This window comes from Adiantum capillus-veneris, chromosome 19, assembly GCF_014529385.1.
Source record: "Adiantum capillus-veneris isolate H3 chromosome 19, ASM1452938v2, whole genome shotgun sequence".
Classification (NCBI taxonomy): Eukaryota; Viridiplantae; Streptophyta; class Polypodiopsida; order Polypodiales; family Pteridaceae; genus Adiantum; species Adiantum capillus-veneris.
The window spans coordinates 110,085,650-110,157,738 of record NC_140949.1 but is presented as its reverse complement, the minus strand read 5'-3'; the positions used below and the strand labels follow the sequence as shown (position 1 = coordinate 110,157,738).

The following is a 72,089-nucleotide window of genomic DNA, read 5'->3' as shown; positions in this document are numbered from 1 at the left end:
CACAGGCAATAGTGCTTCCTTTCCATACACCAAATGAAATGGAGTAAACCCTGTACCTGTCTTCACCGAAGTACGGTAAGCCCATAATGCACTAGGCAATTCCAAATCCCAATTCTTTCCTTGGTGCTCTGTCACTTTAGAAAGAATTTGTACCAACTCACCATTGAATCTTTCATTTAAGCCATTACACTGCGGGTAATAAGAAGTGGTATGCTGGTGCCTAATCTTCATCTTTGTGCATAAGAAGTCTAGCAGTTTAGCTCTAAATCCTGGCCCCTTATCTGAAAGTAGCTCTAATGGCACCCCAAACTTGCAACATATTTCATCATACACAAATTTTGCCACATCCTTTGCAGTGATCTGTTTTACTGCTATAGCCTCTGCCCATCTAGAGAGATAGTCCACTGCCGTCAAGATATAGCTTTTGCCCCTACTTGTGATAGGTAACGGGCCTATTGCATCAATCCCCCACTTTTCAAACACATCAAACGCCATAATGGTTTTTCGTAGCTCTGGCTTCAACACTCTCTTCCCAAATGCTTGACACCTATTGCAAGACCTACACCAATGGTGAACATCCTTGTGCAAACTAGGCCATACATACCCCTCTTGCAAAATCTTATGCAAGGTGATCTTTAGAGCAAAATGGCCACCACATGCGCCTTCATGATTCTCTTCCAACACTCTGTAAAGCTCCTCCCGCCAAGGTATACGTCTCAACACGAGATCAACCCCTTTCATGTATAAGACATCACCAATCAATTTGTACCTGTATGCTCTATGCACAAAGCCATACTTCTTAGACTTCTGAATCTCCTTTGGAATGATTCCTGTTAGAAAAAACTCCTCTTCTTGAGCCAAACTTTCCTGGCCATGATAAAGAGGTAAAGTGGTCCTCAACACAAATAGCTCCCCAATCATGCCTTGAGTTGCTTCATGTGCTTCTCCATTTAGAGCACGTTCAATGTGTCTGATGCTCCATGATTCAAACTTTTTTAACAGGCCTTTAATTCTGAAGCACATTTCCTTCAATGAGGTGTTCTTGCTCTTCCACACACCCAACACTTGCTTCACAACTAACAAGGCATCACCTTTTATGCTCAACCTTCTAACCCCATGCTTCAAAAAAATGTGTAATCCAGCTTCCAAAGTAGCATATTCAGCCTCATTGTTACTATGAGCATCCAATTTGAACCCTCTCTTGCATACTAGCTTCCCCTCTGGATCATAAAGTGCTATACCCCCTGAAGGTGCATCATGGCTCTTTCTGTATGAACCATCAAAGAACAACACATGTGCATTGCTTATCTGTGGCACTTCTTCAACTACCTTTCTCACCACCTCTTTCTTAACAATAAGGGGATTCTCCTTGTAGGTCAACAAATCAGCTAGGGTAGCCCTTGTATTGTCTTCCACTAGAAAAGAGAACTCAAACTCTTGCAGCTCAATTACCCATTTCTTCACCACATTTGACATGTTAGTACCATTAATTAACTGTGGCAAAAAGGAATAACTCGTCAAGAAAACAAAAGGCCGTGGTAGCAAGTAATGATGAAATCGTCGACAAGCAAATATTACAATGGCCATCACTAGCTCTACTTCCGATAACTTTCTCTCCGCTACCAACTTCACTCGGCTTGCACAATACACTGGCCTCATATAATGGCTGCCCTTCCCCTTTTGCAATAGCATGGCTCCAATGGCATCATCCCCTACTGATGGATTTACATAAAAAACTTTCTCCCAATCAGGAGCCTGCATGGCTGTCAAACCCCCTAACACCTCTTTCACCTCTTGAAACACTTCTTCACAGTTGTCATCCCATTGCAATGGATCATGCTTTGCCACTTGTTGTAATGGATAAAGAATCTGAGAAGACAATGGAATAAACCTTGCCATGTACTTCACTTTGTGTATAAAAGTTGCCAATTGCTTCGTACTCGTAGGTGATGGAAGAAGAATAATAGACTTAACCTTATCTGGATCAGCCTCAATGCCATTTTCTGACACCATATGGCCCAATAACTTCACCCTTGGCTGTGCTAGATGACATTTCTTTGGATTTAGTTGTCCTCCACATTCATCATATCGAGCCAATACCATCTGCAGCTTCTCATGGTGTTCAGCCCTACTGCTATAAACACAGAAGTCATCCATAAAAGCTTTAACACAACTACCAATGAATGGTTCCAACACCCAATTTTCTCTCTCTTGATAGAAGGAAGGTCCATTTGACAACCCAAATGGCAATATTGTGTAGCAATAGCAGCCCCATGGCGTAATAAAAGTGGTCTTTGTGCGGTCTTTAAGAGCAATCTTCAATTGAAAATAGCCTGAAAAACCATCACACACATTGTACCTCTCATAACCTGCCACTGAATCCAAGATCTAATCGATGAATGGAAGAGGATATGGGTTCTTCTTAGTGGCTGCATTTAAGGGTTTAAAATCTACACAAATTCTCCACTTCCCATCCTTCTTTGGACTGACTACAACTGGACTCACCCATTCTGTGGTCTCCACAGGGACTATGAACCCTGCCTTCAACAACTTGTCCACCTCTTTTCGCAAGGCTTCCATTTGCTCTTGACCCATCCTTCTTAGCCTTTGCCGCACTGGCTTAGCACCTTCTTTCAGCTCTATATGCATCTCTTCGCCCTTGAACCCTCTGATCTCTTCATATGAAGTAATGAACAAATCCGGAAAACTAGCCAGCATGTGCAAATGTATATCCTTCTCCATAGCTAAGAGGTCTCCACTGATCATTTGTGTCATCAATTCCTGCTTCTTTGACAACTCAACCTTGGTTTGCATCAGCCCTTCAATCATTTCATAAGGCCCTTCACTTTCATCTTCAACCTCATTCGCAAATGCAACTAAACCAAACTCCTCGATTTCTTTATCCATCAAAAGAAATGCAACATCAGCATCCTCATCACTGCTGGTAGTGCTATCACTGTCCTCATCTGTCACCGTGGAAGAGTCTTCATCACTAGAGTCATCCTCATCTTCATAAGGCTCCTCTAATCGTTTCCTTTTGTCCATATTATAAAGCTTCTTGGTACATGTCTTTCCATAGAGGCTAATCGTACCACGTCTCCAATCTTGAACAGCTCCCACTGCACGTAACCATGGTCTGCCCAATATAATAGGATATGCTCCCAACCCTACTGGCATCACATGAAAATCAACCACTGCATTTGCATCATATGCCTCCACTTCTAAGCTCTTTACAACACCCAAGCATTTTACTTTTTGATGGTTTGCCAATCTGATCCGAAAACCTGACACCCCAGCCACTGTGAGACCCATCTTCTCAACGCATGAGGGTGTTATGACGCATATTTGGGCTCCGCCATCCACATAACCTTGTCCCAAATTTTTCCTTTTATGCCACACATCTACTATTGGACAAATGTCTGGTAGCTCATCCATTGCCAACACCTTTACTGAACCTCTCTCTGGCTCTTTCTCCATTGGGTTAACCATCCTCTTCCACTGTCGCTTTAGCTTAGGCACCATCTCTATAAGCTGCCCAAAAGTAACATCTGCCTTCCTGCTCGTCAGATCCTCCTTCAAGTTATAGCTTAATTGCCCATCCCCTAGTGGAAAATCTGAAACATGAAACTTTCGACGAGCTCTCCTTTTCCTCTTGGCCTTGAAATCCTCGCCTTCATGGCTCTTTCCTTTCTTCTTACTAGGACCTGTGGCACTTCTTCCTTCCTTCTCCTCTGTGGTCCTCTTCCCAATAGGCATCACTAATGTATCCTCTAGCTTTGATGCCTTCTCCAAGGTGACTACACTTAGCACTTTTGTCTTTCCCTTTTCCTCCTGGGTCAGTCCACTGGTTCCTTCGTCTCCCTTAATTTCGATGCCATAATCATTTGACCTAGTTAGCACCTGTCTTGGCAATGGATACATGTCTCCCCCCATCCTTGGTGGCTTATCACATTGCGGGTTGATGTGACCCAACTCTCCACAATTATAACATGTGGGCGTCCAGCTCCAAAACCTACCATTGCTTTGTCCAACACCATTCCTAGGCCTTTCTTCCCCTCTTGGCTGATTTTCAAACCTCCCTCGACCTCGATTATTTCCCACTTGACCTAGCATGTTTAGGCTAAGATTCTTCATCAAATCTACCACTTGCCTCATGTCTTGCCTTAGCCCATCATCTTGCACTGCTGGCATAACCTGAGTAGTAACAGGAACCACTAGTTCGTGATGAACCCCTGACATGCGACCTTGTAAAGACTCTATAGGATGAAATTCAGACCTCATGGGCAAAGACTCCACCCCTAACTGGCTCATTTTCCTCAACTTCCACTCTTTGTTCCTTGCTACCTCTAGTGCATCTTCATATGTCCTAGGCTTCTTTAGCTCCACTCTCCAACGTATATTCTCCCAAAGACCAGCCAAGAACCTGTCCTTCTTCATCATGTCAGGCGGGGGTACCTGTGGTGCTAAGGCCTTGCACATCCGCTCCCATGCCTATGAAAACTTACGTATGTACGCATCTACTGGCTCACCTTCCTTCTGCACCAAACCTTGTACTTCTTGCCACACTTTGTCAGGATCTTCTATCTTCACAAACTCCACTTCCAATCCATGCCTTAGATTGTCCCAACTCAATCTTACAGGTGGATCATCCACACCCAACTCCTCTTCAAATGCTTTGGACCAAACTCGTGCATCACTCTTCAAACAAATTTGGAGAAGGCGTAACATCTACGCAGGGTCATGAATCTGGTTGCTAATGCAGGCAACCTCCATCTTTTCCAAAAATTCTTCCACATCTTCATCACTTCTTCCATGAAACTCCGGATAAGAGAAAGCCATGGCTACCCAAGTTTCAATGCTTTGAGAACCCCTTTGAACACACGTGCAAGAACCCAAAACTTTTGACTACCCAATCCCCAGAAACTTCAATGGAGCTCAACTTTAGATAAGGACAAACACATGCACATCAAATGAGTTTTCATAGTTGATCATCGGAATTACAACAGGCAAAGGACATTCCAAGATCTCTCGTAATCTTCTTGGCCCGAACATAAAGACTATGCACTGCTGGAAAAAAATCTTCCTGGACACATGAACATTTATCTGGATTCTTTGAGTTAAATGAAATGGAGTGAATTGAGGGCCATTTTGATCATCCATTAAAGCCAACCATGAAGCTCCCAAGAAGGCACACCTGACTTAACCTCTGATTTTGCCAAACTTTCAGCAGCATAACAGTATAAATGGCTCAAAAGACCAAAAAACCAGCCATCATAACTTGGAAAAATTTTGGCAGAGTTTCCCCAGAAATAGAGCAGTAGGAACCCAAAATATAGACTGTATATGTATGCATAAACTGTCAACAATAGAACCCGAGCATCAAGTAGGACTCACTAGTACATAGCCTATGGCGAGGTCACAAAAAGGGTGCTCCAGCTACCTGTATCACCGAAAGGATCTCTACATTTGAGAATCCCCCAGCTCAATAAAAACCTCACGCTATCGACCCTCACACGAAGGCTAATGCAAATCGCGTATAGTCAAGTCTCAGAAATGACTATCTTCCAGACCAAGTCTCAGAAATGGCTGGGACTGCCAAATACAACCAAGTATGGCTCCACAAATGCGTACAATGGCAGTTTCCACAAGTAACGTACAATCCAGCAGACAATGCGCTCAAATAGGCGCCAAGTGATGCATACCCACAACCACTACAAGTGACACCACTGCTAATATATTACTGTACTCCAACTACCTATACCTATGTGAATCACCTGTACCTGTACCTATCCCTGTAACCTGTAACCTGTAACATGTAATCTGCAACCTGCAACCTGTAATCCCGAATCTCGAAGCTTGAAGCTCGAAGCAGAAGGTACTCGAAGAAGATCCTCCGTGGGAGCGCCAAAAGAATGTGAGCGGGATGAAAACACACACAGCGCCTCTATAACGACCCGACACACACTCTTGGAAGGATATACACACACACACACACTATGGGGCACCACTCGGCTTACACAACACACATGGCCGAGACAAGGAACACACTGATGGAGCGAGAGGAGAGAGACTATTCGTTTACCCACTCCACACAGAGAGATACACACACAAACACACAAACACACACCCCCAAAAAACTCGGCTCAAAAGAGGAGAACTTCTGATGTTTAGATACAAATGAGCTTGGGCCAACACCAATGGGCAAATAGCTCACACAAAATTGGTAAAATATACCAGATACAATCACAAATTGGAGCAGAAGCTTCGCTCATAGGAGAAACTTACACAGCAAAAACAACAGAAAAAGAGTGAGGAATTTGGAAAAATAGACAGCGCCATCACGTCCGGAACGGCCCAAAACCCGAGTCTACAATGTCAAAGTGCTCAAATCCGACCTCGGATGAGCAGTTTACAGCCAAAACAGACTCCAAAATGAGCAAAAACACACTTGCGGCTGTTCCTCCTCTCTTCTCCACGTTTTTTCTGGTCTTCTCTCAGATTTTTCAGTTCCCACACTTAGATTTATTAGTTGGGCACCCTTGGCTTTTTAGATGACCTCAAACGGACCCCGAACAACCTCGCAGTGCATAGTTGTCACCTTTTTGCATCATCCACACACCTGGCACTCATTTCTTTTCAATAATGTGTCTCGCAACCACGTGAAGTGGCCCCAAAAAGTGGTCCTAATGATGACCTTTCTACATAACTCTTGTTGGGGTTAAGGCCTATGTGCCTTGACCGGTTGCCCAGGTCATGGGCGCCCGCCCACTGTTACCCTATACTTATAGTGAGTATACTGTATAGGGGGAGCTGCCACTCTTTGAGTCTCCCCACCCATATATGTGTGTCGTGTGTCTCCTTCTCTCTCTCACTCTCCGTCTGTGGTGCTCCCCGATCCCCTTCAATTGGTATCAGAGCGTAGGTGCAGAGGGAGCGCGTGTGTGCACAGTCACGACGACAGCGTAGAGCCAGTTTCATTCCCGAAATCGCGTCCGCGCGCGCGCACTTTCAAGAGTGTAAACAGGGTTTCGACTTCGGCATTGGCAAATTCAGCTTTCCGAGAGCGTTTCCAGAAGGTGCCCTGGCATTTTACCCCCCTTTTGAAGCCATTCGAGCCATCAAAAACTTCATTCGAGCTACGGTTGAGGAGCTACATTTTTCAGCCCTCTTTTGGCAGTTTATGCTGCGTTTTTGGATCGAAACGGAGGTTTTTTGGCATAGCTTTCACACCCGGACTCGGATACATGTGATCCAGGAGTCTACCTTGGGGTTTTGGCATGCTCCGGGCGCGCTCGTCATATCAGAATTTTAAAATTATGAACGCTGAATTTTTGCTGCAGCAGCAGTTGTTTATTGTGTGTCGAGGATTCCACACATGGTTTGCTCTCAGATGTGAGAGTGATATTTGCTGCAAGTTTCCTCACAGGTGGGAGGATACGATGTATGCCTTATGTGGTTTGATGCTCAGGGAGACTAATGTGATTGCATTTTGAGCTCGGCAATGTATGCCTCGAGCATGTTTTTTAGCAGTCACAGGTAGAGCAGATATTTGTGTACTAGATTTGCAGGTGTTTGCAATGATGTATGCAAAGTGTGGAGATTGGTGCATGCATTTGGAGTGTGGTTTGATGTGCTTTGGTTGCTCATGGTTTTGAGTGTGCAGTCAGTTTGGTTACTGGTTTTGTGGCCGTTTTATTGACGAAACTCTGGTGAAATTTTCCCAGGAGTTTTATGCATATCATTTATGCGATCTAGGTAGAGATTGCGGGTTGCACTCAGCATTTGCGTGCGGTGTTCTCTGCAGGTGGGAGATTTGTGCGTGTGTATGCATCGATACCGCACAGTGTGGGCTTGGTGATTAGCTCACAGTTTGACAGGCGTACAGTCATCTTGGCACACTCACAGGACTGAGTATTGTGATGTATGCTTGTGTGGCTATGAGCTAGGTAGCCGGATTCGAGCACTAATGGCTTGAGGTTTTTCAGCAGGTTTCAACTACAGGTTTACAAGTTTACAGGCAGGTTTGAGGGCTTATTTGGGCGCTGAATTTTCAGCCATTGTTTCCTCTTTGCAGGTGTCCATGTATGGCTCAATTGTAGGCTGATCTGGGACACATTTGTGACTTGTTTATGCAGCTGTTTAAGAGCTGAATTTTGGGGCTGTTTTGGGGCTGATTTACAGCCATATTTGCAGACTTTTGTTGATGCGATTCGAGCCAGTTTAGGGCTGATTTGGTTGACATTTGCTACTCATTGTTGGTTGCTCTTTTGAGAGCATTATGGCTGATTTTTCATTTGACTTCCAGCGTTATGGTCTGACACAATTTGATGGTGCAGATTTTGTTGCTTGGAAGGAGCATATGCTTGTTGCATTGGCGGATTTGGGGCAGGATAAACCCTTGCGTGGTTTATCGGCAAAGCCCAAGTCTATGCGTGATGATGATTGGCAGGATCTTGATGAGTTGGCAATGTCTACGATTCGTTTGCATCTAGTTGAGTCTGTTGACTGGTAGGTCTCGAGGGAGACTACAACTCATGCTTTATGGCAAAGTTTACATTCTATGTATGCAGCATCCATGTCTACTGGGGAGTCTAGTCCCACTTCTATGTCCATGGGAGAGATTGGTCCCACACGCAAGTCTCGACGGCATAGAGACTTGACATGTTGGCATTGTAGACATAGAGGGCACATTAGGTAGGCATCGATGTTTCAGGCGTTTGAGACAACGGAGGCGAAAAATGCGTGATGCAGATTTGGGCATGACAGATGCTAGTGAGATCAGTACGGTGGTTACTGAGTATTCTTGTGACGGCGATGTCACATTTACATCTAGCTTGTCTTCAGACTATCTTATGTCTACGGATTGCATATCGGATTGCACATTGTCTTCACATTGGTTACTAGATTCAGATGCTACTTTCCATGTCACGTCGCATCGTGAGTGGTTTAGCACGTTTTCTAGTGGGAGACTTGGTTGTGTGCACATGGTTGATGGTGTTGTGTATGACATTGAGGGTGCAGGAGACGTATGTTTGTCCTTGCCCAACGGTATGATATTTACCCTGTGTCATGTGCGTTATATGCCAGATCTGAGACGGGATTTGATCTCAGTCGGACAGTTACGGGATAGTGGATGTCGAGTATCGCTGCTTGAGCGATTTTTTGCGTTGCATTTGGGTTCGCTAGTGATTGCGAGAGGTGCCAGGAGTGGTACAGGTTACCCATTGCATGTGGATCACGGGAGAGACAGTGTTGTCTCTGTGATCATGCAGCTAGGTAGACAGCAAGAGAGCAGGGGAGTCTCTTTTGCTCGTGGGTTGCAGGATGCTTTGCATGGAGTGCAGAGCAGTGACCTTGTTGTGCAGGTTGCGTCTACGGATGCACAGGTAGAGCGGGACAGCTCTAGTGAGTCACAGTAGGATGAGTCATCAGAGGTGATGACAGAGATGACTCGCATGGATGCTGAGATGTCGACTATTGTGGAGTCATTTCTTGATATGCTTATGCCAGAGCTTGATGCAGATTCAGGACAGATGGATACTCTTGGTACACATGTGATATGTGGTGGGCACGAGGAGTCACTCCAGAGCTCGGAGTCAGAGTGCCATGGTCTCTATGATAGGGGACAGGATTGCCATGAGTTGAGTTCTGAGTTGGAGGTGGCAGAGGTTGCCAGGGTTGCATCAACGTTCGGTGTCCTCATGTACGAGATACTGATCTCGAGGCCCGACATAGCAGCTGCAGTGGGAGCATTTGCAGCAGGGTTGATTAGTTGTTCGATGATTGATCTCAGCATAGAGCATAGGGGAGGTTTGTAGGTATTGGACCGATACTTGCAGGAGTGCATGAGCTCTTGTAGACTATTTGCAGAGCTTGGAGCTAGCTCTGTGTGGCTTCCGTAGTGGGATGTTTGTCTATCAGTAGAGCCGGATGCACTAGCTCATCAAGAGTCAGTGGGCATAGGTTAAGAGAATATCTCACCTTCTATTAGTTGTACACTAGTAGATCTTGCTTAAAGACACATTGGCCTTTAAGTGGGAGGTTGTTGGGGTTAAGGCCTATGTGCCTTGACCGGTTGCCCAGGTCATGGGCGCCCGCCCACTGTTACCCTATACTTATAGTGAGTATACTGTATAGGGGGAGCTGCCACTCTTTGAGTCTCCCCACCCATATCTGTGTGTCGTGTGTCTCCTTCTCTCTCTCACTCTCTGTCTGTGGTGCTCCCCGATCCCCTTCAACTCTGACAAGAAAACACCCACGTTGTGTCCGTCCTCATCCGCGTGCAAATATTGACCCCGTTCGCCCTCCTGACGCCACTAGATGCCATCTGACGCACCTGCTTACCTCATGTCGTCGGCCCGCGGATAGCTTCCACGAGAAGTTTTACGCGCTATAAACTCCTCATTATTGTAGAAAAAACATATTGGTACTGGTGATAGTGAAAATCGATGCACTATGTACATGTTGTCCTACCTGTACACATGTGGGCCCCATGTAACCACCTGGATCTACAAAATGGGCAATTCTGTATTTGATGCACCATGCATGTGTATGTACATATGCACAATCCCTTGCTCCAAAAAACTCCTGACAACGCGTACATAACTCATGATAGTCGAGAACACGTTCAGGTTCATGCAGTAAGGTAGGAGGTTCAAGGAAATCAACCAAAATCTGTTGGTCAATGACATTGTCGTCCCCATGTAACCGCTTACATAAACAGCTTACATGAAACACCGGACGAATACGAGAATGTGTAGGTAGCAATAATTTGTAGGCACGATCACCTACTTGCTTGAGTATTTTGAAAGGCCCAGAATATCGGGGAGATAATTTAGGTGTTAGCCCAGTTTTCAGACTTTCTGAATGTTCTGGCACACGTAAAAATACTTCCTCCCCTTCCTCGAAGGTAACTTGCCGACGTTTCTCATCAGCATACTTCTTATACCGATCATGGGCTTGTCGAAAATTCTGACGAGCGAGTTTCAGCATATCCATGTGGTCTTGGAGAAAATCCTTAACCTGTTGGAGCTTTTCGGTTGCCAACCCCACCGTAACAGGTGACCTAGGTTGAAACCCATACATGAGCATGAAAGGACTAAATCCAGTTGTGACATGCTTAGCACTATTGAAGGCAAACTCGAGAATAGGTAAGTATTCTTCCCAGTCTAATCGTTTTTTGCTGACGGATGTAAGAGTCCTCCTTCTTTCAAGCGCTCTGCTTTGTTAACTCCTGACAACGCGTACATAACTCATGATAGTCGAGAACACGTTCAGGTTCATGCAGTAAGGTAGGAGGTTCAAGGAAAACTCCTGACAACGCGTACATAACTCATGATAGTCGAGAGCACGTTCAGGTTCATGCAGTAAGGTAGGAGGTTCAAGGAAATCAACCAAAATCTGTTGGTCAGTGACATTGTCGTCCCCATGTAACCTCTTACATAAACAGCTTACATGAAACACCGGACGAATACGAGAATGTGTAGGTAGCAATAATTTGTAGGCACGATCACCTACTTGCTTGAGTATTTTGAAAGGCCCAGAATATCGGGGAGATAATTTAGGTGTTAGCCCAGTTTTCAGACTTTCTGAATGTTCTGGCACACGTAAAAATACTTCCTCCCCTTCCTCGAAGGTAACTTGCCGACGTTTCTCATCAGCATACTTCTTATACCGATCATGGGCTTGTCGAAAATTCTGACGAGCGAGTTTCAGCATATCCATGTGGTCTTGGAGAAAATCCTTAACATGTTGGAGCTTTTCGGTTGCCAACCCCACCGTAACAGGTGACCTAGGTTGAAACCCATACATGAGCATGAAAGGACTAAATCCAGTTGTGACATGCTTAGCACTATTGAAGGCAAACTCGAGAATAGGTAAGTATTCTTCCCAGTCTGATAGTTTTTTGCTGACGGATGTAAGAGTCCTCCTGCTTTCAGGCGCTCTGCTTTGTTAACTTGACATTTTTGGCAATGCAAGACATAAGCTTGAACAAAGCCATGTATACCTGGCCAGTTAGATTGTCGTCGTACGAGAGCATAAGTCTTTCTAATACCCGGGTGCCCTGCACTTGGACTATCATGAAATTCATAAAGAATTTGGCGCCGAATGTCTGTGTCCGTCGGTACACAAACTCTCCCCTTATGGAGTAGGTACCCATTGTCGATGGTGAAATTCTTCCATCATTGTAGTTCATCACTCGATAGAGGAGAACTAGGTGTGGAGGTTAACGTTACACTAATACCATCACTGGAGTGAGAAGGATCCCTGATTTGTACATGGCTCCACACTTTGGAATATGCTTCATCATGCACATGTTTGCCTTTGAGAGAATCCAAAAATTCACTACAAAGTTCCATGAACAAGAGAGAATTGATCTTTGGCATACGACTTAGAGCGTCAGCCACCACATTGTATTAACCTTTACGATACTGGAGCTTGGCGTAATATTCTTGAAGAATCTCGGCGTACTTGGATTTCCGACCCTTCAAATCCGTTTGTTGTGTAAACCATTTGATGCTTTCATGGTCAAACACAGTCTCAAACTAAGCACCATACAAATAATGTCGCCATGTTTTTAAGGCAGACACTATTGCACAGAGTTTGCGCTCATAAGCAGAGTAGTTCTGTTGAGCTGCATCAAGATTCTTGCTTTCAAATGCAATTGGCCGTCCGTCTTGTAACAGGACTGCTCCAATAGCATGGTCACTGGCATCCGTTTCCAAAATGAATGGTTCAAAGGATCCACAATAGCTAGTATGGGAGCTGTAGCTAGTGCATCCTTGAGCGTATTGAAATTGTGCTGTTGAGCGGGTCCCCACTGAAAAGCTTTGCCTTTGCCTTTTAGTTGATCCGTCATGGGAACAACAATATTAGCATAGTTTTTAACGAACCTTCGGTAAAAACCTGCAAATCCTAAAAAAATCTGCAACTCTTCCAGATTTTTAGGAGAAGGCCATTGTCGGCCCATTAGTTGAAATAACATACCCCAGATAGTGAATTTCTTCTTTCAGAAAATCACACTTAGATTCCTTGGCATATAATTTATTTGTTTATAACAACTCGAACACCTGCCTGAGATATTGTAAATGTTCTTCTTCAGAAGCACTGTAGACTAGAATGTCATCAAGAAAAACGATGACAAATTTGCCCAAGTACGGCTTCAAGACACTATCCATAAGTGTCATGAATGTTGCGGGCGCATTGGTTAACCCAAAGGACATCACCAAGAACTCATAGTGTCCAAACCTTGTTCGGAATGCAGTTTTGGGTATATCAGCAAGTCGAATACGGACTTGGTGACAACCTGACCGCAAGTCTATTTTCGTAAAAATGCGAGCATGAGTGAGTTTGTCGAACAACTCATCCACTCATGGAAATGGGTACTTGTTCTTAACTGTAACCACATTTAAGCCACGGTAGTCTACGCACATGCGCATACTACCGTCTTTTTTCTTCACTAATAGGATAGGAGAAGCCCATGGTGAAGAACTGGGTTGTATAAACCCTCTGCTAAGGTAGTAAGCAAGCTGACGTTCCACCTCAGCAGCTTCAGAGTAACTCATATGGTAGGGCGGTTTACTGACAGGTTTACAGCCTGTAACCACATCGATGCTATGTTGCACCGATCGTGTCGACGGTAATCCTGGTGGCAAATCATTAGGAAAAAAATCTTGAAATTCCTTTAATAATTTTTGTAACTCACTAGCCATTGGTGGAAGAGATGAGAGAGAAGCATGTGGCGTTGAGGAATGTTCAACAGATTCAATGTTAGAGAGAAAATGAGACAATGAGTAACACAAGAAAACTTGATCTATTTCATTATCAAAAACGAGCTACAGAAGCTCAGTTGTACATATCAATGGTGAAGAAGGTACATCCTTCTCTCCTAACAACAACACATGTGTGCCATGGGATTCGAACATCAAGTTGTTGTGCTCATAGCTACGCTTCAGTGATGGTCCTAGGTTATGCAACCATTCCCTACCAAGGACCACGTCTGCCCTCTCCATGTTCATAACCTGAAATACCAAGGATGTGGAGTAACCTTGTACTTCCAACGGAACAGCTCGGACTTGAGTATCCCAGATTTTGGTATCATGTCCATTCATCATTGCTACCTTGTACCGGTGGGTACTCGGAGTTTGAGGCAATTTAAGTTTTTTCACCAATCCGTAATTGATGAAATTGTGAGTAGCACCGTCATCTACCAAGATGCGCACCTTGTGCCCTTGCAGAGATCCGTGCATACATACTAACTCATGTGGTTCAAAGGTCTGTTGCCACATGGAAGCTGTGAGACATCATTCATGCACCACCTCGGTGTGTGTTACTTCCACTGAGAGAATCGTGAGGAAGACTCAAGAGGCCCTAGTTGGACTCCCTTCCACACTGCCTAGCTCGGCCTTGCCCTTGTCTAGTCTGGCCTAAGCCGTTGTCCGTACAGAAATCCTTGCAGGGATAAACTGCTCTCAAAAGAGCTTGATCCAGTCAAAACTGTTGAATGCACCGATATGCATAAACCTCCCACAAAAAATGTAAAACCTCTCGCAAACTCTAGAGATTGCAAAAGTAAGTATAACCTGTGAAACTTGTATCCAGACACATGTAATCCTATAGAATCAATGATCCAATCTAGCTATGCATCTATAGAGATCAATCTCTAACCTACATATGGCATATATAAACCAAAGCACATCATATGTGTATGCCTATGTGTATATGTCAAGTTCGATCCACTAGTGTTGGGTCTGATCCGCTGGAAAAAAGTGTGTTGCAACCGATGCCAAACCAGACAACAATGGTCGTCGTAGATATAGTGAAAGTGGACCGACCTGAAATCAAATAATCATATCTCCCAAACCATGAGGAATTTGCGAAAACTTTTGTGTGCAAAGTTGTAGATCTCAAAATTACATTCAAGTACCATGAGAGGCATCTTCAAAATCTCATTTGAAGGACTAAAATCAAACCACAATTTTTTTTTGCTCTTAACTTATGACCTATAGGCAGTCTGAACTTTCTATCTCAAAACTGGCGACGAATCTAAAAAAATGTTCAACTAAAAAGTTATAAAGCACAAAAAATTGGTTAGGATTTGTAAAAATTGGCTTGAAATGAGCTTTGCATGTGGGGAAAAATAGATCTGCAAAAGGAGTTGGATTTTTCTTTTGTAAATCTATCCACATGTACACTCCTAAATGCTTCTATGAGCCAAATGCAAGCTCACACCTGCACTTGTATACATAGTGAGCTGAAAATGAAGCTCATCTAGTGCTTCTCTTCTCCAATATAAAAAGAGCCAAGTGATCTTACTTGCACCAACCTCCAACGATGAGCTCAGACTAGCCCCGATGCACCAATGCCCGCACACCACAAAGTGAGGCATGGTTAGGTGGTTATTTGCATGTGCCAGTCCCCCCTGGTCTTAGATTGGTAGCAGATCTCATGGGAGAAGGGCAATTATGGAGAAGCGACATGGCCTTGCTCTCTCTCGATCTATCTTTCCTTCTCAAAGAAGAATGGAAGCATGACCTAGTTCTTTGTGGTATCTCTCTCTTTCTCTCTCTCAAAAATATTCCATGGCGGGATTAATTAAAGTGGACTCCAACCAACCACAAGAACGAATGCTTACACAAACCCTTACTACTGAGCATCGCCACAAAATTGGCCATGGTGGGGTTTGCTAGGTTTGCAATGATAGGGAGAGAAATTCTCATCACTAAGGTTGGAGCAGATAACGCCTGCAGAGGGTGCCATGACCACTTTTTTCCCTTGCCTGCACCCCGCATCACAGCTACAGCCATGTTTCTTTTGTTTTTTTTTCCAAGTTTTTATGGTGGGCACCCTAATTTGGCACCCCCTAGTTAAGGGCTTTTTCCCACGGCCAAAGCTCGAAAATCTCCATTTGACGAGCTTATGCACAGGGATGATAGGCGGCATTGCCAATTGCGTTGGTACGGCTACCCAAGAGGATGAAAACTTATAGAATTTATGTAAGTTCAAAAAAGTTAGCCAATTTCAAGAATACAAAAATCATCGTTTTGCACAATGATGGTCGAAAAACCATGTATAGTAATGAAACAAGCATGCAAGTTGGGCAAGTTTGGCAAGACCGAGTGAAGCCATTGAATCATCATAGATTCGACTTGACACACAGTTTCACCATGGACAATTTTTCAGTTTGGGTACATCTTTGAGGTTGAGAGCTTATGGCTACAGGCAATCATTCAAGCAAAGGCACCTCGCTAAAGCAAGACCCTGTATGGAGGGGGAAGGTCCTCACGAGCAAGATGCCACATGCCAAAAACAAGGTAACAAGGTGCAAGCCTAGCCGACGATGAATTTCTGATAAGAGGTTAGCAATGGAAACGGTTGCACCCCAAGTACACTTTGTTCATAAAATTAAGCTAGATATTGATTGTCAAATTCTATGCTTCTAATGCGGAGTCCTATTCAACGTGATTGAGGATCGTCAATAAATTTTCTTTAAACTCTGTCTCAATTTTGATCACATGCTAGCATTTGGGTGTATTGACAATGCACGGGTCATCAAACTGGAGTATGGCTCTGTATGGCCACAATATATTGGTCATGTTTTGACTATGGAGTACAACTCTGTATGCGGCTGTCCATGAGCAAGGTTTTGGTAGACCTCTTGTGTAGACCAAGAGGCTACAACAAGGTCAGTAATGGTTCAATTTATTTATATGCTAATTTGATATAGACTATATTTTGTAGAAACACTATATGAACTTGCGAAAGATAGCATGGCTATCTCTATAAGCGTTTTTTGACATTTCAAGCTTGGTCATGTCCCTTTAACTCGGCTTGGATACATGCAGGACATGTGATAATGTATGAATTAAGGAGCAAGGCTCCCTACAAGGATATTCAAGAAGCCGATATGCAATCTTTCTCTCTATTTTGGAGTTTTGGATTTGCTAGGGCAAGGCTCCTAGGCAAGTTTCCTGAACTCGACAACCCAGTGTACATGCAAGCAGTTGTTGGGCAACTTAGGTACAATTTTTCTAGTATGACAATGGCATAAAAATTTGTTACAAAGTAAAGCTACATGCTAACTTCAACACAAGCAAACCACACCAAGGGGGCTACGATTTTTGGGACAGCCGTTCAAGAAACTCGGTAAGTAAGGTACAATTTACAATTTGGAACTAATCTTGTAGAAGTTTTCACCATGCCAACTTGACAAGTAAAGGCTGCTTCAGCCAAGAAGAGTTAACTATTAGATGAAGTGTGATAGATATGCTTTTCCATATTGGGCAATCTCATGATTCTCTATAAGTTGCACGATTCGGCAAGGCCGATTCTCTATGCAAGCTTGACAAGGTCGACTCTCTTTTGCTTTGACATTTGTGCGTCAATAGAAACACATGTTAACTATGAGCACTCAGACTGCGTTCTATCTCATCTTTTTTATGAACTTATGCAAAACAATGCTTCACTTAGGGCATATTGCATAGAACTTTCCAAAGTTTGGAATATGCTATTAGTATACGGACTTAGGGAAACTTGGTAACATAACTACCCGATTTTTTATTGGAAGTTGGAATGAACCAAGCCATGAGGGAATGCAGGATACACCCATTGACAACTCATACATGGCTACAAGCTAGATTCAAGCAAAGGCAATTTCTCTAATAGGGGTGACAAGTTTTGACAATTTCAAGTTCTACTTATTTTTTTGTCTTTAACTTTTTATTTGAAATAGGCTTCTCTGCTGTACAAACCAAAGTACTTTGAAAGACTTAAAGAAAAGCAAGGCTTCTATTCCATGCCAAAGCATTATCCATTGACTTAGGATCAAGGATGATGCATCGCACACAAGTTTAGCAAACGGGAAATCACAGGATATAAGCTCATAGTTACTTTTGGCAATGATGGATTATGATGTATCCATGCCAGTACACATTGTACAAGGTACATATGACATTGGCTCACACTGTTGAGACCATCATTGAAGCCAAAGGATTATCACTTTATTTTTTTGATATGCATGTATGGCATGCTAGTGCGGTGGGATTCATTCCATTGAATCATTGTTTACGCTTTTGCTGTAACATCAACTACTCTGTTCAGGAAGAATTGAGATTAGTAGATTGGCTTGTGATTATTGTATTTGTCTACGCGGATAAGCACTTTACATCATTGGCTCTATGCACAAGGTGCAACCAATATCAAATATGCTTTTTGTGGTAACAAGTAGGCATGGTCTATCTATCAAGCAATTAATTCATGAGACGACATGAATAACTTTACTTCTTTGTGTCCACCCCCTGATCTTGGGAATGTCTTGGTAAAGACATGGGAAAACAACAAAAATATGCCCCTATTTGTCATTTTAAAGCCTAGGGACCCTCAACAAGAGGGGCCACAAGGGTGTGCAAAATGGCCAAACAGGGTCCTAAGAGCACCTCAATGTAGGGGATCTCTTGTTTGAACGCCCAATAAAATTTAGTATGACTACCTTCTTTGGTGTGTTGGACACCTTTATCTTCTGTTTATGGAGAGTTAAAATTCTTCCACAATCTAGTTGTAAAGACGATTCCAACTTGAGAAGATCAATTTCTTAGTTGCAATAGTGATTATGTCTCTAGGGGTGGTATTTTCATGGGTATGGACCATCTTATACACAATCATTCCATAGGTGTTGATGATCGCAGTTTGATCTCATCATAATTTTACTTTCAAGGAAAGAAGACCACAATCTGCCAAGGGGTAGTGGACAAGTTCAACTTCCCAAGTTGATTTTAATCACTATTAGACACGGTAGATTGTGTTGGTCACTGTTTGGTTACTGCAGTTTGAGCAGTTTTTATATAGAGTCTAACCAAGGGGTTTTGCCATTACAAAATTTTAACTAAGGGGTTTGGATTGCAAAGGCACAAAGGTAGTACCCAAGGTTACCACTGCAATACTACTTGATTTCACTAATCTTTCAATTAGTGTTACTAGGCCTTTTTGGGTAGGAGATTTGATCATGTGCATTTGACTACGGGTAAGTGAACACTATGTTCAATGTCCAAGTGTGTATATGATTCATCTTCGAATATTCTTTGACTGATTTTTCTAAGTAGGATGTATAACCTTGAATGTTTTTATCCACTTTTCTCTTCAGGAACATGACAAGGTCATGTAGGAGCAAAAATGTTTGGGCAATAGTGTCCCATATACATTTTTGTATTATACAATTAAGGACCTACATGGTGGGGTTTTGTTTGGCACATGTTGTCACAAGAGGACCAACATGGTATAGGACCTCATGGAGTTCGGTTTAGCTAGTGTGGAGCAAGTTTTATGAGGGTCCCTCTCACTTGGGTTGTTGAGTGTTTACAATTACCTCCACACACAAGAACATCTCGTACTTGATGGATGTCATCTTTTCGAAACATCCTTATATGTGAAATATTCCACATGTGGAGAATATTTTTCTATGGGACTAACATTGACACAGTTATTTTAATTATGTGTTACGACAAAGTCCCTAGGTTCTGGTCAAATCCGTTTGATAGAACATTATGAGCACATCGTATTAGGAACAATTCTAATGGCCATAAATTGTTAAATACCTAGTAAAACTTGTTAAAGCTACAAGTATTGTTAAACAACTTTATTGAATGGTTGTTTACACATGTAATGTAATGGAAATGGCCTATGAACTTTGAGAGTAGCGGAATTAGGAAATTAGATGAAGCACTTTTGTGAGATTACTTTGTGAGCATAGCGGATGAACTTAATTGATGATGGTAGCAGCATAAACATGGTACTTAGTTAACTTGGCATGAACAATAATTTTTCAAGAGAGGGAGTTTAGAGAACATGACAACAGTTGAGGACGTTGAGGACTGGATGCATACGGAGCCGGTCCCCCTCCAATAGGCATTTGTATTATAGTTTCTCCCATCAAGAGAGACTTGGTATAATACAATCTTTGTGTTCCTTGTGACCTAGGTGATGCAATGAATATGGAAAGCTTCATGCATCACAAGCATAACATAAACTTTGTAGAAAGAATTAACTATCCCGAGCATCAGTCCCAAGGCCTCAAACACCTTCAAAGGTGGAGAGAGCTAGCAGGGAATGAGGATAGGGAAGAGGAAGAAGAAACATTCCATAGGAGAAAGAAATAGTTCCTCACTTATCATCACTCTTCTTGCTAGCATACATAATAGCATAGTAATGAAGATGGAGAAGATGGCAAGCTTAAGCATTGAAGCATGGCTCTTGGTTGGATTTTCATTCCATAGCCAAGAGTGTTGGTGTAGGCTCTCAATTCTCACATGCGTGGAGAAGGAGGTGGAGTTCCTCAACTTTCACCAAGTGAGAATGAATCCACAAAATGAGTGTGTATGTGTGGTGTATATCTTTCAAGCACCCCCCTTGCTTGCTTGGGGCAAGTGTAGCTTTTACACATGTTTCAAGCTCATTGGACCCCTCTTCCCTAGCCAATCACATGCATCATGCATTCAAGTACATGGGTAGTCTTTGGACAAGTGTCCTCCTTACCCCTTAGAGAGAGAGAGAGCTTGAAAATATCTAGATATTTGTTGGATGGAGCTAGAAGCTCATTGGACCCCTCTTTAGCCCAACCAATAGCATTCAAGCACACCATGTGGTTGGTTAACCATAGGGAGAGTCTGACGTGTGTCCCATGTATCCTTTGAGAAAAGGGGTGCCCTTTGGGTGAGTGGAAGGTTAAGTCAAAGATTCCCCTAATTTGGGACTTTCATGTATAGGAAGCTTCTCAAGCACCTTCCTCATTAAGTTTGTAGGGTCTCTTTTTGACTCAAGCACCTTACCCTCCCATGCATGGGAAGCTTCTCAAGCACCTTCCTCATTAAGTATGACAATCACCTCAAGTACCTTAGTCATCAAGCATGACAAGCACCTCAAGCACCTTAGTCATCAAGCACGACAAGCACCTCAAGCACCTTAGTCATCAAGCACGACAAGCACCTCAAGCTTAGGTCGGTTTCCCACCTCAAGCTCAGCCCTAGCTTGCCTAAGGTCAAAGGACCTTGCCTAAGGTCAAAGGACTTTTAACACTACCCATTGGAGGTATTTAATGAAGCTAACCCTAAGGTCTTTTAAGCTCCATTAGTTAACCTTGCTCTTTGATAGACCATCTCTCATTTGGACCCCTTTACCATTGGCCCCGTGTTGAGATAGATTCGTAAGCACATGTCTATATTCTAACCCTTGTTCCCGTTTATTATCCCACATTAAATGATCAGTTTAATATGAGAAAATCATTTAGGTTGGTTAGATATTTAGATTTTATGACAAGTAACAAAGTTATGTTATGTTCCTTGTTGTACTGTTGGCACCTAAATGTGATTTATTTTCACATTCTAGTATGGTCCAATTAAATTAGCATGACTTTCACTTAATTGCAGGGGAAAGTATTTAGTTTTTTCCCAATGGGCTGAAAGCATAATGTTAGCCATAAGCATTGGAAAGTATGGTCATGGATATGCAGGCTTGGGTCTGTTTCTACTAAATGCATGCACATTTGTTATGGGTCCTAGTGTTTAGAAAAGGTTGATTTGGAGCGGCATGAACATTCATGACATTCGTAGCTTTTAAAGCATTTTGCACTTTATGTGCAATATCTCTATGAGATTAAATATGGATCTATCGATCACCACTAGAGGTCATGGCTCAATATTGTGGGTGCTCGTAGATCAATTGACTAAAGCTAACCAACATGATTATGCCTAACATTGTTGATTACTCAGCAATGTTGCAAGGAATTGTGATCCCTGTTTACTAGTCATTATGGAGAACTATCTATAAACGGTGGGAAAACACACCTCAATACTGCTAGTCATCGAGAGAGGATAGGAAAATTACAAGTGTCAATCTTGTGCTAAAGGATATGCTAAGCATGTACGTTAGCACCAAGCAATCCAATTGGGTAGGTTATCACTCTAGTTTGGTGTTTGCTTACCATGAGGCAAAGCATGTTGTGACTAAGTTTAGTCCCTTCATGTTTAGATCACGTTCTCAACCTCGAACACTAGCTATGGTAGGGTTGTCTATTGATGAGAAATGATAACAACTCAAGAATTTATTCATGGATGATGAGTTATGTAAGCATGTTACTTTCATGGAAAGGGAGAAGTGGCATGCTTTTAGACACCTCTTAGTTGTGGTAACTTGTTTGGCATAATCTAGTGAGTTATAAATTGAGTTTACACATTATGTTGCATATAGGCCAGTTACACAAAACGGTTCCTAAGGGACAACAATGTGTAAAATCAAGACGTTATTCTTGATTTCATTGAACCTCCTACTAAACCATGTTCCAATCAAATGGACAGTTGGATCCATGAAGGATGCCACTGTGGAAAAAATTAGTGTTTTTATGAAGATAGTACCACTCTCTCTCCAAGGGGGGAGTAATGTTAGGCCTAGGGTAAGATCATGCAGGCCAACGGCCAGGACGAACATGCGATAAAGGAGGTCCTATGAATAGCAGGATCAAGGGCCTATATAGGGCATTGTTGGGTTGTTATTTGGATGTGCCAATCCCCCTGGTCTTAGACATGGCTTGAGATGCTTTTGAGCATGTAGGTTTAGAGGTTGGTTATCATCTACTATACGACATCATAGCAGCATACAGTTGACATCAAACCACTGTTCTGTTTGAGGAAAAAGCACATTGAGGTGCACTACCACTTCATTAGAGATAGGGTCTTGGCTGATAACAACAATCTTAGGTATGTGAGGATAGATGAGCAGGTTGCAAAAATAATCACAAAGGCCATGGTTGAAGCAATATCGAGTGATGCTTGGAACAGGAGGGATGGCTTTGAGGTTGAGGGGCAGCGTTCAGATATCAAGCTCAACACAAGATATGTCTAGATGACTTCTCACCTACATTTATTACTGGCATGAGGCAACAGACATAGGACCCTAGTGATACTAGAGTTGGACTTCATCAACTTGGTCTACCTACCAAGAGTGATGGCCACTTATCTTCTAGCTTACTCACTATCGGTTTCACATTGACCGTTGTACCTAGTTGATTAGGAAAATTTTGAACACCCCATGGGCCTTAAAAGAGTTCCTAATTTTTAGGGATTAAAGTAAAAAAATGATAGTATTTGGGTCCCAAGGACACAAGAAACCACTTGTAGACTCAAAGGTGGTTTTGAGCGTCTTGAATGCATCCCTCATTTAAAATGGAAATTAGAAGACCGTACCAAAATTGGAAGAGATTTGAATATTTTATGTGGCTCTAAACTTCAAGCCATTTAAAAGAATTTCAAACTATCATTCTTAAATATCTCAGAGGGTATAAAATTGCATGGCAAGCCTTGGAATTAGACTTTGGGATGCAATTTTTAAAGAAAGTCTCTTTTTTAATTAACTCTTAAATAATGGAGAAAAGGTCTTTTTTAAAAGGCTTTTAAAATTCAAATTCACGTACATAGTGCACAATGTGTCCTCTATGTGGACCATGCCACACAATGTCAATAGCTATTAAGCACTAAATAGGTGGTTTGCCACCCTAGAGGCTAGGAGAGGACATGGAGATGGCAAGAAAAAAGTTAGAGCTAGCTAGGAATGAGTAGTGGTAGTGTGGCACATCCTCAATGCTAGCAAGGAATAGGCAATTGCAAATGTCGTGCCACGAGCAACAAGGGGCACAATGGGGATCTTTGGATCTTAAGCTACCATTATGAGTAACTTATGTAGCTCTCATCTAAATAGTAATGCCACTCCTCTCCACATTGGTGGCCTAAAAAACAAAGGCCATGCATGAGGGCAAGCATGCACACCCATGGGTCATCCCTCGATCACTAGTGAGTCACATACATAATACAAGATTATAAGCTCCGCTCAAGTGTAAAGTAACGCTTAGCATTTTTAGACTTTACAATATTTTTAAAAAAATTTAAAACATCCCACCTCTCCCCAAAGAAAGCACATATGCATACTCTCTCTCACATGTCAATATTGATTTAATGCTACATCCCCCTCCTTTGAAAATACAAAACTTTAAAACTTCACCCTTGAAGTTTTGAAATCTCTTTTGTCCCACAATCCGAAAGTGGTCCTCCAGATTAATGTGGCTCTCCTTCAATCACCTCTCTATGAAAGAAAACCATGGTCTTAATTTGTGTCTAATGGTTTTGACCAAGCAAAAACAGGGAAGAAGGAAGAAAAACTATGACACATCTAGCCCTTCTTAGTTACTAATGATTATTGTTGGGAGTTGGGGAGACCGGTTGCTTAAACAAATCAACAATTCCTCATAGACTTCACCATCAACAAGTCGCCTTCTCTTTCAAATTCAAGTACACACATACCTAGATTATGGCAGCACAAACACACACAAAAGAATAGATTGACAAGGAAAGAGTGTAAGAGGGATTGTAAGAGATGTAAACATAATCATGGAGTACACAAAATAACACAGCATAATATATGAGAGAGGGAAATTTAAGGCATCTACATAAAAAAGGCCTACAACCCCAAACTCCAACTGCACCTCTTGTGAACATATTACTTATTGCATGACCCTCTTAGGTGAGTTCTCATTGTCCTACTTACAAAGCAGCCATAGTGGCTTATTGATAAAAGATCTAAAATACTGTGCAAGAATAAAATGACCGAGAAGATTATTATTTGCCGGTGTCTCCTTCTCGACTCTCAGAATTCCAATCTACAAATCATCATGCACTCACTATTAATAAAATCAAATAGACAGCACATAATCAAATATTAAGCCAGCTATCCCAATTGCAGTTAACCACATAGAACAGGAGGGTGCCCAGTCTCGTAACATCCCTCCGACCAGGGATAGCAACTGTCCTCAGTTTCTCACTAGAGAATCAATTGAATCGTGAGTGATGGAAAGTGTGGAGAAGGTATGGGAAGTTGCGGAAAATTTTTCCATCCATTTGGCATCCTCTCTAGGATGGCCTTTGAAGGTCAAAAGCTAGCGGTTATAAACCATGCCAATGCATGTGGTGGTGGTCTCGTGATCAACTATTTGTGCAGAGATGAGTTGTTCTTCTTGGGGATCCTCATAAATGTGATGTGTAGGTAGGGGTCCTCTGAAAGGTCTTAAAACTAATGTGGAACTTTGTGAATGTGCCAATGTGAAGGTAAGTCTAAACAAATTGAAACACCATCGATCACAGCAAAAATTTTAAATAGACTGTAAAAAAATGAGGAGCAAGTTTAACAAAAACATTAATATCAACACTTTTGATCCTTCATTTTTCAATGCAAAGCATAACATACTCACCTTCCTTAAAATGGTGTGACTTGTAGTGCTTGTTAGCATGCTTAGTGTAAAGTTTCTGTGAGTGTTTAATGGCAAAATACACACTTGCATAAACATCATGAAAATGAGCAGTAAAATCATCAACAGCAAGCACAACCTTAGAAAGACGTGAAGAAGGAGTAGGCAGACAATGACCATACACAATTTCAAATGGAGATTTACCTGTGGCAGTGTGAGTGGTGTTGTTATATGCAAATTGTAGAATATGCACGTAATCATCCCATTTCTTGGGTTGAGAAGAAACATAAGCTTTTAACAAGTTAATGATAGTGTGATTTGTGACTTCGGTTTGACCATTAGATTCAGGATGGAATGTAGAATTCAAGGGTTGTTCCAAGATTTTCAAAAACATTTGTCCAAAAAGCACTAAAATTTTTTGAATCTTGATCAGATATTATAACTTTAGGCAAACCGCGATGTGAAAATACAGCTTTAGGAAATTGAAGTGCAGCGTGATGTGTTGTGAGTGTTTTCTTACAAGGAATGAAGTATGCTTGTTTAGAAAAACGGTCAATTACAGTCCAAATCATATTATGCTTTCAATGATCAATGTACAAAAAAATTTAGTTACACACAATTTTTGTTTAAAATAAAGAAAGTTTTTTTGAATAGTGTATTCCAAAATGTGTGCATAGAATTCTCAATCATATGCAACCATGTTGTTTTGAAATCATCATCTTGTGGATAAGTGTCGGGCATTGAATGAAATGTACCCATAATGGTTGATAGATTATTAAGAGAGGGTCTTCGACTCAAAGCATCAGCTACAACATTTTTCTTACCAGGTTGGTATTGAATGTTGGGTTGAAAACTTTGAATGAGGGCAACCCACTTAATATATCTATCATCTATTAAGGGTTGATACAGTAAGTACTTGATACTTTGTTGATCAATTTTGATGATTAAATCAACACCCATTAAACAGTGTTTCCAAATTTTCAAGGCATGTACAGCAGCAGTCAACTCTTTGTCATATGTACTAAATTTTGCTTCAGACTATTTAAAATTACGACTTTCAAATGCGAGTGGATGGTTATCTTGCATAAGAACTGCACCGATACCTTTTTCATTAGCATTAATGACTACGACAAAGAATGGTCTATCAAAATCAGGTAATTGCAGTACTAGTGCATTTATAGAAGATTCTTGAGTGCATTAAAGGAACTTTCTTGCAAATTAGACCATACATAAGGAGATTTTTTCTTTAACAGGAGAGTGAGGTAATGAGAATTATAAGCAAAGTTACGTACAAACTTCTTGTAATAACAACATAGACCAATAAAAGAACGAATTTTATGCAAGTTTTTGGGTCTAGGCCATTACTGAATGGCTTCAATTTTCTTGGGATCTACATGTATTCCCTTGCCTGAGACAATGTGTCCTAGATATTCAATCTCAGATTGGAAAAAGGAACTCTTTCCAGGATCTAGATACAAGTGGTTGTGTGCAAGCAGATCAAATACATGTATTAAGTGCTCTTTATGTTCTTGTTCTGATTTATTGAATACAAGAATGTCGTCAAAAAATACAATCACAAAGTCTTGATGGTCAATGAAAATTCTGCTCATCATGCGTGTGAAAGTGGCTGGGGCATTTGCTAGACCAAAGGGCATGACAAGAAATACATAATGTCCCGTTTGTGCTCTAAAAGCAGTTTTGTAGACATCTTGGTCAAACATTTTGACTTGGTGATATCTTGATTTGAGGTCAATTTTGCTAAAGATGTTTGTCCCTTTCGGTTTGTCTAGTAGATCAACCACTCTAAGAATAGGGAACCTATTCTTGATGGTGATCTTGTTCAAAAGCCCTCAATACACATATGAAAAGTTCCATTTTTCTTCTTAACAAGAAGTATTGGAGCTCCATATGGTGTACTAGGTCTTATAAGTCCTCGATCAAGCAAGTCAATGATTTGAATTTGTATCTCCTTGTGTGCATTCGGATTTACACGATAAGGTGCTCTACAAGGAAGTTCACTACCCGGTATAATATCTATTTTGTGGTCTTCTGGGCGTGAAGGTAGAATTTCAGGTGGTAGGTCATGCATGAAACAGTTCTTAAATTGTGAGAGAAAATCATCATGTGAGGAGTTGTGTGAGGTTTCAGTTTCAGTGGAAGATTTGATTTACTAGCACTAGATATGTTTTCCCTTGTTTTTGAATTTCTCTTTTGGCTTGAAAGCAAGAGAACTAGAAATTTTTGATGTGCTAGTGTTGCTTGGATGGAGAAATTTTGATTATTATGAGCGAGAGACATGGTACGTTTATTATTAATCAACGGATCAAATTTTCATGAGACGGAATGGCATTCCAAAAATCATATCAAGACCATGCAATGGTGCTACTAGAAATGTATGTGCTTGTGTAAATTCACCAATGCAAACTTCAACAGTGACTTGGGTTTTGCCCGGGGTTTTGCAATTAAAACGTTGATTATAAAAAACAGTTTCGACTTTGTGTGGTAAACAAATTTAAGAGAGAGAGAGTTGTTGTACCAATCGTGCCGAAATAAAATCATGGCTACTGACATTATCTAAAAGAATGGTGACACTTTCACACTTGATTGTGCCTTGCACTTTAAACAAAGTATGAGGAGATATAGGAGTACCTGAAGATGGGTTGTGATCGTGATCATACTCAGGATCATATCCCTCGTCGTATAATTAGCTTCCACTTAATTGTCATTGGGATTAACATCTTCGATGAGGTTAACAGTAGCACCATTGGGGCGGTTGTTGTTGTTGAAATGTCTTTGGTTTGGATTGTGGGTGACTCCATTGGATTGGCCATTGCTCTTAGCAAGACCTTTTGTACACTTATATGCATAGTGACCATACTGAAAACATTTGAAACACTTCACCTTTTTATTACCATTAGAGTTTTGAGCAGGACGTTGGTTGGAAGAATTTTGGTTGGCTCACTGCTGTGTGTTGATGTTGTTGTTGCCATAGGGTTGAGAAGTTGTAGCAGAATTGTCAAATCTACGTCTCTTGAAAAAGGTAGGGGTTTGATGTTTGTTCCTATCAAAGTTAGGAGAGAAAGAAGCTCTCTTGTAACAGTTAGTGTTAGCAGTGTGTTTGGTATGAGAGGGTTCTCCACCTTTCTTCTTCTCCGCATTAAGGGACAACTTAATAGCCTTTGACCATGAATCCGGTTCAAACATACCTACCTCATCACTAATTTGTAGTGCTAAACCATATATATACTTACGCTTTAATTTCCTACGACTGACATGTTCAATAGCTTGCAATTGAATTAAACAATTTCAAATATAATCATTGTAGCCCTGTACATCTTCATTTTGACCCTGTCGAATGAAATCCCATTGGCGTCGTGCTTTAACTTTATAATGTGTGGGAAAAAATTGAGGTAAAAACAACTTTTGAATGCATGTCAGGTATATGGTCTTTTATCATGCTGTTTGGTGGTGTTCCACCACAATGCAACGTTGTTGGTGAGATGATTTGATGCACACTTTACCATTTAGTGTTCGGAAAAATCTTTATCATGAAAATAGTCATCTAGAACCTTGCTAGCATCTTTAGTGCCATCAAAATCCTTGAAAGTGAGGGATTTTTTGCTAATTTTGTTTTGCTTGGGTGCCGGTGCGGATTCTATGCGTGCAGAATCCAATAATTTATCTTCAAGCTCTTGCCTTTGCATGCGTTCATAAGTGAGAGTGTTGCAATTGTGGGCGATTGTGGAAGATGTGCCATGATTGCATGCTTTTTCTTTGTTTGTTTCTCTTTTTTTATATTAATTAAATTAATAAAAGGATGTGAGTATATTTGTATATGATGATATGTAGGATAATGCTAAGAAATAAAATAAAGGGATAAGCAAAATAAATGGGTACTTAGCTTGACAGTTGGTGGTGGTGTTAGTCCGAAAATGCGGTGCACCAAGTTCGGTTGAAAACAATGAACAATTGAGCGGTTAGTTTGCAGAGCAATTGAACTTTCGCCAGTGTAGTGGGCAGCCAAGGAACTTTGAAAGGACCTGTGAAGGCGGCCTACGAAGGCTGCTGATAATGGGATGTCAATTTTTGCTCCCCCTTTTTTTGCTTGTGTTCGAGGTGGCCGACTAAAGGGGTTGAAAGGGGTGAATTGTTTATTAAAATTGGATGGTTTTTGGGGTTTAATTGGGCGGTCGGCCACTTAAGGAGCTAAATTAAGCTCGCCTTTTAATTAAAAAAAAGGTGTGAACTTGGAGGCAAGCAGCGTGCAGACAGCGAAAGCAACAGTGCCGAAAGAGAGATGAGGACTAGTGACTTCTGCAGCCCATTTCAGGCTTCAAGGTAGGAGAAGATCTTGATGGCAAGCCGTGGGTGCTCCCTTTGACACCTTCCCTGCACAGTTTGGTGATGGTCACTTTAAGCAAGGATGTGTGTGTAAGCCGATGTTCCCACTGAATTTGTCTCTCCTTACTCCTTCTCTTCCTTTACGCCTCCCGATGTTGAATTTCTTGTCTCGACTTCCTCTCAAGCTCCTTCTAAGCCTTCCCGATGTCAAGCCCAAATCACCGACTTGATTCAAACTCTTCAAAATTCATAGCTCGAATCACTGACTTGATTCAAATTCTTCAAAATTCAAAGTCTTCTCAAATCCTTCTTTGCAAACCCTCGCAAATTTGTCTTAGTTTGCAAAATTAATGTCGTTGATTCATAAATTGCTCTTTAAAATCGACTTCGATTGCCAATTCTTTTGAATGCAAGGCTCTTCAGGATCATCTTCTTCTCGGTTGCTCGCCTGCATGCCTTCACAAATTCGTCAGCTTTAGCAATTATCTAGAATTTTAATATTGCACATACCCGATTATATTGTCGATAAGCAAAAATTGTGGAATAAATTACCGTTTAATTTGCCAATTCGAGGATTCCTTCAAAAATTTAAAATCGCGTGTTGAGTAACTCAAACCAAAGCTCTGATACCACTGTTGGGGGTCGGGGAGACTGGTTGCTAAAACAAATCGACAGTTCCTCATAGACTTCACCATCAACAAGTCATTTTTTCTTCCAAATTCAAGTACACACACTCACCTAAATTATGGCACACACACACACACACACACACACACACACACACACACACACACACACACACACACACACACACACACACACACACACACACACACGAATAGATTGACAAGGAAAGAGCGTAAGAGAGTGTAGAGGGATTGTAAGAGATGTAGACATAATCATGGAGTACACAGAATAACACAGCATAGTATATGAGAGAGGGAAGGTAAAATTTAGGGCATCTACACAAGAAAGGCCTACAGCCCCAAACTCCACTGCACCTCTTGTGGAGTTTGGTATTTAATATTTGATATTACTTGTTGGTGCCAAAAATTGGAGGCCCCTCTTTTACACTTAGTTCCACTTTAGTTATGAGTGGAACACATTACTTATTGCATGACCCTCTTAAGGTAAGTTCTCACTATCCTACTTACAAAGCAACCATAGTGGCTTATTGATAAAAGATCTAAAATACTATGGAAGAATAAAATGACCGAGAGGATTATTATTTGCCGACACCTCCTTCTCAACTCCGAGAATTCCAATCTACAAATCATCATGCACTCACTATTAGTAAAATTAAATAGACAACACATAATTAACCATTAAGCAAGCTATCCCAATTGCAATTAACCACATACAACAGCACGGTGCCCAATCTCATAACAATTATCGAAGCCCCCTTTCTATTAGTCCATTTTCAATCCTTTCTTAATCAAAAGGACCCAAGGGGAGTCCATATTTTTCCAAATGCTCTTATTATGTTGTATTTCCTTCTTATGTTTTGTAGACCTTATCATCAATTTGAGTAGTAAGAAACAACTTACAACCTCCATCTCCATTGTGTGCTCTCTTGGGTGCATGGATGTATGGATGTGTGCTTGCAAGAGCTCAAGCTCAACTAAAGAATAGGGCATGTAAAACATAATTGTATAGTAAACATTGGAAGAACACTATGCTACTCACAAATGATTAAATCACAACTAATTTTTGTCTCATAGACTACATTCAATCCAAATCTCATGGAAGGATTTCTCTTGCTAATGATTCAAGAGGAGTGTTTTTGGATCTTGTGCTAATGTATGTAGTATTTGTTTGTCCTTTTTGTATAGCTATCATCATTGCCATGCTTTGGCACATTTCCTTATCAAGAGCATTCTCTCGAGCTTCTAGTTTTTCATTAATCTCACTCACATCCTCTTCTTCCAAGCAAAGAGAGAAAGAAAACCCATTGCTTCTTGGCTTTAGTCGAAGGAGATGAAGGTGACCTATGTTGCTTTGGTTGAAGCTTGGGAGCCTTCCCTTGGAGTTGAGGATTGGAACACACCTTGGTAGGCCTAACTGCCATCCTCGAGGGACAATCTTTGATCAAGTGGCCTTGTGTTGTACAATGGAAGTAGGATTTTGGGAAATGCTCGTAGGATACATGTCAGGTGAAGCTAATCTCTCAGAATGAAAATGCTTGCCATGCACCTCCTTAGTGAGATCTAGTTCCATGAGCACTTGTGGGTGCCATCTCGGGTTGAACTCTTGGTAAGGTCTCACCCTCAAGACATTGCCCAGTGGGTTGACAACTTTTTTGATGAAGGGGTGGAATTGCATTAGTAGACTGGACAACTCTACCCAATGACACATGCTTGATATCAAGGAGAAACTTGAAGACCACTAGAAGAGGCGGAGAGGTGAATTGAAGAAGAGCCATTGCCTTGACTTTAAGGGACATTTTTGAGGACTTCAAGAGAAAAATGTAGAAGTTAGGCATGGAAATACCTAATCTCCACCCCTCTATGTAGCCAATGAGCCCTTTGCCATGCCATGAGAGCTTCAAAAGGTGGTCAGGGCCGAGAAAAATACCCCATAACAACTCTAGCTTCAAATTAGTTTCATGCTTTTTCTGGTTGGAATAATGATCGAGGATGTCATACCTTTTTGAAAAGCCTGAATATTGGGAACCTTCATCAAAGTAGGAGGGGATTCTTTGTTTGGAACCAGGGGCTCCTACTTTTTGTGGAGAGGTAAGGCTCCTCTGCAGGGCATTAATATATGCCTCTATGTTGGCTTGACAATTGTTGGAAGAGGTGCAACCAAACAGATGGGGAATATTCGATTGTTGCATAGTAGTTGATTTGCTTGTTGTAGAGAAGGAGCTAGATGGCGTGCTGATTAGGAGGGGAGACCACAATGTGCGTTGCCCTCGAGCGGAGGTAGCCAACATGGGGCATGGGTGTAGGTTGCGTCCCTCAATTGCACCACTTAAGGCTGTCACATCTAGTGTTTCACCATCATCTGTGCAAGCCTGCCAGGGTTTTGTCGTCGCCTTCGTTTTCAATCCTTCGTTCGGTATTCAATTGTTCGTGAGTTTCTTTTTGCCATTAGTGCAAGGGAAAGAAGTAGGGAGAACTTATACATCCTGTACAAGTGTGCATTGATGTACATCACACCCACTAGGGGACATTCCATGGGAACAACCTCCCCATGGGGAAATGCATCCAACGCAGACCGTGAGCCTCGAACCCTCTACCTTGGAGTTACATCGCGAAAGCTTGCCTTGACCTAGCCTTAGATGACAACCTTGAGCTTCGAACCCTCTACCTTGGGGGTTCTTCAACTTTTGTATAAGTTATAGATCTGACATCGAGGAAATGGGAAAGTGTGTTGGACCTCCAAGGTGCGCATGCATATTCCTTCCAAATCTCAGTTAAGAGCGAGGAAGAGAGCACGACACTGTCGATTGGGTTTTGCTTTCAACGTCGTCTTCCGCAGTTAGGGTTCCTGCGTTTTCAGCAGAGTAGTATAGACAGTAGAGAACTGACCTGTGTGTGTGTGTGTGCGTGTGTGGAAGAGAGAGAGAGAGAGAGAGAGAGAGAGAGAGAGAGAGAGAGAGCACCGTCTCTAGCTCAGCTCCTATCAGCTCTGATGGAATTCTACTCGCCTCCTCTGAAGAAAGCTCGCCCCGAATCAGGTCTCAGTAATGGTGGCTCTGACAAGCCGTCTTTCGATCACACTTCCTTGAATCTCAACAGTGCGGGTATGCCCTCTTCTTGTAATTCTTGTATAGTGCAGGCTTGTAGCACCGAACTGTTCTTTTGTCTACATTCTAACTTCCAAGTCCACACACACACACACACACACACACACACACACACACACACACACACACACACACACACACACACACAGACGTAGCATTTGACATATGTACCACAGAGCTCTCACTCGACTATGCAACTGCCTGTGGCAGATGAATCTGCATGTGATTTGGGTGTGTCTACATGCAGAGTCTATGCTAAGGTTTAAGCAGAGGTTGTTTTTTTTTGCAAAAGAGGTTTGCTGAGTGTGGTAGAACTCAGATAGGTTATTACTTGTTCTAGAAACTTGCATGTAAGTCATGGACTGACCGAACAGCGCGTTCCGATGTGCTTTTACCAGATTCATCATTAGGGGTTTTGCTTTTCCTCATGCATAACTCTTCCTGATGTTTTTCTCAAGCTGGACTGAGTAGTATTGGAACCAATAGAAGAAGCCCACTAGAAAATTGTGATCACTTGTTTTTACCTTGAAGGAGTTGTTATCGAGTCTCCTTGGTGCTCAAATTGGGCTTCTGTGATTTTTATCATGAAGTTCTTAGGAGTTCATGGTCTACTGTATGCAAAACAGTGGCTTCCCAAGTATGGCAGTTGCTTTGATAATGGTGGTCTCCTATTGGAAGCAATAGTTTACACATTATTACCAATTGATAGGAAAAATGGAAAAGTAATGGTTCATTATGGTGGTGGTTGAAACCGGCTGGGGATATTCTACGGTCGCTTTTGGTTGCTGTGAGGGTGCTGATCTGGAAGCCGGCTCAGACATGGTGGCAGAGCTACCATAGTTTCGTGCAAGGATTGCGTTATCAGAAAAGTGGGCGCGCAATTGATGCATAACCAACTTAAAAAACTTGAAGAACAGTCTGATCAATGAGAATCATGAAAGGATTGCCAACTTGACTGACATTAACGGTAAGGCTCTCAAACCACCCGAGGGCCGAAACGATACAAAACAACTTCTGAGAAAGAAGTAATTTTGTTAGAGCTTTTTTCTGTTAAAAATCATCGTTCATATGTTTTTCCTGGTGGTAATCTTCCTCTAGTTGCACCTGTGTGCTTGCCTCAACTTATACATATACCCATATTTTAGCCATCTTACTCTTTTTGAAGAATGTTTCAGGTTAACAACTCAAGGAAGATTGATAGAAAAATGTTTTCCTTAACCTAAAATTTTGGATCGTAACTGAATTATGGCTGCATCATTAAAAGTACTAAATACAAGAACGTGTTCGAGCAGAAAGGGAGCCGTTTCCAACTGTAGGAAGCAAATCAAAGGCTTGCCTCAAATATTTCAGGTTTAAATTCTCACCTATTAAAAGGAATGTCACATTTAATTTTTAAGCTAGGCAAATCTGGAATTTAACTTGCGGTTGTAGTCTGGAAAAGTTCAGTTTTATGGATGGTATCCTAATATAGCCTCAGAAGGGTTTATTGGGCATAATGTATTAGATGGAGTGGATACAATTTTGTGCGCTTTCTAGTTTGAATTGTCAGACTTTGATGGTGACTTATCAGTCATAAATGTATCTTGCAAAATTTTATGGTTTTGTTCATTTGTTACATGCTGGTGTGCTGATTAAGAACTCTCTATGCTTGCTTTATACACCGGTCTCTCGATTAGGAAGAAGTCTCTATGCATTAAATGATCGGAAATCTTTTAATATGTTTGTTTCAAGTATGGAAGGCATTGCACATTGTCTGATTATTCATTGATCTTGGCTTTATGGTTGCAGTACTTCTGGATGCCCATATGGAGAAGGCTGTCATTTTTCACATTATGTACCTGGGGGTGTTGCTGCACTTGGATCACTTTCAGGTTCGCGTGTTTCCAGCAGTGGATTGTCAGGTGCAATGAAAGGGGGTTTAACTCCTCTTGGAACAACAATGCCATCTTTGTCACATTACGAAAAGGGTTCTGTTCCTTCAGGCTTCAAAACCCGTCTCTGCAAGCGTTTTGAAAGCCCCGAGGGCTGCCCTTTTGGTCCAAATTGCCACTTTGCGCATGGTGCGCAAGAGCTGAGGCTGAATGGATTTGCCGACACGAAGAGTTTTGACAGGTTTGCTTTGAATTATGCTGAGCCAACCCCTCCTGGGCTTACAGTAGCAGGAGCAACACCATTTGGAGCAATTTCAACAGCCAAAGTAAGCATTAGTGCTTCCCTAGCGGGGATAATAGTTGGCAAAGGGGGTTCCAATGCAAAGGCTATATCTCGTGCAACAGGTGCGAAGCTTTTTATTCGGGATCATGAGTCGGATGCAACTCTTAAGAATGTTGAGATGGAGGGGTCTCTTGATCAGATTAAGCTAGCGAGTGGAATGGTCCGTGAGTTGCTTGCAAACAAAGATATCGCGCCTACCAAGCCAGGGGGCCTTGGATCTCAATCTTACAAGTCCAAGCTTTGTGCCAACTTTGCGAAGGGGTCTTGCACTTATGGTGACCGCTGCCATTTTGCACATGGTGAGGGTGAGCTACGCCAAGCTACTTCTCTGTAGTTGCCTTTGTCTTGCCCTTTCTGTATAATTTAGTGTGGATATTATGAGTAGTTTTAGGTGATTGGTAGGCGTGCTGTTTAGCTACATTTTATTTTATGTTTCTTAAGGATGCCATTGTTTTTCCGAGTGGTTTCTTCTTCAGGGGGTGTTCAGAATATACCGAATTGCTGCTATATAGGAGGAATCTTTGTGTCTAGTAGTTTGTTTTAACTTAATTGTTAACGTGACAGCGTGCTTTTTGGGTAGCATAATGTTTAAGTGCAGAACCATATTTTGATTTAAGTTGGCTGTGCTGCGACCGTTGTGCAAAAAAGAAGTTGAGAGAGTTTTTACTGAGATTTGATGGATTCAATGCTTGAAAAAAACCTTTTTCTTGGCTTGGCCTTGTTTTTGTTAACGGCAAACTAGTCGAACAATTGGGATTTATGCCAAGCTTCAAGGTATTTGCTGAAATTTCTGACGAAAATGCCCAATTTCTGACCTTGAAAATCAAGGTCCGATGGTATTACAACTGGGAACCTTTGTTTTCAACCAGGAAAATTACACTGCAAACCGGGATATGTGAGCGTTGGATCGAATGAGGACACTAGTTGGGTAAGAGGGATGTACAGGAAAGCAGGTGGAACTGTGTTGATTTAATGGTTCAATTGTCACTGCTCTAGAATTTGTAATTGGTGGTGACAGGTGTAAATTTGTGATAGAAAGGAACTGGTAGGTTTTTCTTGCATTTCAGGAAATTTTAACAGGTCTCAATGTCTTGAGAGGAGTGCTCGAAGTAAACTGTTTTGAGAAAGCTTGGAAAACCTACACAGAACATTTTAGTTGAAGGATTTGATGCGAGATTTCTCTAGAATTTGAAGGTGCTCATTTTCAAGTTTAAATTTTAAAATTGTCCTGTTACACTAAACCCAGTTTTTTAAGAGATTTTATCCGTAAGAGGATGTGAGAGCTGGAGATTAAGGAACCGTTTTGAAATATCTCTAGCACACTCATTTTGACCCTATCCTCATCAATTACGTCTTGTAAATGTCTATCCAGTTACAAGGGAATGAGTGCTTGAGGCTTGTAGCATCTGCTACAAGGCTCTTAAGCCTCTTCAATTTGATTATTTTCGCAAGTTGGCAACGTTCGTCACCTTTTTGCTGTTGCTGTTGCTGTTGCGTATTTTGGAATCTGAGGGCAAGGGTTTGACACACGCGTGTCCTTAAATTTACGCAGAAATCGGTTGTCAGGGTTTGTTGCAATAGGTCTTAGTGGAGAGAGGGCCCGCTGTGGTATACACCCAGCAGGGAGGCCTGGATGAAGGGAACCGAGGGAGTTATTGAATTTTATTTTGCGTTAGTGTAGGCATGTGATACACTTTTTTAAAATAAAAAGAAGAGGAGAATCAACACAGATTCTCCTCATGAAGTCTGCATCAAAAGGTCTCAGCTCTGGAACTCCAGTTGGATGGTCACTATGAGCGGTGGATGGTGGCGCATGCGCATGCAAAAGGCGACAAGTGTGTGGTGAAGGTTAGGACTCTCTTTCTCTCTCTCTGTCTCTCTCACTACACACACACACACACACACACACACACACACACATGGAAGCTGCAATGCTCTCTACGGGTTTGCATTGAAGAAGCCCATGACAGAGCTGCAGCCTGGGCCTCTCTCTCTCTCTCTCTCTCTCTCTCTCTCTCTCTCTCTCTCTCTCCCCTGGTTCAGCCCACGACGAGCTGATGTCTCTCCATTGACAAGCTGCAGCCTGGAGATCTCTCTCTCTCTCTCTCTCCTGGTTCAGCCCACGACGAGCTGATGTCTCTCCATTGACAAGCTGCAGCCTGGACATCTCTCTCTCTCTCTCTCTCTCTCTCCTGGTTCAGCCCACGACGAGCTGATGTCTCTCCATTGACAAGCTGCAGCCTGGAGATCTCTCTCTCTCCCTCTCTGGAAAGCTGATCTGTCGTCCAATCCAGTTCGCATGTGTCAAGCAGGGTAGGGCAGCATGGGGTGAGGTGATATTTGCCATAGGGGAACCGCATGATATTGCTTTCTATCCTGTTTGCATGCATTGTAGAGGGCAGCACATTGTGACGTTTGTCATTGGGGGATTGCAATATCTCTCCATTTGACCAGCTGCAGCCTGGGTCTCTCTCTCTCTCTCTCTCTCTCTCTCTCTCTCTCTCTCTCTCCAGCTGATTTGTCGCTCAATCCAGTACGCGCGCAAGTAGGGTAGTGCAGCCTTGTGGTGGAGTGATATTTGCCATGGGAGGACTGCATGAGATCGCTTTCTATCCAGTTTGCATGCATTGCAGAGGGCAACACGTTCAGAGCAGCAAAGCGAGATCGCTCGTTGGTGGGGTCTGTTGAGGGAGGGTAGGGGCCATGTGAGGGGTGGGGGTGAAAGGCAGAAGCGCACACATAGGCGAGGTGCAGGGAGGGAGGGAATGTAAACAGAATCCGAGGAGTAATGAATTTAATTTAGAAGGAGCCAGTGGGAGTGATGATCGAGTAGAGGGTAGCAAGTAGTAGGGGGTACCAGTTGAAATTCATTCAAAAAATAGAACATTTGTGGAAGGGTAGTAATATGAGCTTTAGTCAAGGTTGAGTGAGGAGGAGGAGAGGCAGGCCACACTTTTCTTTTCCCAATTTGGGATCTCTCTCTCCCCCTCCAGCATGGCGTAGAGGCGTCTCTCTCTTTCTCTCATTGTGGACCAGCACCCTTTTTTTGTCATTATCTGTCTCATAGCCCTTGTAGTTTACTTGATCTGAGCCTCTCAACGAGTGCTAAGCATTGTCTCTCCTTCCGCCTTGTGATCTCTAGTGAGGAGCCATTGGGAGTAATGGAGTAGAGGGTAGCGAGTAGTAGCAAGTAGGAGGTACCAGTTGAAATTCATTCAAAAAATAGAACATTTGTGGAAGGCTAGTAATATGAGCTTTAGTCAAGTTTGAGTAGGAGGAGAGGTAGGCCACGCTTTTCTTTTTCCAATTTGGGATCTCTCTCTCCCCTAGGTGCTAATTAGGTCAAATGATTATGGCATTGAAATTAAGGGAGATGAAGGAACCAGTGGATTCACCCAGGAGGAAAAGGGAAAGACAAAAGTGCTAAGTGTAGTCACCTTGGAGAAGGCATCAAAGCTAGAGGATACATTAGTGATGCCTATTGGGAAGAGGACCACAGAGGATAAGGAAGGAAGAAGTGTCCCAGGTCCTAGTAAGAAGAAGGGAAAGAGTCATGAAGGCGAGGATGTCAAGGCCAAGAGGAAAAGAAGGGCTCGTCGCAAGTTTCATATTTCAGATTTTTCACTAGGGGATGGGCAATTAAGCTATGACTTGAAGGAGGATCTGACGAGCAGGAAGGCAGATGTTACTTTTGGGAAGCTTATAAAGATGGTGCCTAAGCTAAAGCGACAGTGGAAGAGGATGGTTAACTCAATGGAAAAAGAGCTAGAGAGGGGTTCAGTGAAGGTGTTGGCAATGGATGAGCTACCAGACATTTGTCCAATCGTAGATGTGTGGCATAAAAGAAAAAATATGGGACAAGGTTATGTGGATGGTGGAGCCCAAATATGTGTCATAACACACTCATGCGTTGAGAAGATGGGTCTCACAGTGACTGGGGTGTCACGCGTTCGGATTAGATTGGCAAACCATCAAAAAGTAAAATGTTTGGGTGTTGTAAAGAGCTTAGAAGTGGAGGCATATGATGCAAACGTGGTGGTTGATTTTCATGTGATGCCAGTAGGGTTGGGAGTATATCCTATTATACTGGGTAGACCATGGTAATGTGCAGTGGGAGCTGTTCAAGATTGGAGACGTGGTACGATTAGCCTCTATGGAAAGACAAGTGCCAAGAAGCTTTATAATATGGGCACAAGGAAACAATTGGAGGATCTTTATGAAGATGAGGATGAGTCTAGTGGGAAGACTATTCCATAGTGACTGAAGAGGACAGTGATAGTACTACCAGCAGTGATGAGGATGCTGATGTTTCATTTCTTTTGATGGACCAAGGAATCCAGGAGTCTGGTTTAGTCACATTTGCAAATGAGGTTGAAGATGAAAGTGAAGGGCCGTATGAAGTGATTGAAGGGCTGATGCAAACCAAGGGTGAATTGTCGAAGAAGCAAGAATTGATGACACAAATGATCAGTGGAGACATCTTAGCTATGGAGAAGGAGATATGTTTGCTCATGATTGATGGTTTTCTTGATGTAAAGTTGATATATGGCATCTCTACGGGTTTTCCTTAGGAACTAGGTGGAAGCTTGATTAAGCTCTTGATGCAATGAATGCCAAGTGTTTTTGTGTGGGATCCAGGTGGAATGAGCACCTACTAGTGTTGTTGCTGCTGAGCATGAATGCTCTAGCAGGCTAGGGGGTGGGCAAATTATGTCAGGAGTTTTTTGGAGCAAGGAATTGTGCATATGTACATATCCATGCATGGTGCATCGAATAAAAGATTGCCCATTTTCTAGAGCCAGGTGGTTACGTGGGGCCCACATGTGTACAGGTAGGACAAGGTGTACATAGTGCATCGATTTTCATCGTTACCAGTACCAGTGTGTTTTTTCTACAATAATGAGGAGTTGGTAGCACGTAAAACGTCTCGAGGAAGCTATCCGCGGGCCAACGACATGAGGTAAGCAGGTGCGTCAGATGGCATCTAGTGGCGTCAAGAGGGCGAATAGGGTCAATACTTGCACGTGGAGAAGTACGGACACAACGTGGGTGTTTCCTTGTGATAATTATGCAGAAAGATCATCATGAGGACCATATTTTGGGGCCACTTCACGTGGTGGTGGGATGCATTATTGGAAAAAGTTGAGTGCCAGGTGTGCGGATGATGCAAAAAGGTGACAACTATGCACTGCGAGGTCAGTTTTTGGCCTGTTTGGGGTCCATTTGAGGTCATCTAAAAGGCCAAGGGTGCCCAAGTAATAAAGCTAAGTGTGGGAACTGAAAAAACTGAGAGAAAAACGTGGAGAAGAGAGGAGGAACAACTGCAACTGTGTTTTTGGGGTTTTTGGAGCCTGTTTTGGCCATAAACTGCTCATCCGAGGTCGGATTTGAGCACTTTGACATTGTAGACTGGGATTTTGGGCCGTTCCGGACGCGATGGCACTGTCCATTTTGCCAAATTCCTCACTATTTTTCTACTATTTTGGTTGTGTAAGTTCCTCCTATGAGCGAAGCTTCTGCTCCAATTTGTGATTGTATCTGGCTTATTTTACCCATACTGTGTGAGCTATTTGCCCCATTGGTGTTGGCCCAAGCTTGTTTTTATCTAAACATAAAAAATTCTCCTCTTTTGAGCTGAGTTTTTTGGGTGTGTGTATGTGTGTCTCTCTCTCTGTCTGTGTGGAGTGGGCAAACGGAAAGTCTCTCTCCTCTCACTCCATAGGTGTGTTCCCTGTCTCGGCCAGGAGTGTTGTGTAAGCCGAGTGGTGCCCCATAGTGTGTGTGTGTATCTTTCCAAGAGTGTGTGTCGGGTCGTTATAGAGGCGCTATGTGTGTTTTCATCCCGCCCACAGCATAACATAAAACTGATCTTTGAGAGAATAATGAAGTGCGTCATCCTTCCAATCTAGAATGACTTTGTAAGTTTGCATCCATGAAACTCCAAAATGATGCGTTCGTTGAAATCTGTGTCAGCCATAATATGGAATCAATGTGGATATTAACATTGATTTTCATCAATGTTAATCGAGACATTGATTTGTCCCAAACTAACAATGGTTTTTTTGTTGACTGCTTTGAGTTTAATATGGGTCGTTTCAATCATTGATTTCTATAGTTTCAGATAGGTTGAATATTGCACAACATTGACACGTGCTCTAATATTCAGAAGTGTCCTTCTGATTAATCCATCGACTGATTGGACATTGATACGTTGGACATTGATCCGAACATCCATACCGCCAAGCCAAGTTTACTTGACTTGAACTGCTACAATGGGAGGTGGTAGTTGATGTTGTTCCTTCCGTTTCAATTCCGCAATTTAGCCTCTTCATGTGCTTGATCCTTAACTGTTTGAACTCTCGTCTGTCGCTCCTTAACTAAGTGTATCATTTCAATGGGAGGTGGTGGTTGATTTTGTTCCTTCTGTTCAAATTCCGCAATTTAGCCTCCTCATGCGCTTGATCCTTAACTGTTTGAACTCTAGTCCGTCACTCCTTAACTAAGTGCATCGTTTCCAACAGGCGGTGAGAGGTTGTTAATGCTTTTTCAATCTGCAATCATTTATTCAACTAGACATCACCTCTTCCTTTAATGTTGCGAGCTGGAGGCTCCACTTGGTGATATATTGTTGATTACAAATGGATTGTTACCCCGCTTTTTACGTTTCTTTGAATGTTTCTTAAGGGTGTAGACTAAGACATCACCCTTTTTGAAATTCCTTGTTTTTTTACGTGGTTGTCGTGGAATTGTTTCATTTGTGTTTTTTGCGCATAAATGGCTATAACTGACTGAAGTCTTATCTCGTCCAACTGCATTAGTTGGTCTATTCTTTTACAGAACTCATGTCCTGTCCTTTCCAAGTTTGAGCTATGCAAAGTGTAGGAATTAAGAATTCTAATGACAATATGGAATTTATCCAAAACATTAACTTGAAATGTGTTGTATTTTGTGGCATTTTATATGCTACCTTATATGTCCATATGCCTAATATAGTATCATTTTTTAATTAGATCTAGATTCACTAACAATCTTTGTGAGCACGGAGCACAATACTATATTTGTGCTCTTGGCCTGTCCATTGGCTTGAGGGTGGTATGTAGCTGATTTAGAATCAATTATCATAAATTCATGCAACAAAAAATCAACCATATCATTGATAAAATGAGTGCCTTGATCACTCACAATCTCAATAGGAAGGCCATATCGTGTAAAAATGTTTTCGTACAAGAATTGTGATCTATTTCTAGCATCATTCTTTTGTGTTTCTTTGGCCTCAATCTATTTAGTCAGATAGTCCATTGTCACGATAATGAATTGAGCATGCGTTCTATATGCCAGTTGAGATAGGCCCTACAAAGTCTATCTCCTATTTGCCAAAAGCACATCATCGCATTGCGCCAATACTTCAGTACATTGGCACGTGACATATCGCTCCACATAATATTTAGTATCCATGAATAGAGTGGGCCACCAAATCTCTACATGAGTATTGCTTTTACGATTTTTTTACCAAAAAGTGTCTTCTAGCTCGACCAACGTGAACTTGCTCAAGAATGGGTAGATACTCATGTTCTGTAGCACAAATTGTTAAGTTCTTATCCACTTCTTTCCGATACAGTTGGTTTTCAATATTAGTATAGTTTTTGGTTTTGTGCTAAATGGATCATATTCTGGGTGTGTCTAAGTTCTTTGATAGTCCACCCTGCTCCAAGTACTCCACAATGTACTTTGTCCACTTGAGGACTATTGCTATCTTGAACAATGTAGCATGTTTGGTTGGTTTGTTATCACATGGCGAACATAGTCATGCACGCTTTTTTGCATATGAGGCTAGTATACTTCAAGTCGTATCAATCTTTGATATGTTTGCATTTTTGCGTTATGGATACCCGTTGTTTGTACATGAGCTTGTTTCATATATACCTCTTTTTCGGATGGCTCAATGCATAATCTGAGTATGCCATCTTGTCCTTGTTTGTATAACCTTTCCCATGTAGCATCCACGACATATGGTCTGCTGTCTGATGTGTAGTCCCTTTTTTACCATCATTGTGAAATTAAACTCAAGCGATACTAAAAACCATTGAATGATGTGACTTGTATTGCATGGTTTGTTTACCAAGTATAGAAAAGCCCGATGATCCACAAAGAACACAAACTTGTTCACAAAAGGTAATGTCTAAACTTTTTGACCGAGTAGATAATTTTCAAGCCCTCTTTTTTTGTGGTAGTGTAATTCCTTTCCGAACCGTTAAACCATCTACTGGAGTAACTTATTGGAATATCCATGTTGTTTTGTCTAGGTTGAGCCAAGATACATCCGATAGTGCAAGCTGATGCACCTACATGGACGTGAAAAATCTTATTCCAGTCAGGAGCTCTCAAAATCGGAGCAGAAATAAGTTTCCACTTCAATTATTGAAATGTCTCTTCACATTTCTCGTTCCATTTGAACTTCGTGATGAGTACATAGAGAAGTTTCAATCAGAAGCTCTCAAAATCGGAAGAGAAATAAGTTCTGCTTCAATGATTGAAATGTCTTTTCACATTTCTTGTTCCATTCGAACTTCGTGATGAGTGTGTAGAGAGGTTTTGTAATGACCGCGTAACATGTAATGAACCTGCAATAATATCCATGATGGCCCATGAAGGCTTGTACCTCTCTAACTTTTTTTGAGCTTGAAAGAGCAACAATCAGTTGTATCTTTGCAAGGTCAATAGAAATGTCGTTCTTATATACAACATGTCTCAGAATCTTGCCTTGTCTTACCATAAAAACACACTTTTGAGGGTTCATGCAGATAAGACACGTTCTGCATTTCTCAAAGACATTATTTAAATGTTCAACATGTTTATTTCGGTGGAGAGAATGTACACATAAGTCATCCATATAAATTTCTAAGAATTGTCTTAGATATTTCTTGAACGCATGACTCATCAGCCATTGGAACTTGGCAGGCGCATTGGTTATACCAAAAGACATCACTAAATATGCAAATATGTCCCATTCTGTAGCAAATATAGTTTTGTGTTGATTCTTTAATTTGATCGTGAGTTGGTTGGTTATAGCCTGAAAATCCATATAGGAAGCTGTATGCTTCCTTTCCAACAACTCTTTCAATCACATGATTAGTGATGGGTAAGGGATAGTTTTCTTTAATCATAGCAATTGTCATAATAATCAATATCTAATTCTCCTAAATAATTTTCTCATGTTAAATTGATCATTTATTATAGGGAAGTGCCATGGGAGAAAAAGCTAGAATATTGGTTACGCTAGCAGACCGACCACAGTAGGGATCCAAAGGAGGAAAAATAGGGTTCCAAAGGGGGGGCCATCTGTAAAAGAGCCATGTGAAACAATGGGCTTAAAAGACCCTCAGGTTCAGCCCATTAAGACTTCCAAAATGCTAAGGTTCCAAAATTCAATGGTTGTGTCCAAAGGTCAAACATTGGGGGAATTGGATGCTTTGTGTGTGTCCCAAAAGTCTTTGGTGATCCCTACATAGGAGGGGGCGAGCCTTGCAAGTAGGGGATGAGAGAGAAACTCTCACACACACATACAAGCTCCCTTTACACAAAGGGAATGAGGGACACATGTCAACTTCCTAGCCCAAATGCCCACAAGGTGTACCCAATTCCTATTGGATGGCCTTTGTTGGACGGATACGCCGCGACGGACGTCAGCATAGCGAGAACTCACCTAACATATAATGTCAGCTGAGGACGGAGCTCGACCCGCAGGCGCGTGGAAGCAAGCAAAGGGTGTCAACCTCTACTCGACTGACTAATGACTACTTCCTACAGAGATATCAAATCTACATGCCATCGGTTCTGTGAATGTGAGAGTCTCTTATGATGCTACCGCTAGCCAAAAGGCCATTAGATGTGTTAAGTATGGAGCCTGATTTACCCTTGTAATTTTCTGTGGTAAAAGCGCACATTTGTAAGGTCCCCATTATGAGGAGAAGCCATCGTGCGTGAAGGAAAATCACTCACCGGAAACCAAAATTTTCACGGACAAGAATCAGGGGCAACTGCCGAAATATTCTTTTTCGCCGGAATATTATGGCCGGACGGCGGCCGGAAAGTGGTCGGAAAACAACCGGTTGGTTGGCCGGTGACCGGTAGTCAATGGCTGATGGCCGGTGGTTGGAAGTCAATGGCCGGTGGCCGGTGGCCGAATTCAAAAGCGGACTTGTCTTCTCAAGGGAGGCCACACATGGGCGGATTGGAGGGTCCGATTTGGACTTATTCGCACAAGGACGGCTACACATGGCTGTCTCTCATAAGAGAGGGCAGCCCTTTTGGCCTATAAAAGGAGGCCATTTCTACACACATTTCATAGTGTGAAGTTGATGCAACAAGGTGAGTGTGAGGTGGTGAGAGTGAAGCAAGGCGGGAGCTCCATTAAGGGTATAATCCCTTTGTAAACTACTTCTTGTTTTGAAGTACTAAAGCCATTGAGTGGTTGCTTTCCCGTGGACGTAGCCCACATTGGGTGAACCACGTATATCGTGTGTACTCTCTCTCTCTCTCTCTCTACTCTATAATCTCGTGTATATAAATCTGTCTCTCTCCATTAAGGAATCTACTCAATTATCTATTTAGCTACGTCTTATTTCCTAACAAGATGTTCCCGAAACGCCACAAAACTTGAAGGAGACCCTACTAACACCAATAGGTCGCTCTCCCTAAGGTCCATGAATCAAAATCCCAACCCTAAACACCTGGTGCAAAATCGCGTAGGATGTCTGGTCGAAATTTGCAGGTCGTCTTTTCCAAAAACTAAAGTGCCTAATGTGTAGCTCTACTCGCTCTGATCGCGTGGATATACTGAAATGAAAAAACAGACAACATTTACTCATCGAAACTCCAAAAGTAGCTCGCGGGTGAATCTGCCAAAACACAGATGAACGCGTATGATGTAATCATCAACGCGTAGCTCTCCTCGTGGGCAACACACTGCTGCTCTCCGTTTGCAATTCCGACCACTGTAGCTACTGTAGCACACAGACACACTCTCTCACTCTCTCGCAGTCTCCCAACGACACAGAAGATCAGATTATTAGAAGTCCCTCTACAAAGCTTTAGGTTTTGGCTTATATACTAAGCCTTAGAAAATCTAATGTCCGACCAAAATGACTTGATTTGTCCCTAGGCTTCTATAGAGCTTAATTACAACACTGTGAGCTGGCTTTGCTCATCCAACAAGCATCTGTGGCCAAAATACAATTGTCGACTTAAAATTTGAAGTTCCCGTAAACATTACAAAAGTGGCCGTAATGGCTCAAAATAATAATAACGGGATATTCGATGATGTCCATGAGCTTGTATATTCACATTACAGCATCCATCTTCGTCTTCATCACTTCATCAGCATCTTTATTTGGAATCTTTAGAGAATCTTTGAGGAATCTTCATGGAAGCGTTGTTGAAAGGTTGACCTGTCAACACTCTCCCCCTCCGAAGTCTTGTCGTCCCCGACAAGACCCTATGTCTGCAGTGGCCTTGACGAGTGCTTCATGTTTTGGTGTTGGTTGAAGCTTTTGTTGTTGCAGTTGCTTGACATGCTTGCGGCAGCCTCAGGCTCTCAAGCGCCAAATGGACTAGTCATCCATTGTGGAATGATGTTGTAGGGTAACATAGGGATCCTCTACCCGCTAAGAAAAGGACTAATGAATATGCATTATCTTCTCTACCCCATAGTCGATGTCGACTATGATTTCAAGAGAGAGGGAATGTCATAATAATCAATATCTAATTCTCCTAAATGATTTTCTCATGTTAAACTGATCATTTAATATGGGGAAGTGCTAGGGGAGAAAAAGCTAGAATATTGGTTAACTAGCAGACCGGCCACAGTAGGGATCCAAAGGGGGGGCCATCTGTAAAAGAGACATGTGCAACAATGGGCTTAAAAGATCGTAAGGTTCAGCCCATTAAGACTTCCAAAATGCTAAGGTTCCAAAATTCAAAGGTTGTGTCCAAAGGTCAAACATTGGGGGAATTGGATGCTTTGTGTGTGTTTCAAAAGTCTTTGGCAATCCCTACATACGAGGGGGCGAGTCTTGCAAGTAGGGGATGAGAGAGAAACTCACACACACACACACACACACACACACACACACACACACACACACACACACACACACACACACACACACACACACAAGCTCCATTTACACAAAGGGAATGAGGGACACATGTCAGCTCCCTAGCCCAGATGCCCACAAGGTGTACCTAATTCCTATTGGATGGCCTTGGAGGTGGACCAATGAGAATTAGGCTAGAGTAAATATAGTTTAATTAATTTAAAAACACTAAAATTTAAGAACCAATAAGAATTAAGCTCTCTAGAAGACTATTGGACAGGCTCCCAAGGGGCCCAATGAGCATTCAACAGCTCAATGGCTTGCCTGATTCCTATTGGCCAGGAGGCAAAGGGGTCCAATGAGAGTTTAGTTGAATTAAATAATTACCTAAAGCTCTCACAAAAGGGGAAAGGGGGACACATGTCAGAAGGCTATCACTTATGCTGCTTAATTACCATTGGCTAAGCCTGGGGAGGTCCAATAGGATGCTAGCAAGATCAAATAGCAAGAGGGGTCGACCAAGAGAGAGAGGGAGCTGATTTTTCAAAGGCATTATCATTTACACACTCGCACTAACTCATGTGTGAAGTAAAGAAGACTCTCTCTCCTTCTCAAGCTTTAATGGAAAGCTTACCACCTACTCCAAGCTTGTGAGAAGGGAGGCCTACACCAACAACTCTTGGCTTTGTGATGCAAATCCAACCAAGAGCCAAGCTTCAATGCATGCTCATCTCCTCTACCATGCTAATTACCAAGCTAAGATTTGCTAATATGAGTGATTATGTGAGGAGATGCGCGTCTTTCTCGTAAGAATACTCCTTCTTCCTCTCAATCTACTCTCATACCCCGCTAGCTCTCACCGTCTTCGAAGGCGTGTGAGGTATTGGGTTTGAGACCGTGAGGGAATTGATGTTGTGTTTGATAAGTGTTTTGTGTAGTGCATGAAGTTTCCATCTTCATTGCACTAGCTAGTATTGAAGGAACACAATAAACTGTATTGTAAAATGTCTCTCTTGATGGGAGAAACCATAATACAAAGCCTTTTGGAGGGGGGACTGGCTCCATGCAAATCCGGTCCTCAACTGTTGTCAATTGCTTAATTTCTCTCTCTTTTGAAGTATTATTCATGCTATCTAACTAGGTTTTATGCTTTTTGTTGCTTTCTCCTCCCAAGCACTCTTGTTAATCTCATTAGGAATCTATTCTAATGAAATGCTCACTATGTTCATGCTATTTTTCACTACACACAAGTTACTAGGCCATTACATGTTACTGCAATGTTCACCTGTTTGAGATTTACGCACACTCATAATGTACCATTCTTCTTAGGCAGCACGACAATTGGTAACACCCACTTCGTTTTCTCGATCTTGTAGATAAAATCTGTCTCTTTTAGTTCGTGCAAAGGTTTCATTGTAAGTGTATGGATGTTGTCGATGCGATTTAGCATTGCTCTTTAGGGGAATTGTGTGTTTGCAAATACTAGGATCTACTCCTGTAAGACTAGGCAAACACATGTTTATATTGCTTGAGGGTAGCTATCAACAACTGTTCCTCTTCCTTGATAAGATCTGTGGCTATGTAAGCTGGTTTTGGTTCTTTCCCTCGTTCTGTCAAATCAATCTTCTTTGCATTTTCAGGTCCATTATACGATGTTCCCGGTTCTTTAGGCTCTTGCATCAATTGTTCCATCACAAATACATCGATCTTGTATTATATATTTTTTGAAGTGAGAGGGTACATCGAATTTTTTTGAGTTAGAGTCTTCCTCACTTTCCATTGTGTAGTCCGAACGTCCTTCAATCTCCATTCAATTTTTGATATTGTTGGTGTCTTTTTGGTCTTGTCTTTTGGTTATTTCTTGATTTGTTTCTTTGAGTTTGTCCAAAAACTAGTTACTTCTAAAGGTTTTCATGTGAATTTATCTTGAACACAATTGCCTGCTCCTACAAGCATGAGATATCGCGTTTTGATAATCAATTTTGGCATTGCTTTCTCAATTTTGTTCCGTTGTTTCTTAGTTCGTCTCCTCTAATATCTCTGTTGTCTTCACGTTTTTTGGTCAGGAAACTCGTAGAAAACCGGCTGTGTTTGTTCTTTTACATTTTTGTTTTCAAAACCACTTAAAAGATCACACCCCACAATGTTTTCTAATTCATCGCTCCTCGAATCATGGTATTCATCCTTGTTATCTTGTGAGAGATCCTGTATGGAAACTTTGTTTAGAATTTGTTTGCAATCGCATGTTTGTTCAATCTCAATTGTTTCAAAAATATTCTCCGTTTCCTAGACAACAACTATCATTAGAAAGGGCATGATATCGTAACCATCTTTGTGTAAGGCGTGGTATTGGTTACCTCGTTTACACAGACATCAAGAGTCGCCAGTATTTTGTCCCATCCAAAGGATTCAAACAACTCCTTTGAAAATGGTTCTTTCATGTAGTAGTCGTCATCTATTGAACGCTTTAGGATGCAATCTTCCTTCTTAAGACCCCCGCATTCTAATGTCCCAGACATCCAAATGTGAGCATCCTTGACTAGCCAAGTAGGGAACTGTGTTCCATTGTACATAGTAATAGCAAAGTCTTCTATCGGAGTTTGGTTTACATCCCTGTAACTATGGTATTTGGTGTTTACCTTGGTTATGACTCCCTTGTAAAGATGGTCATAGCCCCGGTCTTGAATCATCTTGAGTTGATGCATAAAGGTTCGTCCCAAAATAGCTTCAGAATTGTTGTCTTTTTTATAATCTACTACCGCAAAGGTGTATTCATATTCTATCCTGCATGAGGATACCATCAATTCTTCCAACATTCCCAAGGGTCTTTCTACATACTCGTCAACTAATTGCAATTTCATGTGTGTTTTCCTAAGAGCTTGCCTTTCCCATTTCTCCTAGATCCCTGTTGGAGCGATGGCTATTCCGGCTCCACTGTCAAGTATTGCAATGGTGATTATTCTCTTATATTTAAAAGGTAAGGTGGTGTTTTGTTCTTCGCCTTCACAATAATCACTTACCTTATTCACTAAAACAAGTTCCACTTTTGTTTTCTCAGGATGGTTTGTTTTTCGAATTTCCTCCACTAGGTCATCTTTTGGTTGGATTTGAACTCCCATCTTTTTCAGGTTTTTGCTCATTTGTCCTCATAAATCTGGTTTGATTTTTAGCAGCTCCACGAGAGTGATTGTGCACCTTACAGAAGAAGACAATAAATCATGCAAGCTCTTTGTATCCATTGCTTGTGGTACATAATTCCACTGATGGTATAATTCTTACCTTAAACTTTGTCTCATATTCTCCTACAAAGGACGGTAAAGTTCTTATGGTTGCAAATTTTTTTTTCTATAGAAACCTCTGTTCCTATGTCTCCATATAACAAATGAATATCTCCTCGATAGATTTCATGGTTCTTATTGATTTTGGGGATTGGTGCTGATAGCAATGTAGCACTTTTGTCTTTCCTGTTTTTTATCGTTTTCCATAGTGATTGTGGCCACGGTTCTTCTACTTCCGGAATTGGTTACATCTCCAAAGATCTACTTTCATCTGTCGCGTTTGCTGCCACCTCCGTGGTCCTTGATTCTTCCTTGTTTGCTATTTTTGGTTTGATTTTGTTGTTTGGATTCTGAGCACAATTTAGGCGCACATAATCCCTTCCACATCAGTCACAAAATCCTTGAATTGTATATCTTTCACCTATGTTTGTTTCATCTCGTGTCCCTGTGTTTTCTTTTCCTAGCTCATGTGTTGCAGGCTCACGAGTTTTTGTATCTCCAGACTATATGATGGCTTGAGCTGTTTCCACTAGCTTTTTGCACACTTCCATTCTTTTGGTTTTGCCTTCTGACTATGGATAGGTCAACTATCTTTGTTCTAAGGTTTGGTTGTCGTTGAGCCTTGCCACGTAGGCTTGCAACATCGCTTCTAGTTGTTTGCTTACTTTTTTCCCAAAGACTGAACTCCCTGAGTCAGTTTTTGACTCTTTCAATTCTTTTTCATCTTTCTTGCTCTCTTATTCTTGTCTAAGCTGTTCTTTTGTTTGGTGCAATTCTGTTTACAATTTTTTTTTCTCCTTTAGCCTCTTTGCTTTCATATTGTCACCTTTGGCCTTCCATGACTTCCTTTGAGTTCTAATTGATCCGCTTTCAAATTTGGTTTTTTTACCTTGATTATGTAGAAGCGTTTTTCGGAACCCTACAAGGAGAGTTGTGCCACTTGGCAGCATCTCATTGGGGTTTGTATTAAAGGCAAAAAAAAAGAGCGCGCGCGCGCGCGCGAGAGAGAGAGAGAGAGAGAGAGAGAGAGAGAGAGAGAGAGAGAGAGAGAGAGAGAGAGCTGTAACAATCACTTCGGCCCCTTCCGCTAGAAAGCTCCAGGCTGATTTCAGCTAATGCAAGGTGAGGCCCTCTGTCCCAATGCAGGAGAGCTGCAGCAATTGCTTCAGCCCTTCTGCCAAAAAGCTCCACGCTGATTTCAACTAATGCAAGGTTAGGGCCTCTATCCCAATGCTATCACTTACGCATGCACTGATTGCGGGATATGCACATCAGGAGTGAGACCAAAAAGCTCTAGGCTGATTTCAGCATATGCATGGCTATGAGGGTCTCTGTCCCACTAAAGCATTGTTGTCTATCAATCCGTCTAAGACTTGGCATGGCAAGAAGCTATCAATTGCTCATTTGTGTGTCTTCTTTATTCTTTGATGCCTCAACAAAAACATTAAAAATAGGATGATAAGGTTGTTATATCTATTAATGTTGATTACAGTTTAGGAAGAAAATGTTACACTTTGTATCATTTGCAAATGATGTGTATCTTGATTATTCATTTTTTTTCAACATGAAGTTTAGCCTTTGTTGGCATGTACCAAGGAGAAAGAGGTGAGCTCATAGAACATATATGATACATTGACTCTTTCTGAAGGTGGAAATAAGGATATAAGTCTTAAGGAGGCACACGTACATCCTACATAGGTTTAAAATGATGTTATAGGTTATAATTTTTCAATGAAATTTTACAAGACGTAATTGATGAAGATGGGGCTCAATAAGATCAAGCTACATGTATGCCACAATGGTTCATATAGACTTTGCGTGATAGTAAATTGGGTGCATGTTTTTCTAGTTGTGCTTGTTCAGGTTTTAAACATGCCCCTTGTGCACCTAAGTGTTATGCCCCTTGTTCCTTTGAGGCTAGGGGATGTGAAGCATAGCTCTCTACCCAGTCATATGCCTACTTATAGGCGACTTGTGAGCCCTTGTCAACTTCACTCTACCCTTGGCCTCACATTCCCCCCCCTTGGAGAAGTGTTGTTGTCCTCAAATACAAAAGTGGAACATTTCTTCTTAAGAACACTAATGTTTTCCCTAGTGACACTTTGTCTTTCCACTTAATCAATGCTTGATGATGCACATGATCAAGAGTACGCAAATCATGATAGTCCTAAATGTTCTCGGCTTCATGCAATTGCATTGGAGGTTCAATAAATCCCAAGAAAATATGGATTTCTTCCAAATTTTTTGGAGAAGGCCATTTGCAAATGCCATCCACTTTGGATTCATCAATATGAAGGCGGCCGACCAAAATTACATGCCCCAAATAGTGAATCTCAACTTTCAAAAAATCACACTTGGATTCTTTGGCGTCTAATTTTGTGTTGTTGTAGTAAATCAAACACTTGCTTCAGATGCTATAAGTGCTAATCCTAAGATGCACTGTACACTAGGATGTCCTTGAGAAAAACAATGACAAATTTTCGTAGATATGGTTTCAAGAGACTATCCATGAGCATCATGAAAGTAGCTGGTGCATTGGTTAACTCGAAGCGCATAATCAAAAACTCATAATGTCCAAACCTTGTTTGAAAAGAAGTTTTAAGTATATCAACAAGCCTAATTTTCACTTGATGACCGCAAATCTATTTTTGTTAAAATATGAGCATGGGTGAGTTTATCAAACAACCCATTCACTTGTGGCAAAGGATTTTTATTCTTAATAGTAACCATGTTTAAACAATGATAATCTACACACCTGCACATACTACCATCCTTTTCTTCATAACCACAATAGAATGGGAGATGTCCATGATGAAGAACTAGGTTGAATAAATCCTCTACTGAGGTAGTCAACAAGCTGATATTATAGGGTGGTTTACTAATTGGCTTATTATGTGCAATCACATCTATGCTCTATTACACAGAATGTCTTGGCAGCATAAACCATTAATATTTTTTTCATTTACTAGCAACATTTGATTGTTCTAATGACAAAGGAGTAGGAAGGAATGGAAGAGAAGAGAGAGAAGAATGCAACATTGGAGGAATCTTTAATCATTATTAAACCATTATCAACATTCTACAAGAAATGACATAGAGAGTAACACAAAATAATTTCTTCTACTTCAACTTCAAAAGAGATCTTCATAAGCTCGAGTGTACAAATAAGTGGTGAGGAACGCACATTCTTTTCCCCCAACAATAGCACATGCATACCCATTGGATTCAAATTTTAAACTATTATGCTCATAGATACGCTTTAATGAGGACCCTAACATGTATAACCACTCCAAACTTAGTACCACATCTTTCCTATCCTTATTCATAACTTGAAAATCCAAGGATGCGTGGTACCCTTGAATCTCTAGAGGTACACTCTTTACTTGTGTATCCCATACTTCAACGCCATGGCCGTTAATCATGGCTACCTTGTAGCGGTGGGAACTAGGTGTCTGGGGAAAATTGAACTGTTTCACTAACTTATAATTAATGAAATTATGGGAGGCATCATCATCTGCTAGGATTCTCACCTTGTGACTTTGGATAAACCCATGATATGTACCAGCTTGTGTGGACCAAAAGTTGGTTTCCACGTAGAGGCCTTAAGATAGCACTCGCAAACCACTTTGGTATTTGCTTCTTCCACATTGGAAAAATGAGAAGAGGATTCTAGGGGAAGCGATTGCACCATGTGCACAACTTTCTTCCTACATGAGGTAGCAGATTTCCCCTTGGGACAATCCTTTTTACCATGTCCACTTCTTGAATAGTTAAACCGTAACTTATCCTTCTTTGCCTTTTCAAAATCTTCACTAGACAAATGGACCCTAGACCCCATGGGCTTTTTAGACACATTAGATATAGCTACAATAGATTTTCTAATATTATGACCATGAGATGCACGTGCAATTGAAGTGTCAGGCATGTGTGTGCTATGCAATGCTTTATTATTTGGATCATCATGTATATAAGCCTGCACTATATCTTCCTCAAGCATGTTGGGATCCTAGGTTTTATTGTGCTTTTTAAGCTCTGGTGCCACGGATGAACCCACAGATGAACTCACTTGTTGGAAGGCGTCTAGATCCTCCACCTTGAGGATCACATAGCAATAGTGTGAGATATATTCGAGCAATGTCTTATGATGCATTGAGTACTTATCCCATGCAGTCCAATTTCTATCCATTTCATTGGTGGATAGAAATTCTTTTCTAAACCAAGGCTACCCATGCATGTGGTATGATACCCTTCTCCTTGAGCGACATCCACTATTTATAGGCTTTACTCTCTACTATTAGACTAGTTTGCAATGCCTTGACTGCATCTAGAGTTTGTCTATGATCGTGAAGTACATCCCATTTCTCAGGAACATATTCATCGTATCTTTGTTGTGCTCATTTTTCTCCCCTCAAATGTTTGTCAGCTTAGTGTTTTCCAAAAAATTGTCCACCTGTTTGCCCCTTTTGAGAGAGAAGGGGCAATGTATCCAAAGTGGAGCCTTGCTCGTGCAGACCAGCATTCCAGGCCCAAGAGTCAAAGATACCCAAGGTTTCTCATTAACACGGCCGTTGGCCGACTATTGCATGAATTACACAAGCACATCAGACATTTTACTCACATTTGCATTCAGCTGTGAATTTTTTTGAAAGAAATGCGAATACAAGAAGGATCTAGTAGCAAGGAGAGTAGAGAGAGATACGATGCAAAATAGATTAGTGGAAAATAAAAAAACTTTAGATTAGCACACTATTACAGAGTGATGGCGTCATCCACCCATGTGCTCTCAAGGTAGAGCTTAGATGGCGGTTTAGACAACTAGAGAAAGTAGGAATACAAGGGACTAACAATCCTTCAACAAGGATGTGTTGTGTGCGTCAAGTGTGCACACCCATGTGCTCTCAAGGTAGAGCTTAGATGGCAGTTTAGACAACTAGAGAAAGTAGGAATACAAGGGACTAACAATCCTTCAACAAGGATGTGTTGTGTGCGTCAAGTGTACACACCATTCTACCAAATTACTCATGAGAAGGCCTCCTTATATAGATGTAAGGGAGCCTTTAAACACCCATGTTCAATCGCCCTTAAATAGCCAAGTCCAAGTAGAACTCTGCCATGCGCCCATGTGTAGCCGCTTTTGGGTAGAAAAGTCCTCCTGGAACTCGGCCACCGACCAAGGAAATTCGAAAGACCACATACCGCCGACCACCGGCCAAAGACCATGAACCACCGGCCATCGGACGACCATTTTTCGATTTTATTCCGGCCGTCGTCCCCGGCCAAGATATTCCGGCAAAACGGTATATTTTGGTGAAAGGAATAACAAGGCCCCCAAAGTTGGCCCTAAATTTGCTTTGTACCATCCACGATCACAAATAGAGATCTCATGAGCGTGCAAAGCTGGAATCCACCAAATATATGTGCACCATTTGCTTCTCGTCATATGGGGGCTTTACAAACTGTGCATCATATATTGTGGTGGCAAAACTGAGAGAGGTGGGCATTGCAAGTATACCAACAAATGTGACTCCAAAACAGACATGTGTGCTTGTACTACTTTCTTGCATATCAAGAAATTCTATGGTGTTGTCCTAGCCAATTGTTGTGCGAGCACCCTCCTTGAGCGTAGCCAGCTACGAGGCAACAATGGGCTAAACTGGTGCAAGATTTTCAAAATTGAAAGCGTGATGCATGTCAATGTCTGAATCCATGGTGCAACAATGCTATGTGAGCAGGAAAAAAAAAAACGAATACCTTGTTCTGGTGAAGCTAAAGAGCAATAACAAAAGTTTTTCAATGTGTTCACCAATCCACATTGATGAACACCTCTTACCAATTCTCCTCTTTCTTTTCTTCACCAACACCAACCACCCTTGATTAATAGAGAGGTTTCCCCTCCTTCATGTCATGGAAAATTTCCCCTATGAATTGCCCTTGAAGGACAAAAATAAAATTTGGGGGGGGGGGGGGGGGGGGGGGGAGTGATACAGTTGTTGTTGCCTACCCTTTTCATATTGATTGTTTTTTTTTGAATGGGAAAAGGCCCTCACATGTGAACAAGGTCAAGAACACCACCAAGATGCCATGGCCACCAACAATGCCACTCGCAGTAGCCATTGCTCAAATGTCACATCTCGGCCACATGTGCAGGTGCCCATGCTGAGCAAGGTATATAGATTAACTACCCAAGCACATGTTCCCCATAAAATCCACATTACCAAACAACTCCAGTCTCAACCAACTTCAAAAAAATTTGATACAAGCTCACTATTCTTGGATCAATCAACAAGCAACCACATTGTGCACCCAAAAGCATCCAACCATATTGAACTTGCTTTGTAAAGTCCTTCGAATCTTTTTGATCATGAAAGAACATAGCATCGATGATCCCCACAACAAAATATAGCTTTCTTTAAAACATGGTGCAACATCTATATCCCATGAAAATTTGGCAAGTTTTCCTTGTTACAAGAAAGCATAAAAGAGCATTGACTCCCTTTTACTAGCATCCATACAACCATTAACATAAACATCATTAGAGAAATATCCAAATCTTACAGAACACCCAAGAAAGTTAAGGAAATCGTGCATGTAAGGTTTCTTCCTAAGAAATACCCACGATAATTTAACATCATTAGCCCCTCTAAAATCATAACCATCACCAACCTTTGAAAATTCTATGTCTATATCACTTGACAGAGAAATATTCACTTGGGAATTTAGATTGATTATGAAAAGCAGCATTAACCTGTAAATATTCATCAACAACTCCTTCATAAAAACTTGACTATGGTAGATCATCCTTTGAACTGGTAGAGCCTAAAAACCCTCATAAATCTATCAAAGAGCTATAAGTTGCTTCCTCTTGTAACTCATGAGAAAGCATACAAGGAAAAATTACTTGAAAATCTTGTACTTTGATAATATCACAGATGTTAGACACACAAAAACTTCATCCATGCAGTCTTCATATTCTTCTTCATCCTTCTCTGCTTCACATGCTTCTATGGTACCTAAGGATCCGTTGATACCCTAAGTTCTTCTTACACCCCCTTCCTTTGAATAGGTACTTACACTAGAAAGCCATCCATACTATTCTGTTCATATGCATGACAACTTGCTAAGAAAACATCAAAATAACAATGTCCCCTTCTTTGAACCCCAACAAAGAAGCATCAATAATAGCATCTTCATATTTTCCATGTGACATCATCACCTACATTGATGCCCTATGAAGGTCCTTCTTGCACCCCCCTTGCAATAAACACTTCCAAAATTGTGCTCAGACTCTAAAATGGATTAACAATAATTGGAACCACAATCAAAAGCATCTTCATGAGTAGACATATTCTCCTCAAACATTCAATTATTGACACATCAAACACCTCTAAATCAAAATCCACATCTCCAATAGTCTGCATAAAATCACAAGATACTTGAGGGCAATTTATGCAGAGTGTACTAGCCTCCAAATCAACTATAGCAAAAGTTTCTCTTCATCTATATCCTCATTGGGACCAATGATGGAAGAAGCTGCAACACAAACAATCTCTAAAACATTGGCTTCAACTTTAGTTTGAACTTTAGATACGTTATCCACCTATATTGAGTTTCCCAACTTATTTTTTCCCACTTATCATACCTTAATACCAACAACTAATCCCCATCACCTATACTGAAAGTTATTTGCTTCTTCTATGTAATCGACTTCACTGATAAGTCCATAATTTGTGATCTTTCATGGATAACACCATATGTAAAATGGTCCCAATGTTTGGGATAAGTCCTTGCTAGCACCATAACTTGTTCTCTAAACTCAAAAGTCATAACTTCTTCAAAAGCTTCAACCATTCAATCTTTTGGAACCCATAGACTTTTCATCTCTACTTCATAGCATACTAGAAAACCTTTTGGATTATGTCCTTGGAAAAAAACACATTGATCACATACAAAATCAAGTGCCATTTCCACAAAAACATCTATTTGCATCTTTGCCTTTTCGGCTTCTAGTTCGAAGAGAAATCATTGAGCCAATTGGAGTACCTTTGAAAAATTTGAAGCTATCAAATTTTTATAAAACCCTTTGAAGTTACCTCTTTAATGAAATTCATCAGCAGCACTGGATTCTCCATATGAACCTCTCATCGGGCTCTCACCCTAGCTCATTTCACATTGGGTTCACCAAAGACGTCCGAGGATAATTTGTTCAAGGAGGTGAGCTTGCAGACTGCCAAATTTAAGAGATGCAATAGAGGAGCACAAGGAGAGAGAAACACTATTAACACGCACTGTTAACCCTCACGGCTCACGGACACCCCATCACCTACGACGGACGTGTATTATGTATTTGGTAGAGTCAGTTACCGGGCTTGTCGGACCAATAGGAAAAGGGTAAGAGTGATCGCCGATGAGAGGCGCACTCTAACCGGGACATTCAAGGGATTAGTTGGCTAAGCATGGGCGCCCAAGTGTGAATGGGGTGAGCTCATATAAAAGCCAACTAAACCTAAAATTCACTTATTCTCTCATTTGTGCAATAGAAGAGTGCTCTTGCTCCATCTCCATCTCCATCTTCTTCTTCTTCACCTCCTTGTGTGTGTGTGTATGTGTGTGTGTGTGTGTGTGTGTGTGTGTGTGAGAGAGAGAGAGAGAGAGAGAGAGAGAGAGAGAGAGAGAGAGAGAGAGAGAGAGTACGATCGAGCATTGCGGCGGCACGACGGCGGTGAAGCGGTTGAGCGTGACGTAGCGACGTCTCCTTCTTCTTCGCGGCGAGGAATCCTCCACGGCAGGAGCATAGAGCGGTGAGTGACACACCATTGCCCTCTTTTGAGCTTACTAGTTAAGCTAGTTGTGTGCTTGGAGCCGTCTATGGCTCGCACACAGTGTTAGGCAAGGCCCTTGCTTCGACAGTGCGGCAAGGAGCGCACATTTTTGGCGCCGCTGCCGGGCAATTTCCCTGCACTAAGCCCAAGAGGCACTTTGTGCTTCTCCTATGAGTTGTTTGTAGTAGGAAATAAGAGGAAGAGGAATGAGTTGTTTTTCTGCAAGTTGTTAATTTCTGTGTTGTCTGCAAGTTCTGTGATTTCTGCATAATGTTGTGTTTTTTGTTTGCACACAGTCTTTGCACAATTAGTAGTCGTTAGCTTGTTTGCAGTGAATGAATAAGTAGGAAGACAGTTAGCAATTTCTGCTTGCACACAGTCTGTACACAGTTTTCTGTCAAGGCTTGCCTGCACACAGTCTTTGCACAGTAAGGTAGTGAGAGAGGAAGTAGGTGGACAGTTAGCTCACTGTCAGTAAGCAGTTAACAGATCAGTTAGTGGTTAGCAGCACTGTTAGTAAGTAGATAAGGTAGTGAGCTGTGGACTGGGAGGTTAGGTAGGTGACAGTGCGTGTGGCCAAGAAATGGTCACCTAAACCGCGCTACACTAAAATTTTGATCGGGATCGGGATCATTTTCCCAAGCCCAAGCCCAGGCCCAGGCCTCAGTCCTCAGTTTTATGATATATACTAGACTCACTCTTATATATATACCCTACCCCCTCAAGAGGGAATGAGAGCATGTGGGGCAAGTCCTCCACTCTCCTCCCTTCTCTTCCCACTTGCACCCTTAGACATTCTAATTTGGGCCTAGTTCCCTACTAGAAATTGACGGTTTTAGGGATTCCGAGGGCATAAAGTGACCAAACGGAGGGCTGTAAAGCACGGCACATCCCTCTGACCGAGACGCTCATTTTTAGCTATCATACGTTTTATTCTATAGCTGGGTCAGAAAAAAAGGGACCAAAAAATTAAATTTTTTTTTAAGAAAAGACTTGGGTTGCAAAACACCCAAAAATACTAAGTGAGCAGCCTTCACGGGCACTCACTGACACTTCTAGGGGATCCAAGTCATATGAACCTACGCTCTGGACGAGTGTTAGAGCACGAGCATATTGGTAGTGCCTCCATTTACGCGGGCACCCATTATTCCTCCACCCTAGGTTCTGGACGTTCGGTCGGGACTCAAGGTAGCGCGACCCAAGATCCTCATATCGCGTCTAGTGATTCTTCCTTTGACTACGAAGTCATGGAGGGGTATCCTACACCAAACCCTGATAGTTCAAGTCAAGACATGCATGCCATGGGCCCACGGCCCGGGTCCAGCGTGTTTAGCCACTTAAAAGAGACCCTTAGTAGAGCTACTCGCTCCGAACATGCGGTTAATGAAATAAATGAAGGGAGTGGGGAAGTAAATTCGTCATTCATACCTAAAATACACCCTATGCTTCTTGAGAGTGTGCATGTGAATGTTCCATCCACTGCACCTCCTGATCCTTTAGGACTATCTCCGTTTGAGGTTTTACTACCCGATGGTAGGAGTCTTGCCGAAGTACAAGAGATCGAACGCTATATGCAAGCAACAAGGGAGAGGGAAATTGAGAACCTACGAAGGCTAGAACAAAGTCGAGCCCTAAAAGCAAAGGAGCCTATGACAACAATCATGCGAGCCGAGCAACCGAGTGCTCCCAAGGTAGCAGTCACGGAGGGGCAAGCTATGGGGAGCAATAATGCTTCCACTTCAAGGGAAACCTCCAGCACGCCAGGCCTAGATGGGATATTCCTAAACGAAAATTGGGAGTATGACCTACAAGCAGAAGCTTTAACTGATCGGTACATAGGACACACCTATCATGTGGGTTGGTTAGATGTTCTACAATCCACATCGGGTGCTACTAGCATAGATGAACAACAACAGAAAGTCTGTGATGTCCTCCATAGGATTGTCGAGTTAGAAAGACAGAACACAAGGATCAACATGCCTTCAACAGGCCTAATGAGATTCTTGGTTACGGGAAAGGCCAACCAACCAACCCTATCACAAATGGAGACTCCCTCAGTGAGCCCCATTGATCCTCCATATGTTGTTTCGCTAGGAGCCTCAGTACAATCTGAGCCCACAAGTGGCAGCTTTACCTTCCCAGATCTAGCTCATCTTTCTCTTAATCACACTACGGCTACCATGCATATCCCAGTGGTGAGCATGACAAGAAGTACACCATGGAGTTCATTTGTTAACACTGCGCCGATGCCTAGTAGCACAGTGCCCCCAACTATACCTACATGTATGTATCAATCATGTGCACCTGTCGTACCTCAGCCTCATGTAGCTCCTACACTTCCGATTATTCCAAGAGCTTACAATCCACAATGGAATTATCCAAGCTCTTATACAAGTGGAGCCATGCCATTTAATAATAACATGCCATATCAGGCACCCCCTATGCCTAGGACCACGCCTGTAAACTTTGGACCACCGTCTGGTACACCACCATACGAAATTTGGGACCCAAGGGCCGCGTGTATGCCAAGGCCAAGGCCAACTCCCATCTCACATGTGGTTCCAGGAGCACATACACCCATTATACCTGCTCAAATAGGAGATTTGGCAGCATTTGCTCAAAGTATCGATCGCTCTATTGCAGAAAACATGCGTAGTGCACCTGATAGAGAGCCTAGGAGCAAGGCAGTTCAAGTAGCTAAGCTCACACAGAAATTCAGTGGAGACGGAGATGCTAGAAAGAATATGGAAGTCTTTGAACATGTGTGTGATTTCTTGGAAGAGCACAATGAGCTACAGAAGTGTAAGTCTTTGAGTTTGACCCTAAGCGGAAAGGCTGGAGATTGGTATAGAACCTTAAGAGTAGAAGAGAAAACGATCTACTCTACTCTTAGGAGACTGTTCTTAAAAGAATACATACGAGAGGGAGTACTTTGGGGTGTAGCCTCTCAGCTCCAGAAAGCCCAACGAGAAGAAGGTGAATCCGTGAGAGACTTCATTAGTCGCCTAAAGAATTTGAATTCTCGATGCAATCCAAACGAGCGATTCAACAACAACCAATTGCTCAATAGATTCATTAGGGGACTACGACATGAAAGTATCTATAATGGCCTAGTCATCAGAGGTATCACTACTTGGGAAGCAGTCACCATGAATGCAATCCAATTGGAGGATAATTTAATGATTGTAGGAGAAAGAGTGTCTACCGAGCCAAAGTCTAGTAGCTCGCAAGCGTCAGGGCATGAGCCAATGAAGATAAAGCCAATCGTGAAAGAGCAAATGATATCTGAGATGACTTTGGCAGATCTCACCAAGGCCATCCAAGAAAGCCGTAGGGGTAATCGTGCTCCACAAAACACTCATATGTATCCAAGAAGGGAGCAACAATGGTGCTCAATTTTCTTGGGCCCACATACTACGAGTGAATGCCCTACTTTCAGAGTAAAGTTTAACGGGACTTGTAACGCGTGTGGTAGGTATGGCCATCAAGCGAAGGATTGCCTAATGCTTAAAAGCATCATGGAAAACAGATCGCCTATACCAGTTCCTGCATTGATGCCTACCCCACCCATGGAGCAACAGTTGCCATTAAAGCACATGGTCCCTAGAACCCAAAATGTGGTCCAAACCACGCCGTTGCCACCTCCAGTGCTAGGACCGCAACGCCCTCATCCAAGAGTTACACCTATGAACCATATAGGTTGCGAGTCATCTAGTACATATGTAGATTGCGAAGAGGACATAGACTCTAGTATCACCTATGGAGTCGACATGTTTGAGGAGTGTCCCATGTACTATATGGAAGACCATTGGGGACAAATCAAACCGGTATATCAAGTTACTACGCTAGCAGCAAGAGGCCAAAACATTAATAGTTTTGCCAGGAGACCACCTCTTCAGTGCTATGAATGTGGTGGACCACATCGAGTAGCTGAGTGCCCCATTAGAATTCAAAAGAATGCTGCACTAATGCAAACAAGTCAAGGGAATGCATTGGCAATGCCAATACTCACTTGTAATCGTTGTGGCATAGATCATTTGATCGCATAGTGTCCTAACAATCCAAACGCACCGAAAATCACACCATTGAACATAATAGAGATTGTTGATGGGACACCACCAACTATAAACATAGCACCAATGAATGCACTCACATGGTCGATGCTCCAAAAGCAAAATTACATCCTTGAAGAGAGAGATGTTGCATCCATTGGCCGAGCGAGAAAGAAATCCCTTAATGCTTCTAGCTGAAAACCTAGTTCAAAGACTAACATAGGGACATGAGAGGATCCCGTGTATATGAATGACCCTGAGGATGACTCAGATTCGATAGAGACCACGGAGACCAAAACTGTTACTACAAAGGAAAAAGCCAGTGAGGAGGATCACGAGAGGGACTTACGACAAACACCAAAAGAGTATTCAAAGTTAAACCACCCAGTTGCGAACCCCCAAGATAAGCCACGAGAGGCAAAAAATGAGGATTGCAAGAGAAAGATTGGAACCTGTCCAAACCCAACAGTGGAAATTAAACGAGTCCAACAACTGAGGGGTTTGGTGGAAGAAACTCAATGAACATTAGAACCTGAACCCAAACATATCCAGATGTCGGACACAGTGTTTCCCACACAAGTTCAACCTCACAAGAACTACAGGCCGTTGGCTATACCCAGTATCATTCGGGAAGAGAGTGAGGGTAGGACATCTGAAAGTGGACACATACCTTTCCTACTAGAGAGAATGTTCAATGAGGGAATGCCATACCCCCTTGAGGAAGTGGAGATTCCATCTTCACCATTCTCTTGTCAGGGTCCTACGTCCCACAAGATGCCATTAAATGTTGCCAAATTGATGGATTTCATGTCTTCAGAAGTTAGAACCACCATCATGTCCAAACTATATAAAGACCCCGAGCTAGTCTCAGCTCTTCGAGCCTTCCTCAATGGAGAATTACAGATCGGATTACCACAGTTTTCACATATGAACAAACCTGACTCGGTAATGAATGATGAGGAACATTTAGCACCACCATCTGACCTAGCGGGACATGAATCTGTAATTGAAGTACCCGTTAACAAGTTGGGGCAATACTTTGAAGGTGATGAATCTAATGCTACTCTACCAATCACTACTAAAGGATTAACTGTAAAGGGGGTCCTTGACAGTGGTGCAGGAGTCAGCATGGTGACCAAGAGTTGTTGGGAGTCTATGGGGCGACCTCACCTTGAAGCCACAAGCGTAGTGGTAAAAATGGCTAATGGATCTATTGTTACGCCTATTGGAATGCTAAAGGATCTCAGAATCAAGGTCTTGGGACACAAGGTAAGGCAAACTTTCATTGTTATGGAATTTTCCAAGCATCCTATTGTCATTTGAGATGATGTTAGGGCGTCCATTCATGAGGGAAGCAAAAATGGTGCATGACTGGTCCAAAAACCACGTCTACTTACAGTTCTAAGACTCTGCCATTCGAGTTGATCTTTTAAGTGGTCGAACACATCCTCTAGGAAAAAAATTCATCACTGATAATCGATTAGACACAACAATTCACTCAGCTCCATTACAGTATTGTTACACGTGTAACGAAGACACGGATATTGGGGAGAACTCTCCTTATATGGATATCCTACCCGGAATGGCTGAGTCAGACAATGTCGATTGGGTACACCTAGCGGCAACTATAGATACATGGGGAGCTAGAGGAACAACCTGGGTAACACCAGATGGGGAAGAGATACCACACATTGCACCAGTAAACATGTTAGGTATAGCGCATGTAACATCCGATGACAAGAAAGAGGCACACCTACTTGAGAGTGAAACCGATGATTCCTCAAAGGCTTCAGGCCAATACACATCACAAACGGAATCTCAGGGAGAAATGGATTCAGAACCTGAGGAAACATCAAGTGAGCCAAGTATAGAAACTGAACACTCAAGGTCTAGTACGACCATCTATGGTAATTTATATGAGAGTGAAGAAGATACAAGCAAAGACCTATCAAGCGAGTCGAGTTCAAACATTTACCAAAATCAAAACCTTAACAAGAAACAAAGGTCATATGACAGACGACGATATTGAGCAAATGTGAGAGCTAGGATAAACAAGGAAAGATCTACTGCAGAATGGCTTAGCTATCTAGGGGCATGTGATGCTCATCAAAAGCTAGTAGACAATTGGGGTGAACATCTCCAGAGTGTCATGTGGTGTAGCCCGCGACCCATTGACCTCGCTCAATTGGAGGTTACAGAGCCGAAATTGAGTCGAACTATAAGAAGACGTCAAAACCGAGAGTTAGCACAACAACAAAAGGAGGCAGAACTAAAAGAAAGGTCTCCGTCAGAACAAGAGCCTGTTGACTTACATACGGCTCCTGAACATTTTAAATCTTATACCACGGGGGAGCGAAAGGTTGTGTATGCCAAAGCCCAACGAATACCTACCAATGGAAGCAGTGGAGTCTATGATGGTCCAGCGGTAGTTAAAGAGATAGAATTAGCAGAACCAGGTGAGGAGTCTAAACCAGTCTTTATTGCTCAAGACCTTACCGAAACTGAAGAGGCTGTACTTAAGGAGCTCCTCAAGGAATACAAGGATATCTTTGCTTGGACATATCATGACATGAAGGGCGTTCCACCTTCTGTGGTGCAACATACAATTCCCATGATCAACACTGCTAAATCCGTCCAGCAACGACCCTATCCAATGAATCCTAAGTACGCCAAAATTGTACAAGAGGAGATTGAAAAACTTATCCAATGTGGATTCATATACACTATTGAGCACTCAGAATGGGTTTCTCCAATAGTCATTGTGCCAAAAAAGAATGGGAAACTAAGAGTGTGCGTGGACCTCAAGCAAGTTAATGCAGCCACTAGGAGAGATCATTATCCCTTGCCATATTCAGAACATGTGCTTGAAAGAGTTGCGGGCAAGGAAGCTTATAGCTTTTTAGATGGGTACTCTGGTTACAATCAAATCACAATTGCATTAGAGGACCAAGCTAAAACTGCTTTTATTTGGAGTGTTTGCATTTCGTGTTATGGCTTTTGGCTTAACGAATGCCCCTGCTACATTCCAACGATTAATAAACACTGCGTTTAAAGAATTTCTAAGGGAGTTTTGTGAAGCTTTCCTAGACGACCTTTGTGCTTATTCTTCTTGGGAGAAGCATTTGTTATATCTACGAAAAATATTTGAAAGGTGCAGATTTTATCACATCTCATTGAACCCTTTCAAATGCCAATTTTGGGTTAAGCATGGAGTCATTCTAGGGCATATAGTGTCCAAGAACGGGATATCCACAGATGAGAGTAAGATTAAAGCCATTGCAAATTTGCCACCACCTACTAACTATAAAGGAGTTCAAAGATTTATGGGCCATGTTGGTTATTATCGAAGGTTTATTTTAAACTTTGCCGAGATAGCGCGTCCATTGTACAAGCTTCTTATCGAGTTTCACTGGACGGAAGAATGTCATCAATCTTATGAGTTATTAAAGAAGGCCCTAACAAGTGCTCCAATCCTGCGAACACCTGATTGGAATGTACCTTTTCATGTGCATATTGATGCATCAAATTTTTCTATTGGGTGTGTTCTAACTCAACCAGGAGAACATAAATTGGACTACCCTATTAGCTTTGCAAGTCGCCAATTAAATGATGCCGAGATGAACTACACTACTACAGAGCGCGAAGGTCTAGCTATGATTTACGCAGTAAGGAAATTTCGCTATTACCTTATTGCTACCAAGTTTGTGTTTTATGTTGATCATCAAGCATTGCTGTATTTGGTAAACAAGCCGTGTTCCACAGTTCGAATTACACGATGGTTGTTAATTCTTCTTGAGATTGACTTCACCGTTGTTGTGAGGCCTGGGAGGAAACATGTCATGGCGGATCATTTATCTCGTATCCCTAATGGCGAAGCTCCTACGGGGGTTGATGATGAATTGCATGATACTCCTTTGTTCATTGTTGAGACAATGCCTGAATGGAGTGAAAAGATTGTTAACTTCTTAGTTAATGGTTTTCCACCCAAAGAACTGCGAAAAGATATAGCTCGAAAATTAATCAAGGAATGCGAACCCTATTGCTTACTGGCTGGAACTCTCTATAAGAGAGGAAAAGATGATGTTCTTAGACGCTGTGCCCGCGAGGATGAGTATTTATATATTCTACAAGAGGCACACATGGGCGTAGCTGGTGGTCACTTTTCAGGAAAGTTGACTGCCCGAAAGATCTTACAGTCAGGCTATTGGTGGCCCACTCTGTTTAAGGATGCATCACTTTTTGCAAAGGGATGTGATGAATGCCAACGCTTCAACAAGCCACAAAGAAGGGATAGGATGCCTCTACATCCCATCAAGGTAACCCAACCATTTGAAAAGTGGGGCTTAGACTTTGTAGGACCGATTAGTCCGGCTGCACGTAACACGCAATCACGATATATCATTGTGGCTACCGACTATGTAACCAAATGGGCTGAAGCAAAAGCAACACGGAAGGCGGATGCAAAAACAACAGCTAAGTTTCTCTTTGAGAACATTATCACACGTTTTGGATGCCCCTTTGAACTTGTGAGTGACAATGGAACTCATTTTATAAATGAAGTAATAAAAGAACTCACATCAAACTTCATGATATCTCACCACAAGTCTACACCCTATTATCCCCAAGCAAATGGCCAAGCTGAGAGTACCAACAAAACTCTCATCTCCATTTTGACAAAGACAGTTGAGGCTCATCGCACTGATTGAGACCTAAAGCTTACATCAGCTTTATGGGCTTATCGTACTGCGTATAAAGTTGCTATTAATTGCACACCGTTTAAGATGGTGTATGGCCAAGAAGCAGTTATGCCATGGGAGTTTGTCATTCCTAGTCTTCGAGTAGCTTCTCAAGAAGGTTGGGATGGTAACCCCTTAGTGGAGCGATTATATATCTTGGAAAGGCTAGATAAAGAGAGGCAATTAGCTGTGCGAAATGCTCTAGTGGAGAAGGATAGGAGAAAGAAGTGGTTTGATAGCCATTTAAAGGATAAAGACATCAAGGTTGGTGATAAAGTTCTTATGTACGGGGTACGTAATGAAAAGAAGAAATTGAAATACGCTGGTAAGTGACCATATCGAGTGTGTGAAATTACCCCGTAAGGTACCATTCGTGTGGAGACTCTAGATGGAGTTGAAACCATTGGATTCCTTAATGGGAGTAAATTCAAAAGATATTATGATCCTCTAAGCCAGGAAGAGTTGCAAGCCATCCATCAAAAGAAGGCTGCCAAGGAACAAGCAGAGCTTAAAAAAATCCAAGCAAGAGTTGAGGCTCGAGAACGACAACAACGTCTTAGACGCCAACGAGAAACTAATCTGGGAATCACGCAAGCATTTTTCGAGAACACAGATGACGACTCATTAGAATCTGAGCCACCCCTACGATACCCAATTGAGCTAAATAGCCCCTATGGGAAAGTACTATACAATGCCTTATTAGATACGGGAGCTAAACACAATTTGTTATCCTATGGAGTTTGGTGTCAATTAGGGAAACCGACCCTATCCTTGAGTACGATGCAAGTCAAGGGCATTAATAAAAAGAAAACTGTTATTCTTGGAGTCCTTCAGACCCCTGTTGTCTATGACAATGGAAGCATAGTGCAGAGGTTTCTAGTCATGCCCGCGGGAGCTATGGAAGGCAACGTAAACCTGGGACGCACGTGGATGTTGGAAACCAAATGCACTATTGATTGGGATACTGATAGTGTCACGACACAACCACCGACTCTTACCCCTATCATTCAAGCAAAGTCACCTACGTTGCAAACTCTAGCAAAGTTGAAGGATAGCCAACATTCACAAGCCACAGTGGTTAACTCGTCTTTTCCGGCTACCCATGAATCCAACACTTCAACACTTGTAGTTGCAGCAAGCAGTAATGGGTCCCCAAGGCCTTACTTCCAACTACCTCAACCCTCCCATCCATTCCAAGAAAAAATTTCCCAGGAAAACCAAGAGCGCGCCCTAGGAGAGTCAAGACCAAATCACGATGGATTCCAAAACAACTATTAGAAGCCCAAGGCTACTATGATGGAAATGAGCAAATTTGGGTACCTAAACGTAAAATGTGTCCTTCCCTATCGACAAAAAACCCATATGAGTCAAACAGTGTAACGCTAAAGCCAATGGCAGACCGTGGGAAGGGAAAGATCACAGAATACTACACACCTAGTCCAGAGCTAGTTTGGGCTCCAAGGCAAAACCAATTTATTCCACCTAGCTTAGGAAGGGGGGAGTTCCATGAAGCTTCTAGCTCCTCATGTAATACATCCATAGAGGTAAAAGCTTCTACACAGCCTCCATCTATAGTAGTGGACCTCCATGAAGCTACAAAAGAATCCACACCTCCCAGTGTTCAAGAATCACCTGATGAACCACTTCAAGTTCGATCCTGGGAGAGTACCTTACCACCCTTGCAACTTGACGAGGCACCTAGGGTAATAGAAAACTACTGCAAAAAATCCTCACCTATTACCAACTGGAACAATTGGTTTCAAAGGGTGATGAGCTCATTTCAAACGGTATGATCTACCCAAGGAAGGGGGGAGTGTTTGTGGACATCCATCATTCACTTGCTTCCCTCTCAACCTTTCTCCCTGACCTCTTAATCTCCAATCTTAGGGAATGTATATATAAAGCCTTATACTTACAAAAACAAGATAAAAAAGTAAAAGAGCAAGAGCCATAACACAAATCATAAAAACAAATTATGCACAAGAACACGACCCTTGTAATATTTGCACTCTAACCATCATCTATTTGCCTGTACAGATATGGCTAGTACGCTAGAGTCATCCACTCCTGCCTTGGGTGAGAGGTACCCTCGTTACTTTTCACAAATATTTCACATGGTCTTTCTAGTGCTTGCATGTGAATGGGATTTGATAGGTACGCTAGCATGTGAGAGGAATTTTGAGGAGTTAGAATGGCTGATACGTCTCTTGACCACGTCCGATCCATACTTAGTAGAGAGCATTTCTTCCATTGCACAAGCCTACCCTTTTGACCAAGATGACTATATGCGTCTAGTGACCTTCTTAGTAAACATGGGCACCTATGATGAAGAAGAAAATTTACACGACTACACGGATGGCACATATGGTCTCATGGATGATGACTTTGTTTATCTCGACGACGAGGATAGGGGTTTAGCCTTAGGGTTTCCCCCCAACCTCTACAATATCCTATTCCCTTAACTCTCTAGGGGGAGTGCAAATAATTAGGTTAGAATTCCTTATGTTTTTTGTTGTGTTCAATAAGTGTTGGTACCTTTTTCCACTAATGTGCCTCCTGGAGGTATTCCTTTTGTTTCCTAGTGTGTATAGGAGCGTGTTGCTATTGGTAGGATTTGGACCTTCATGGAATCTTTATCTCGACTCACTCTTCAAATCAAGCGCGACCATCGACACAAACAGGTGTTTCTTGTCCATTAGCATTGCCCCTTATCTTTTTTGCATCTATGATTGTCTGCTTTAATTGTGATTGGTAGCCTAATATTCACCGCATTTGCTTAGTATCAAACATTTAATTCAATGTAATTTTTTGTCATAATCACTTGTCTAGGTTTAAAAATCAAGCAGTCCGACTAAGCTAGTTTGACCAAGTTAGGTGTGAGAAATCTTCTCTTAATACCATGGGGAATGCCTTCCTAATAATCAATGGTTACTTAGGTTCTTAATCTGATTTAGGCAGCATTGTGTGAAATGTACTACGGCTTTCTAGTGGGCTTGACCCTATTGACCTTTAGCTTAAGTATTATAAAGGGAGTTAACTAGTGTGATGAGCCTGGGGAGGTGTATCAGTGTTATATGACCCCCCAAAGTTACAAAATTAAAATGCTGAAAATGAACAAACAAAAAAATCAAAGTGCCACACTGTAAAATCTTAAGCTGGAAGAGAAATCTCAGCTTGATTTGGTACTTCACTCACATGTATTGCCTATGGTACTAGAGCCCTAGAGGTTCCCAGTGTGGGCGGTTTTCCTTGAAAAGCAGAAAACCCAAGGCATACAAAATAAGCACACACATCAAATGGAATCAATGTGAAAAGACTTTGGGGGGTCAAAGAAAAAGTAATCAGTGAGGCGATGATTTCATGAGAAATTCCTTTTGTGGTAGATTAACTACAAGGTCTTCTAGATATAGCCTCTAGTCAGCCCTCGAACATGAATACTTGGCTCTCGCGATTAAACAACTTAATTGACCACAAAAAATTAAGAAGCTTACCCATGGTATTAAGATTCGATCTCTAGTGCCTTT

The 72,089-nt window shown here is 41.9% G+C and overlaps 1 protein-coding gene across 1 annotated transcript; it reads left to right on the top strand.

The window, feature by feature from the left end:
- The first annotated feature begins 32,981 nt into the window (after positions 1–32,981).
- LOC147434653 (zinc finger CCCH domain-containing protein 14-like) lies at positions 32,982–36,042 on the top strand. The gene is made up of 3 exons (XM_086491107.1): positions 32,982–33,368; positions 34,664–34,721; positions 35,160–36,042. Exons 1-3 carry the CDS (start codon positions 33,257–33,259, stop codon positions 35,917–35,919), a joined length of 930 nt encoding a protein of 309 aa, XP_086347233.1. The 5' UTR covers positions 32,982–33,256; the 3' UTR covers positions 35,920–36,042.
- Positions 36,043–72,089: the final 36,047 nt, after the last annotated feature.

Bases quoted from the DNA above. Each gene is read 5' to 3' on its own strand.
- LOC147434653 (XM_086491107.1), top strand. From the start codon at position 33,257: ATGGAATTCTACTCGCCTCCTCTGAAGAAAGCTCGCCCCGAATCAGGT. The intron at 33,369-34,663 runs GTATGCCCTCTT...GTGTTCGAGCAG, and splicing joins CTTGAATCTCAACAGTGCGG to AAAGGGAGCCGTTTCCAACT. The intron at 34,722-35,159 runs GTTTAAATTCTC...TTATGGTTGCAG, and splicing joins GCTTGCCTCAAATATTTCAG to TACTTCTGGATGCCCATATG.